Below are 72,089 nucleotides of genomic sequence, written 5' to 3'. Positions count from 1 at the left end.
GATTTTCTTTTTCAATTTGCTTATTATTATTATTATTTATTATTCTTAATTATACTGAATTATCTCACTTTTTTCTTAGTAAATTAGTTCAACTCCCATCTATCTGATCAGCTTTCATTCTTCTCCTTCCCCATTCAGATTCTGGGAAAGAGAGGAGAAGGGGGAGAAGTGGAAGTCCCCTGATGTACAACAGTCATTCTTCAAACTGCAACAGTGATCTTTCACTCCTGGGAAAAACATTGGCTGCCCACTCTTGTACAAATGGAGGAATGGCCTTTAAAGCCTGAACGTTCCCTTCTTCCTTGAAAAGGCAGCTTTCAATAGTAGAGAGAGAGCTATTTTCACACAAATGTATGTTGCTAATGCCAATGTTGTAACCAGTTTTTTTACCATAAATTTTGAATTTGGTCTTACAGAACCATCTAAAAATTGACAAACAACAATTTACTTATGATAGTTACTATTTGGTAACTCAATTTAACTATCAGTCTCTGCAATTACTACTCTTGGTATGACAATGAAATCCCTATTATATTGAAAAATTATAGATAAATGAATGGAAAGGTGGAACCATTCAATTAAAGGTGTTTTATTAGTAATTCACTGAAAATTTAGTCCATCCATTTCTCTTGTGACAAGAATCCTTTTAACTGGAGGTAAGCGTACTTAAATTTCAAGAATTGTATATCTAAGAACCGAAGGAAATACTGGAAGACATAAAGTAGAGACAAACATAAGCAGCAAGACAACAAACCATTTTTGAATTTGTACCAGTACAGAAACTCAAAAACAGAAAGAAAAAATAGCCAATCAGTCAGAAGACACTATCATGTAGTATCTACATTAACACCTGAAATGGGTTACATAGACCCTCCTTATTCCCAGAGAAGAGAACAGAACTCTAAAAGGATGTGAGTCGCTGTACTTATTTCAGATGTTTACATCAGGATGAAGTGAGTTGCTGCTCAGAGAAATCTCCTTCTCCACAGTATAAAAGAATACAAGGGTGACTGTTTCAGCTGTAGACCTCTAAACTTAGCTTTGCATCAGGAATGTAACCAGCTAAAACTAGTATTTAACTAGCAGTCCTGAGTCCACTTTTCATGTCTGTTTTGAAGGAACAACAGAAATGCAAGAAAGTGAACTCCTTAAGAAAGATTGCTACACAGTACACTTCTGCTTATATTATTTAGAATACAAGGGCAATGAATTAGTTTCACCTGGGTGATTAACTCAGTGGATTTTTGAAAGATTAATAAGGGTTAATTAATTTGATTTTTAAAAACGCTACCATAATTTATTCAAAATTTTAATGACCGTTCATAAAGATTAAAGGTACAACAAAGGAAAAAGTAGCATTAAAGCTCATAAGCCACCATTGATTTAACTTGAATTTTAATAGGTATTTTCAGGAAAGAAGGGTATAAAAAAGAAATCAATAAAGCATACATTATAAATGAAACACAGAGGTTTTCAAGAGTGACTGTACTACTACTTTTTTCTTTTCAAATTTGTTAAGTGGCTAATAGCAGGGGATTATGTGTTCCAGTTATAGTCTTATCAATATGCAAGCTAATTGCCTTTGTTAGGAGTTCAAGTCATCCTGAATTTGGAATTTAAACAGGAAGAAAGTCCTGGCTGGCAATGTATTTGTGATAATTCATCGTCATTACATATAAATATATCCAAGTTTAGGACCATTAGTGTTAAAAAAAGATAAGGAAGAACTATGTTTAAAAAAAAAAAAAAAAAAAAAAAGGAGGAAATCAGGAAACCCCTAGTGGAGACTGCTGTGAAAGACAGGGCTTGTGATTCCTTCAACATTTTCTTAAAAACAGAGATTATGTGGAAAAAAAACCTGTTTTTTTTTTTGTTGTTGTTGTTGTTGTTGTTTCTCTGTTTGTTTTTGCTTCGTTTTATTTTTGTTTTTACTTTGTGAGAAGAAATAAAGAAGGCTGGCTGGAGGGAAGGAGACAGCAATTAACAACTCACATTGTCAATATATTGAAGAGAACTGTAGAGAAATTTTTAGAAGTCAAAATAAAAAATTTTCTGGTAAGTCAAGGGAGCTCACTGTTTTGCAATAGCTTGAGGAACCATGTTATTTACAAAACCACTGAAAAACCCTTTATTTTGTTCCCAAGTGGTAAAGAGGAAAACTGTTTTGGAATGATATTTATATATGAATTTTAAGAAATCACAGGTTTAAGGAAGCAGGTAATTGCACTCAGCAAAGAATCATTTTATTTTATTTTCCTTGCAAAAATAGCTGTTTGTCCATCTTTGTTTTCATCTTTTTTAAGGGTAGTTGCTATTCCATCTGGGCTTTTGGGACCTCAGGGATATGGCTATAATTCCAGTACCTTTTATTAACAGATGAGAGAGATCTTTTTCAATGGAAAAAAAATCTACAAAGGACTGTTACAGTAGATAATTTATCATCTTGTTTTTTTTTCCATCTAGTGGCTCGAAGTATTCATTAGTTTTACATCAGAAGGACCGGTAATTTCACGATGAAGGGGCTGGTTGAGTTCATCCAACTTCATCTTTGGAAATATTTCCTTTATGGAATCCAGAAAGTCTTTCATTTTTCAAGATTAGTAAGTACACGCACAGTGCTTTTTCAGTCACTTCTTAAAGAGGCTTTTGAGTAAACAAGAAAACTCAAGGAAGTGGGTTTTCTTATTATCTACCAGGGCTGCTTCAAAAGTAATGTCTCCTACTTTATTACGTTGGCCCACAATATCAGAGGCAGATGGTGGTATGGTAGTAAATGTTGAACCTTCCCACAAATATTCCATTACATTCTGTTGCCATGTGATAGTTGGCAGCAAAGGGGCAATCGAACATGGAAGAGTATATGAAGAAAAGGTGGGTCATTAAACACTACACCCATTTACATTCATCAATGCTTACTGAGCATTTATGGAGACATAGAAAGGATTTGAGTACAGTGAGGAGGTAAGTGGTGCATCTAAGCAGTGGCAAAAGCAATGTGAAAGACAAGCCAGGTTCCATGAACCATGCAGATTTTTACAAGCACAGTATGCTTGTAAAACCTTGCTTGTTCATCACTGCCAAAAATGTGTAGTTAAATGTGGTGACTGTGTTGAAAGACAGAGAAAGTTCTCAGCTACAAAACACTATCAAACTGTGTTATTGTGTTTTTTGTATCTGTTACAATTTCCACGAAAATAAATAGGAGGCATTACTTTTTGAGTGACCTACGTATAAAAGAAATATAGTGTACTTGTCTATCATACTGTTTATTACAATACAATTCCCACTGATGCCCTCTATCTAGACTTCAGTAAGGCCTTTGACACAGTTCCCGGTCTCCCACGATATTCTTCTCTCTAATAGATAGGAAAGATATGGATTGGATGAGTAGAATGTTTGATGGATGGAGGCCTGATTGCAAGATCACACCCAAAGAGGGATGGTCAATAGTGCAGTGTGTGAATAGAGATCAGTGATGAGTAGTACTCCTCAAAGGTCTGTATTGGGACTGACGCTCTTTAATATCTTACTGAATGTCAACAGTGAGATTCACTGCACCCTCAGCAAGTTTGTGGATGACACCAAGTTGTGTGGTGCAGTCAACACAGCCAAAGGACAGGATTTAATTCAGAGAGACCTAGGCAGGTTCAGCCAGTGGGCTTGGGAGAACCTCATGATGTTCAAAAATCCAAACCCAAGGTCTTGCGCTTGGGTATTGGCAGCTTATGCTATTAGCACAAACTGGGGGATGAAAGAATACAGCACAGCCGTACCAAAAAGGACTTGGGGATCTAGTGAATAGTAAGCTGGACTTCAGCCAGCAGCATGCCATCACAGTCCAGAAAGCCAACCATATTCTGGCCTGCATCAAAAGGAGCATGTCCAGCAGGTCAAGGGAGATGATCCTGCCCCTCTACTCTGTGCTGGTGAGACCTCATCTGTAGTTTTGCATCCAGATCTGGAGTTCAATACAAGAAAGACACATAGACCTGTTGGAGCACATCCAAAGGAGGGCCAAAAAAATGATACAGGGGATGGAACACCTCTTCTACATGGACAAGCAGAGAGAGCTGGGATTGTTCAGCCTAGAGGAAAGGAAGCTCCAGGAGATCTGACAGTGGTCTTTCAGTTTAAAGGAGGCTATAAGAAAAATGAGGACAAATTCTTCAGCAGGGTCTATTGTGATAGGACAAAGAGAAAATGGTTTGAAAGTAAAAGAGGAGAGATTTAGATTGGATTCAAGGAAGATTTATTTTTTTAAACAGTAAGTGTTGTGAGCCACTGGAACAGGCTGCCCTGTGAAGTGACGGATGCTCTATCCCTGGAGATGTTTAAGGGAAGACTGGACCTTGACTAGATGATCTTCAAAGATCCCTCCTCAAAGAATTCTCTGATTCTATGAACTTGGAGGTAATTCATTCTGCTGAATTGAAAACATGTTTTTGCGTTAATGCTAAGCCAAAGGTAGGAAATGAAATGTCATTAGACTAATGTTGAATTATGAGATGTGGAAAGCTTTGAAGTAGAACTGCAGAAACATCCTCCTCATATAAATAATACACAAAAATCTAGTATCACTTTAAAATAAATTTATATCCAAGTTACTAATGAATTTAAGAAACTTGTTCTCACTCCATTTGCCAAAAGGATCCAAAGGCAGGTTAGAGACAAAAGGATACAGACTTGTTCTGCTACTGAATTATTGCTTTGAGCCTTTGTGTCTATTTACCAGTCTACATATAGCATGGACTTTCGTGTCCGTTGCTTTGCTCTTAATGTTTTGCCGGTCATTGTTAATTGAGATGTGTAACTCATTGGTCTGGGTCCTGTTCTTCAAATAAGAGACAATGAAAGAAATTAAAACCTTCGAGAGACAGTGGGACAATATCCGTTGGACAGCTTTTTATGTAACCAAGTTTTAAGATTATAGCTACCCTAAAGAGAGATACAAAATATGTTTTGAGTAAGCGCTACAAAAAGGAATACTCCCGACTTCAGGAACCCAATACTTTCAATCTGGAAAAGGTAATATTTCGTGTATGTAGAATCACTCATGAAAATTTCCCAAATGTATATGTCTCATGAAAATATCTCAGTAATCATTACTGACCTGAGATAGTGTTACAGAACAGACTTCTGATATAGGATGTTTTTCTAAAAATCTAGTGATACTCATCTATTGATACTGGTAGATTCTGAATGAATTAAGTACTGCTCACTTAACAGTGATCGAAAAGGAAAACAAAGAGTAGGAAAGAAATACTATGCATATAAAACATGCAGTATAATACCACCTCCATTATTTGCACTCTAATTGGCCTAATGTTTCACAATAGCTGACAATGAGACACAGGAATAGAGGTGATAAAACATTAACAGATATAGTACTGTAAAAAAAAGTCCATAGTTATGATTGACTATTACCATTTTTTTCCCAGATAACAAATTACTAACTTAAGCAAAATACCCTCACAGTTTATAACATCAATAGACTATAGCAAACAAATGTAACACACACTCAGGTGGAAAGAAACCAAAGAAAGGAACTGCAAGATATCAAACCAAACGGTAGCACTTAAAGTTTCCCAGTTCCTAGTATAAGTCTTCTCACTTTTGAGATACATCTATAACTCATTCTGATACAGAAGTCAGATATGTTCAAGAATTGTTCTACATGAGTTATCTAATGGACAAATGAAGCTATAATTTTAATAAACAAGACTTTACTATGTCCATCAAGAACTTTACTATGACAAAATAAATTTACTATAGTAAAGGCAAAAGAAAAGAAAAAAGAAAAAAAAAAAATTTGGTCTAGATATTTATAACAGAGGGGTTGGAACTAGATCTTTAAGGTTACTTCCAACCCAATATATGATTCTATGATCTCATTAGCCGGAAGGAAAGCCTGTTTTTCCTCTATGCGCAAATGTTTGCAAATGTTTCTTACAGATATTCAACCATACATTTCCATCATGTAAAAATCATTCTCTCTGTAAAATTCTCGTCCCAGTTCTCAAGGCTTGCTATATAATGCTTAACCTTCCAATTTTTTTACATTGTGTTATCACTTCGGCAAGCAAGCCCTCAGATCTCAAGAAGGGAATCTTGAGGAACTGTTCTAGTTCCAGGATAACAGTGACAACATGATTAAAACCTAGAGTGATTCTGACTAATTTGTTATGCCTGACAAGGAAAAAGCAAATCTATTGTCTACATGAGAATTTTATCCAACTGCACAGACGTAGGTCATAAATAATGTGAGATCCACTCAAGCCCTTATAAACCATTTAAATTTCTTAATTTTAAATAAACTGTAAATTCATTTTTCTTGTGTATAATTAAAAAATCAGAAAAGACCTTGTCCTACAACATTATAGACAAAAGCCACACAGGTGAGGGAAGCTCTGTTGCCTGAAAAAGCAATTAGGAAAGCAGCAATATCTAGAATTTCTCTAGCAATCTCTGATATCTCCACATTTTTTATACCATTTGGAGAGTTGTCTCAAAACTACAAAATATGTTGTTGATAAATTATCATTAGAACTCTTCCCTCTTTTACAAATAAAGGGGAGCAGATACATACACTTGAAATTATCAGAGAAAATCAGAAGCTGATACCTAAAAAAATCCATAATTCAACATTAAACAAACTTCAATATTGCATTTTGGAAAATTTTCTGCCTAGGATAAAGGTGATATCCACAAAACCTGTTATGCACAAATGAATTAGTCCTACTTTTTTACCCTATGTCTTTGTTATGGGAAAGAATGGGGGTGGAGAACAGTTGGAGCTCACAGAACATATGTTGCTTCTTGCTATGTAGTGCAGAAGGAAACATTCATTAGGAAAACAAAAAATACCAGCAATATCTTCTAAAGTATTGCTGCTCATCTTTTTCACATCCTTTTTCATAGGATGATAAAATCATCCTATATCAGACAAAAAGTTTCAGTATTTTCTGCTCATAACTACCAGAAACTCTCTCTCCTAGCCATAAATATGGTGTTGTGATCATCTTCCCCACCAGGCAGAACCTTCAACAAGGCTCTGCCTTGTCCTGTGAGACACTAGGAACTAAAGTAATGTAACAGATTAAGGCTTTCCTGAAATACTCTGAAAAGCATGTTGACAATAGCTATGAGCTATACCATTGCCTGTGGGACCACCAGGAGTCTATCAGTGAGCAAGCTGTGGAACCGCTGTATTCCAACCTACCACCTCCTTACCTCCCCTTTCACACCAAGCTGTTTTGGTGCCCTAATTGCCACAAAACAATTTTTCTATTATACCTCCCATCTTTTACTGCCACCTTTGTGCTTTCAGCTGAGGGCTGTAGACCAAGGAGAGGGTCTACAAGGACAGGGGAATGACAGCTGATAGTGGGCAGGAGTAAGGATAGCCCTTACTCAGACAGCTCTGATTGCCTCCAGAGCACTCCAGCCCAGCATCAAGTAGCTCATTTTAGCAGGGCTTGAGCATGTATCTTTGCAGTCTTTTTTTTTTTTTTTTTTTTTTTTTTTGCAGTACTTCTTCTTTAGGCACTCTCACCATCCAGGCTTTTTCTTCTTGTTCCCCTTTAAATAATCACACAAGGCGTGCTGGTACAAGCAGTTGATACAGCATTGCACATCAGATCACACTTAAAAGACCAAAAGTCCCAGATTTTTCAATCTAGAGTTACAAGACAAGGAATGTCAGAATTTAACAGCTCTCTCTTTGTCCCAGCCTGCTATTTTTCATTTCCACTAAGTAACTTTGGTCATCTGTTTTAAAATTCAGCTCCACAAAACTGCTGCTCAGCACAGTTCAAGGCAAGCTGTGAGCTTCAGCAGGAAGGAGCAAGGGAGGATTGGACTGACTCAAGCCAGCCTCGTGCCAAAGAGGATTCAAGGTCCAAGACTACTTTCCATGTAGCCTCATTAGTTTAATATAAATAATGAAAAACAAAAGCAGATGAGATGTGGATGCATGTTGTTCTTTACCAGTTTTTGGTTCACTTTTCTTTGGTTGTTTGTTATTACAGAGTAGTCAGTTCTGGCAGGGGATAGGGTGAAGTTCAACACTAAAAATGGACTCCTAAGCATATAAAACAAGATATTCCTGTGCTTACCTCTCAGAACTTTCGGGTCTTAAAACTTCTCATAGCAGTTGAGTAGGGGTTTCAGTGTCTAAATTTCAGGCATAAGTTTCTTGAGGGTTTCTTGAGGATCATTTAAGTAATTCAGTTACTCTGCCTTTGTGTCTCATTTCAGAAGAAATGTGCATTTTCTTAATAACATCTGTGTGTAGGAAGGAGGAAATAAGGCCTGGTTAAACATTTGATGCAAGAATAATTTTCTTTCAAAATACCTTAATTCATAGAATGTCAAATGTTTTGTGAGAGTATTAATTTTAGAGAAAAACTAATAAACTGTAGTGGTCTTTTTTTCTTTAGATATAATTGAACTATTTCAGTCTAGCAAGCTCGAGGTACTTTCCTATGACTTCTTCATTTTCACCTTAAATCTGTTATATATAATTAATATTAAGATACACAAGAGGGTTCAAGTCAGAATAAAATCAAGTAGAGAGAAACACTGTTGATCAAAAGAAAAGAAAAAAAAAAAGCACTTGTATTCCTACTTTTCTTACCACTCAGTTAAAATGAGCTTTCAGAATAGTGCAGTTTCTCCCAGAATGCAAATTCCACTGACATTTTAACATAGCTAGATATGATACATACAGATGGGGGTCCCCACAGGCAAATAATGCAGTGATACAGTAGATGTGGTTTGTGTTGATATACTGTGGATGTCTAAACAAGTTACCACTTCTGGGCCCACACTGCTTTTCTGCCTCTTCAATAGGTGTTTTGGGATTTGAAATATCCTTCATTACAGACTTACGCAATCAGTTCAACAAGGGTATAAAGCTGGGAGGAGGAATATCAAACAGAATGCCTTCTTCAGGAGGAGTGATAAGTACTCATCAACTGAAGTGAGCCAGCATACAGGGAGGATACTGCAGAAGCTTATAAAAATTACTTTTTCTGCACTACCTGTATTAGACAACATTAATCACTGTTCCTCACAATATTAAAAAGAAACGGACAATATATAGAATATTTTTTCCACAAAGCAATGCAGCTTGGGAATTCATTGCCATCTAATATTTTTCATAAGATAAATATGAATGGTTTCATAAAAAATTAGAAAATGTATCTTATAGAAGAAATGTCTGTCAAGAGCTCTTAAGCACATCCAGGCAAATATATCCTCTGGCTCTGATAGATAAGTTGATAAATGGGAGCTGAAATCAAATATTTGGGAAGATGTTCTGGATTTAGCCTGTTATTCACTTTTCAAGACTACCTGCTACTTACTAACCATTGCCTTAAGACAATATAGGCTTTAAATTGCTCTCAGTATGCAACTTCTAATACTCAGTGAGAAAGAAGTTCTTTAAGTCAGCAAATACATTTTCAGTATACTGATGATCCCTGGATCGCCTTATACATTTCAGAACTTCACTGGCAAGAATGAATTGTTGATGTTACTTTGGAAAACCAAACGTTTTCAACTCCTCCATATGTACCAAACACAAAATCAGAGTGCCAAGTTTTTCTGTGAATAAAGGGTTCCCTCTTTCTCACTGGCTTGTTATTAGCTGCAGGACTGCCTTCTCTTACACGTCAAAGCAAAAACATCTGTGTCACAATCACAGCCATGACTTGTGGAAGTATGTCATCAGAAGCGTTAAGTTATTGAAGATGATGATAAAAAATTGTCTTGTGGAAGCTACTTCTGCCTGTGTTCAAGAAAGCAAAAAGTTCAGGAAAGCAAAAGAACAAAATTCTTCAGAGATAATATTAGAGAAATTTGATGTGCTTCTTTCATTGGGTAGTTCATTGATTCTGCAAAAATGTCCCTTCTCCTTAGGGAGATTTTTTTTATAGCTGGTGCAATATGAAGTTAAGAAAAAAACCTCTTGAATCCACCATGCTGTGTCAATTACCATAGTTCTTCAAACACTATCACTAGTGATATAATTAGTAGAGCTAGAAAATGCATCAGACGACAGAATCAATTTAACCATGTTGTGTTTATAATAATTACTGCTGCACTTCTCTGAAAATTGAACTGCTTGTCCTTCTGTCCCCATTACTAAAATGCTCCTTGTGTTCTGTGCACTTATGTAAAAATATATAAAGACCTTCTGCCTAGTTCCCATTCCCTCTCTGTACAGGAGTCTGGAATTTAAAGCATCTATCAGGGCATTGCTCCTCATAGAAACAATAACTATATACAATGAGAAAAATGTTTCTATCATTAAAACTGAAACTTCTTAAACAATGGAATGATCTTGTGTCAAGGAACCGTTACCAATCCTGTTCACAAAAGTGACAAAATCCTTCTGAAAATGAATGAAGCTTTTCACTGGGAGGGCTCATTTACAGTACAGGAAAGCCTTTTAATTTTCAGCCTGCTTTTATTAAGTTCAGTTGCTAACCATTTCTTGTTGAAGAAATTGGATCTCCAAACAACAAAATTACAGTGTTGGTGCTTTCACTAAAAAGTTACACTTAACGGCAAGGACTTTTTATGAAATCTTGTGACCCATCTTTTCTGTTTCTTTGTACTCCAATTTTTTATTTTCCCAAAGTTTTTTGTTTGTTTTGCTTTTACATCTAATTGGAAAGCTAAGAATAAGCTATTATATCATGACCTTTCCATAACATTTTCCACTGGGACATTAACAGTAGGTTATTTATCATTTTGCAGGGAAAGAATAGATTTCCTGTCTCTTCTCTTGGGGAAACCTTGCTCTCACTTGTTTCATTGACTAAATGTGCTCATTATTAGGTCTCAAGTGTATGCCTGGGGTGTAGCTCCTGTAGTGATTAAGTTTTCCGGGCAAATAAACACTACAGCAAATGTTTATGGTACTTAAATTTCTCACAGTTCATTTATTTTTTTTCCTGGCCTCTCTTGATTAACTTCAAGTTTGCTTTTTCCTTTGTTGTTTGCTGCTGTATGCACTTGTGACATCTCAGCTGTAGCTTTCATGATTAATTGTCATTGTTGTGTTTTTGTTATCATAAAAACTTAGGACAGAGAAGCTTTCTAATGAGTAATTTCCCAAGGATAATGTTCACATGTAACTTGTCTTTCTTGAATATGAGTTTTTTGAGTTTGACAATGACCCTATTTAAAACCATGCACAACACAAACAAATCTTTAACAGTCTTCTCATACTTCTGTCACATACACTTTCACACACAGTACAACCAGACTATTATTTTAACATTGAAACCTACTGCTCCCCAGCACAAAGCTAATTCACTCCTGTGAAAATTCCTTTAAAGATACGAGCCTCATTCTTTCCCCTGTTCCAACTTAAAAGTTAGTCATACAAATTGTTTGATTTAAAGATGCAATTGATTTTAATAATTTAACTAAACGTAATTATCCATCACATGGTACAGAAGTGCATCTTCTAACTTTCTAGTTGTACTCCTGAATTGGCTGGTAATTAATCATAGCCAATATTAGATTAGCTGTAAAATCTCTGCTGTAGTTGAATTTATAAGGACAAATCTTGGTTTAACTTCACAGCTCTTTTTTTCTAGCTATTTCCAAATCAAACAGTATTAATCTTTTTAAATTAAAGGCAAGATGACCAGTTTGTCTTGTCTGTCAGTTCAATTCAGCAAAAAATAAAATAAAAAAATAAAAATGAAGGCTTGCAGATATACAATGCTCACTTTCCATGATGTGAGTAAGTGGCAATGACTATTGATCAATAAGAGATCCTGGAAATGAGCTTGCATGTGAAATCCATTATTATAATTTTTTTAGCCTACCCCCATCTGTATTCTTGACCACCCTATCTACTTCATGCCAGGATCTATCTGCTACATAGAGGACAAGTCTGCACGACCCATGGACCACACCTGATGTGTTCAGCCTGGTCTCGAGGTCAGAAATTAGTCCCTGAATCTCTTGTACTCAGCATTATAGATAAAGAACAGATGACCATAGACACACAATATTTTCAAGGATTCTTGAAGAATAATGAACACAGAAACAGTATTAGAAGGCAACAGAGTAAAACAAGCTTTGAGAAAATATTTTTTTTTTTATTGTAGAAGTTGGCTTTGAAACTCAAGCTACAGGTTCTTTACTGTTGCATAAAATGTTAAGAGCTTTTGGAAGACTGAAACTGTAAGAACTGTAATAAGCTACTAAATAACATTACAGAACAAAACAGAGCAGAAATAAATATTCTATTCTCCCTTACAGATTAAAAGAATAAAGAACATGGAATTCATTTCTGCACTCTGTGGAAAAAGTCTCAGAAAGTCTCCCAACATTTTTCACTGGTTAATCCACGACAATTTTAGATTAGGTCCTGTATATTTTTATGTATTTGCACACCAAGATTCTTTAGAAAAGGTGACACTGGGCAAGATGTATTTGAGATTAAAAGTTTTATTGCTGGACTTAGATACTTCCCAGAGTGTATAAAGTATCAAACACTTTCAAGCATAACCTGCCTTTTATCTGCAAAGCCTAGAGCACTTTTTCTTAAATAGAGAACTTAACTGTTCCCCCCATCCCCACTTTTCCCCATATGTTGCAGTTTTCTTCATAAAAAGCAAGAAATCCTAACCAGTATTGGACTCAGATAAAGACATAAACCCAGTCCTGATCTGAAGATAGAATACAGGGAGTGAAAGTGCATTGCCATGATATGATTTTGCATCCCAAAAGAGAGTCAAGGCAGGAGGACCATTTTCACTGAAGATTAGCGTATCTCCAACATTCAGTTCACATGAATGTGAAACAAGATTAAAGAACAAATTAAAAAATCATTGCCTTTGTTTATACACTGTAGGTTTTCTTGGCACCTGGCATGAAAGTAATATTCACAGTAGTTTCTGAGCATAGGATGTGCTATCAGGAAAGCTTATGTAAGTTGATCCAGCTCCACAGATATGAAACCTAATTGATCTAATTGCAGTTACCATAGATAACTTCATTATTCAAGCATGTTTTGTTTTGTTTTTAATGGCCCTAGGATACAAAACTTTTGTCAAATGATTTGCAAATATTATTAGTGAAAGTGTAGCAATAGCACTGTCACTAGCTTAATGCCAGTACTAATTTTCCTGTAGAATTCTGCATTTGATTCAGTATAGATCCAGATATTCACCAAGGAGTTAAACACTGTAATCATTAATAAGATGAAAAGTCCAGCACTTACAAGAAGTAGAATATGCTAATCCATCCTCAACAGTAGCTGAAACGTGATATAAGGTATACCTCATTATTAAATAATTATGTGATATTCTAAAAGAAATATACTTAATAAGCAGTAAGATTTTTGAATATGTTGCCAGTATGTATGATAAAGAAACACCTTAGTGATTTATGAAGAGGGAAATAAATGGATATTCCAGCAATCACATAATTGCAGTAATCAGGAAGAAGGATTGCAATAGAAAGTAATTTCAGCAAAAAAGACCTTTTAGCAGGGTTGGTCAGTCCACTTTAAAATTTTGTTTCACATAAATTTGAATGGTAATGAAAATATTTGAAACTTCTTTTCCCATTGAAGACACTTCTTTCTGAGATGTCTTCACTCTGACAGGTTTTACAATGCAATGTCTTTTCTACATATTGTCCATTCCACCATCGTTAATACTTATCAATATCAAGAAAGAGACCTTGGCACCTTCTACATAAAACACGACATGTATTGACAGTACAATGAAAAGGGCTTACAAATTAAAGCATATGTTTTTCACTTTTTCCCTTTAGGTTGTGAACAAAATACTTCGCAAAATGTCAAGGCCAGTAATGGATTTAAGAGGCTACACAGCAGTATTTGAATCATTTTGCTCTTAATGCAAGACGACGGAATGTAAAAGCTTGACAGGTAGGCTTCCCCTAGAGTATATTTTACATTAAACAATCATTTCTTAAAAAGGCAAAAATAGGCCTGAAGGAAAAACCTCAAATTTGTAGTTTATTCCTTCCCCCTCCCCCCCCCAACAAGAACAACATAGAGTATGTGTCCTACTCCTACAGTAAGTCTTGTATTAGCTTCTGGTGACTACGGAAGGAGTTGAAGGCTGCCTATATATGCTGAATGAAATTTCTCCAGCAGCGCTCAGTCGTCAAACCCCGCTTCTCCTAAACTGAACCCTATCCTATTCAGTATAGTGGATCAGCAGAGCAGTACTGCAAGTGCATTTCTACAGAGCACTCACAGACCCAAGGTATTATCTTGTAAGTGAAGCTTCCTTTATAATCTAATAACAACCACTTGCTTTTTAGGTTAATAACTGTAACAGCCTGAGGGGGGGAAAAAAAAAAATCAGTCCCAATGAGTATAGGTGTAAAGCCTTCAGATTCCAGCAGGAGTTCTGCTTGCTTATGCTACAGTTTAATATGATTACTTTTGTCCTTAACATACAGTTAATGGGATAATGAATGTATATTAGCCCTTTGAATAAATTCTTTTGAAATTAAGCTTTAAAAATATGTAGAGATTGCTCAAACATCATAAACCTTTTTTTTTTTTTAAAAAAAAAAAAAAAAAAAAAAAGAGCCAGGACTGTGGAACAAAGGTCTGAGAAAGACAACAAAGAGCAGAGTTCTCTTTGGTATCTGACTTTAAATCAAGTAAAATCTAATGTTTTCCTTAAGAATTTTTTTAATATGTGAAACTATACACATGGACCATATCTTCACATATGCACAATATACTGTAATTGCCTACTGTTCAGGGAAATAAAAGGTTTTGGTCACACCTGACAAATACATATTTCCTAGTTTATTTAGCAGACCCTGCAGAGTCCAAAAGGGAAGTTAAATTCAGTGCCTTGGGCTGAACAGTAGAGCACCAACGAATGTGAAAAGTAGTCCCTGTTTCCTTCTGCAGAAAATTTTTAAATATCAAGCACAATTCATTCCAAATTAAAGTATTTTAAAGTAAAATGCAAAAGCACGTTGTGAAACACAAGGCAATATTTATAGATTCCCTAATCACAGAGCATTAAGAGAAAAAAATCACATCATTGCATTTCTGTGTACAGATTGAAAATAGGAGCATCTGTTCTGGGGACATGTAGGGGAAAGCATTAAAAACTTCTAAGCCTGACATGAGTGATTCAATACATATTTGACAGTTATTGATGGTATTTTGTAGTACTGCTAACATGGATCATACAAGAAACAGATATGAAAGTAAACTGAAATAAAACTAAAGAATTAACAAACAGCAATTACACAAACAAATCCAAGAAAATAGTTCCAAATGGTTCCTAGCAATGCCCATTAAGTTTGTTTTAGATTTTTTGGTGTTTTGCACCACTTGAAGGCCACAGCATACTGACTTACTTTCACTAAAAATGACTTCTGGTTTATTTGAATATCGATGCATTACACACACACGCACAAAATGTAATTCATAAGAGCAAAAAATGTATAAAAGTAAAAATAAAAAAGAAATAAAAGTATTTTAAAGGTGGGCTATCATTTGTTTCCTTTTCTATGAAATATTATATTTTTGCACTTGGATGAATTACATAGGCACAAGAGCAGAGAAGTCCAGTTGACATTCAAAAAAGAAGCTTTACATTCAAATACAAAGTGAAGTTCACCCTCTCTATACAGTGAGTTGAAAGATATAATGCTGTGTGTGTCTTTTCAATGATGTTTACAGACATCAATATAAAAGACTTGAGCGAAATATTCCTTTAAAATTGGCGACAAATATAAGACAATGACAGCATGCTTTCTGACTAAATATGAACAACGGGGTACACAAAGTAATGTTTAGATGCAGAAATAAAACATAACAAAAAATTATCTGGCTCTGAAAAGGGAAAAATTCTTCTATAAAATTATTTAAGTGCAGTAGTTGGCATCAACAAGTCTAATGAAGGTTTTAGATTCACAGTCATGTTATTAATTCCAGCTGGAATTACCTAGTGTGGTAGGTAAAGAGCCCCCTAGAAACTTGAAACTACTTATTAATAAGATGAACAATTGGTTTTCCAAGTCATCAGTGCATCAAACAGCCTACCAAACATTGCACAAGTCTATCATTGAAGGTCATAATACTTTAAAATTTACTCAGAATTGCCAGATGAAATAAGAGCCTGCCGATTCTGCTGTGTCTAGGATCACTGACCAGTAGCTAGAACTGAAAGCTTATTTTAATTTAGTGCATAGAAGTGAGAAATTCCCTGCTGCAGGAATGCTCTCTTGAATGCATTGATGTGAAACAAGATTTACACACTTGCTCTCACAAACTAGTATTACCTGACACGCAAGATGACAGTAAACGTTAGAGATGAACAAAACTCATCTATCTCAATTGCTAATGGACTACATTTATTTTGTTCAATATGTTTCAAAATATATTTATTCTTGTGTGCCAAGTGGTAGCAAATTTAGAGGTCTTTTTCTCCTAATCTAAAATCAGTTTTTGAATTTTATACTGTTCTGAATGCAAAAAATAGTTACTTGAGGAAAGTAACTTGAGTTAGACTAATTCAGTTAGTCTCCCTTGTCATTTTCCATAAAAAATAAGCGGTCTCTTAAATTCCCAGATGGTGCTTTGTCTTCCACATTTATGAAGAGACTTCTACCTGCACTCCCTTCCTCACAACCTTTTAGACATTTCAGTCTTTCAACAGTGTTGGTGAACTTCTGTAGTTAAGAATAACTTTTACAAGAACTTTATATGAGAGATTAAGAATATCAATTGATATTGACAACGTGTCTTTAGGTTTTCACAGCAATTTCCAGTCTTTGTAAGATTTCAGTAATTCTGCTTAAAATAATTTCCCTATCAGCGTATGCATCTGAACACTTTTAAAACACAGTCAGCCATATGTTAGAAAGAAGATGCTTCTGGAAACTGGTGAACACAGTATTCCCAGATTACAACCTCCAACTTTCTTTTACTGAAGAACTATAGAGTTTCCAAACCCTACAAGGTAATATTAAAATTTTATCATATCAAGTTGATTGTAGAGTTGTAACATGTGCAGTAAATACTCCTAGAAATAATGGATCAATGGATCAGTTGATTATCAGGGATCAGTGACTGCAGATTCATGCTTGGAGTTACTGTTATTTAGGCAGGTGCGTGGAAGAGCCTGCCTGGCCAAGACCAGCAGACCTACAAATTGTGTGTAAACTGCTCTTTCCAGCAGGTTGCTCTTTCTGAACAGGATGATCACTTAACCCGAAGCACTCCTGACAAACGGATGTTGCTCTACTCCTGCTGAGAAGCTGTCCATATACTGCTTGTTTTAGATGTCTCAAGTGAGTTAAAGTTTTGAATAACATAACTAAAACTAGCAAATGTTTAGCGCTAGCCTGGATTTTCAGAAGTGTTTCACCTCAAGACTTTCTTTTGAAATAAAAGGATCTGCTGCTCTGCAATGATTTTGCCTTGAAGCCGTGACCCAATTGTTTCTACCAAAAGCTGTAAAGACCTGCCTGAGCATTTCTGTAGACTCTGCTAGGAGCAACAAGCAGATTATGTGACCAAAACACCAGAAGTCTTGCTTCAACAAAAATTCAACTCTAGAGAAAACCAAGGCCACAGAGGAATATTAACAGAAATGTTAAACTAAGAGCTGCAGCTGTCCTACACTGGAAGAGATGTTTTGCATCCAAGTAAGAAAGATGATTGGTGGAGTCAGGAGTGGTGTAACAGTGTGATTGATACATTTGCATAGCATTTTGTTGCCAACTATGCATAAGCCACTACAGAATTTAATTGTCTTTCCTCTAATGGAGAAGGGAATCTCATGTTTATGAAAACAGCCTTGTAAATCTACCTTTGAGTCCTGTTTCCTCCTCAGTCACACAGTGTTCCAAAGTCACTTTTCTATCAGCTGTTCAAATTTCTTTTCAGTATTAAATAGTTCACTTTCATTTAATCCTTGATATTTGGTGATATGTTACTATTTGGGAGATGTCCTGCACACAAGTATTTCAGAAAAAAGTAAATGCTGAAGACTCATACAAGACATTGCTGCTTTTCTCCCCAGAAACAGAATTTGTTTGTTTTTTGTCTTTACTTTTATAGAACCTATCCTGAGATTACCTTAAAGTAGCTGTTGTACCATGACTGTTACAGTGCTTGTAAGGACAGGCAACAGTACATATAGTTACTTTAAACTCAAGAATGGTAGTAATCACAATCCAGCAGTAAAGAAGGAATCACTCACCCCTCTCCAAGGATCAAGGTTCAGCAAACATTCCAATGGAGGTAGTCTCCAAGTAGAGGTGTTTCCTTTGCAGCTGCCAGCCCTCAAATGAGGTTAGACAGAGCTACCCCTTCCAGTCACTCAGGTGAATTGTTTCCATCTGTGCTTCCAGGGCTGGCTACAACTCTTTACCAGGTGCTCAATCACTGGTTCAGGCCATGACCTAGTAGCTCCCAAGCAGTGTTTTATCACTGCACTCTGGGAGTATCAGTGTAAATGGAAGTATCAGACATTAAGCAGACAGAGGTTCTAGTTATGAGGAAGAATGAGCAAGTATCAGAGGACCAAGTCTCTGGTGTTGCTGAAGAGTGTAGTATTAAATGCTCTGAATCCTGAAAGTTTTTACATAGAACAAGATAGTCTAATCCAAGCAAGAACACTTAAGATTAAAATTAAATGGGTTCATTCAAAATGACAAAAATGTAAGTCCAGTATATGATTACAGTCTACAGGCAGATTGGTAGAGAAATGAAAGAAATTTGTGTTAAAGCATTAGAATTAACTTAAACCTTAAATGAGTAGATGTAAGACACACATTTCCAAAACCAGAATGACAAAGCTCTGTAAGAAGAATCAATTACTTCAAAGCATACTTAAATGTGGTTTTTTGTTTTTTTGTTTTGTTTTGTTTTTTTGTTTGTTTGTTTGTTTGTTTGTAGCAGTAACAGGAGAGAAGAAAATTATGATACTTACCTTTACTTAGAAGGAAAACCCTACTCAAATTATTTTCTGTATTTTAAATAATAGGAAATTGATGGATACCGAATTACAATAAAATACAATGTCTCATTATTTGGGACTGTTCTGCTCACAAAGCAAAAGAACTCCTTCTGACAGGCTCTTAGCAGGCAAGTTTTCACAGGTAGGCCAGTTGTCATACACAAGAGATACCTGCCCTTCAGTGGCTGGCCCTTTTATGAGCCCAGAGTGGGTCTACCCTGGATCCAACCCTGCTGGTCACATAGGTAACGTAGGTACAATTTGCCTGTGCTTTCTGGGCCAGAAACATGCCTTCTTCAGGTGCTCAATCACCAGTTCAAGCTGTGACCTAACAGCTCCCCTACAAGGATCATTATTGCCTTATCTAGCATTTGCTGCTCTCCATATCAGTTTAGTTTTTGTTGAACTCTTTTCCTTATTACAAAAACAGAATTACTATTATTAAAAAGCTCTCATATTTATTTCCTTAGATAAACTATTTCATTAATCATTGAAGGTGGCAGTTAGACATAATCAATTGTGCTGATTAATGAAATGGTTTGTCTAAGGAAATAAACGTGAGGATTTATAAAGGATGTCCTCTGAATCTAGAAAAGAGACAAATCTGAGACAAAGTTAAGCTAAATTGAATGCACTGGTTATTTTTAAACCCTATGTAAGTTGTCTTCCCATGCTTCCCTTTTTGATTGGTTGGGTTTTTTGCTAGCATTCTCCAAGAAAATTGAAGACAAAACTATTTGTGACTGAATTTCTAAACTTCTATTGCCATTTGAATGTTTATTTTCTCCTGAATATACGGGAATTTTGTTTTTAAATATTTCTAATGTTTCAGGTTAGGGAATTTGTCAGGAGAATAGGACACAAAATTCTCCCTTTTGTCTGAGAGATATCCCTCAGAAACAGAACATAGTGAAACAGAAAACTGTAAATACAGACAAGATTTATTACAAGAAAACCATGGAAAGCAAATTATGTTTTTCATTTATAAGAATTACCTATATCGTATCCCAATTGTTTGAGGCCTGATACAAATCTGTTGTCATGAGAGAATGGTTCAGTCTGAATGGGAAATCATTATGAAAATTAAATCCTGGTTGGCACTGTGCTTTTTTATAAATGACTTTGAAGCCAATGGAAGTTAAGGAAAATCATGTATGTAAAAAGAATTACTGAAATTGTTCAGGGGATTAAATAGTTCTTTTTCTTTAATTTGTACATTTTCTTTGTTCTAGATGCGGCTTTGAATATAACAGCTATATGCTGGTCTTATCTAGGATAGCAATTAAAACATCTCTCCTCATCACGTAATTACATCTCAGGAGACAGATATGAATTCCATACTTACGTTTTAACCTTGACTATAATTTCCTGGTTCATGTGTCTAAGTTTTCATAAACCTCTAGCTGAAATGATTTTATCCTTGGAAGTGTGCGGTAGGAATGATATTACCTGAATAAAAAGACCATATCACCTAAGATAAAGTGAGCAAAGGAAAAAGAGTGTTAAGAAATGCAAAACAGCATTTCTATTTCTTGAGGATTTGCAAACTAAACCACTAAAAGACAAGTAATTCTAGAGACATAAGCAGTCATCATATTGTGCTTTTTTTTGGTACAAAGTTGATGCATGTGAGAGAAATCACTAAAGGGATCTAATGTATTAGAGAACTTCTGTCTTATTGATTTCAGTTCACTGTATGTAATCCAGTCCAGTGTGAAATAGCAGCTTGGACTTCTAAAGTGCAGGGGTCAGAGTATTTAAGAACTGTGTCCTAGCTCCAAGCAACTACCACAGCAGACTTCTAACAAACAAAACATTCTGCTGTTGATCAAACTTGCATGCTACAGATGATAGAAAACGTTAGGTGCATGGGTTGAACATATTTTGCCTTTACTTTTTGCAAAATATTGAAACAGGGAAGGTAACCTCGAGAAGAACTGCTGTTGTTTGTTTTGCAAGGTGCAATAATGAAGAAAAAAAAAAAAAAAAAGACATTAGAAGTAAAACTGAACAGGAGAAGTTAGTCAGGACAGTTAAAAGTGATGATGGAATCATGCTTTTGCGTTTTACTTGAGGCCAGACCATGTTCCATGTCTTGCAGCTTCCCTTTCCTTACCAATTCCCTGGCTCGGCAGACTACGTAGCATTTTCTCATTAATTCTGGTTTATCACAAAACATGTCATTAACTAATGATACCCAGGTAAACATTTCTGTACTCTAAGGATCTGGAACAGTGTCTATATGACATATGTATGACAATGGTGTAGATTAGGTCTCTCCAGAAGCAAAGCGAATGTGTCCTGATTTCAACTGGAGCAAAGTTGATTTTTTTCTTCATAGTGTCTAATACAATGTTTGGGCTTAAGGAGAAAAACAATGTTGATGACACACTGATGTTTTAGTTGTTGCTGAGTAGCACTGTACAGTGCCAGGGCTGTTTTGGTTTCCTCAGCTTGTCATAATGTCTTGTGAGTGAGGTATATGTGGGTATTCAAGGAGCTGGGAGGGGGCAGAAACAGGACAGTGAACATAAACTGGCCAAAATGATCTCCCATACCATCTGATATAATGTGGAAAAAAATTGAAAACAGTGAGGAGGTTTTGTGTGAGCAGACACTATTTGAGTATTTGCAGGACACTGTTTGGCAGGTGGTGGGCAATTGCTTGTGCATCACTTGTTTTATATATATAAATTATTGTCATAGCTATTATTCTTTCTTTTTCCTCTTCCTTTTTCTGCCTTAACCCACAAGTTCTACATGTTTTTTTTTAAATCATTATTTTTTTTAAATTCCTGTCCACATCCCAGTGGGAGGAGAGATAGTGAGCAAATGACTCTATGGTACTTAGCTATCTGCTGGGTTAAACAGGAACAACGTGGTGCTCTAATGCTAAGCACTATACAATGACAAGCGAGAGGTATATATAATTTCTTCCAGAAAAACTTCTTTTTTTCAGAAAAACTTCTTGAAATCCCATTTGGAGAAATAAGATTAAAATAAGGAGAAATATCATAGTGAAATATATTTAAAAACATAATACTGTAGCATACATTAAAAAATAGCTCTAGGAGGTAAACCGAAGAGTAGGAATAAATGGCTAATTCTTAGCTTTTTCTTTATTTTTTTAAATCTGAAATACTTTAGGATTAGTACAATACATGTGTTAGGAACAGTGTTAAATTTATATTGAGACACTTGTACAAGGAACACTGACATTTAAAGCCCTAGAGGAATTTGAATTTTGCTTGAGTCCATGTTCTAACTCTATTCATGGAATAAACATTGTTGCTCAAATACTCCTATGCTGCAAATAGATCAGTGAAGGTTTGTATGAATTTCCTTTAAATTCCAACAGACTCTTTCAGAATGTGGCTTCCAATGAATTTCAAGGTCAAATGTGATGTGGCCTATCTTCACCAAACAAGAAGTCATATATCAAATGGCTTACATATGGCTTAGGTCTCCTTAGACTCTTAAGAATTTAAATCACAGTAAAAGTCACTTTATCTTTAAAAATATAGTTTAATTCCAACTGAAGTTTTTTTCTTGTTGGAAATAAGAAATCACAGTGGAGATTTATAATATTTTCCTTTCTATTTTGAGACATGTCTTTAGCAGTGGTCATTTTCATTGTTAGCAAAACCTAGCATTACATCGGGCAGCCCCTAGGAAATAGTTCAGAGGGACACCAACAGACAATACAGAAAAGAAGTACTACCTATCCTCTTTTCTTCACCAGTGAAAATGGCTACTAAGAAATTCTTTATAAGTATCTGTTCCATGCTAGTATCTCTTTGGATCAATCAGTAAAAGACAGACCAGAAATCTGATCATGGACACAAAGATGAATTTGGAGAAGAAGGCTTAGGTTTCAGAAAAAAAGACTGAGGGAAGCTGTCTGAAACATTAAGATTGTGGTGATCCATCTCCCTTGATTTGCTGACCATCCTTCTCTTGATATAACCCAGGATACAATTGGCCTTCCAGTCTGCAAGAGCACACTGACGGCTCATGTTGAGCTTTTCATCCACCAGAACCCTTCAAGTCCTTCTCCACTAGGGTAGTCTCAGTGATTTCTTCTCCCACTCTTACTCCAGCCTAGGATTGCTCTGACCCAATTGCAACACCTTGCACTTGGTCTTGTTAAACATCATTATGTTCACAGAGGTCCACTTTTTGAGCTTGTCTGCGTAACTTTGGATGGCATTCCTTCCTTCTGTCATATCACCACTTAGTATGGTGTTTCCTGCAAACTTGCTGAGAGTGTAATGATAAACGGCAACTATCACTCCAGTTGTGATGGTGGATGAATACTTGTAGATTTTATAAAGATGATTGGCATAATTCAGATTCATCATGGCAGAGGAAATTCTTCCCAGATAAAAGACAATTCATGCCCATTCATTCTTTTGCATACATTTTCTAAAGTAACTGTAATGTCTTGAAAAAAAACCTTAAATAACACTTTAACAGCTACCTGGTTAGACCAATAATAAAATGGAAATATTATAAGGGCATACTAAAGAATATAAGAAGAAAAACTAGAAACATGACAATACAGTTATTTCTAAAGTGCTATTTATATACTTCTCTTTAAGCTTGCCTTTTGTTTTTGTTGAATTCATTCTCAAAATATTATTTCAGACAAGATCATGCACACAGGAGCAGACACTAATGAGATTATTTACTAATGAAAACTGAAATTATAAATAGTTACACTTAAAATCATTTGTACTTCTGAGAATACTTGAAATATCAAAGGGCACTTCAAGGCTACCACAATTCTGACTACTTACAGTGTAAAAGACATTTAACAAAAAAAAACAAGGCATGATAGAGTAAAAGACTTAAATTTATGAAATTTCCATAGTGATACAAGATATATTCATAAAAAGAAGAATAGAATATTTTACTTAAATGTATAGATAAATATAGCTAGTTTTTTTTTCTCCTATATTATACTGTGTGCCTTTATTCCATGTTTTTATTTGTTTAGAAAGGCTATTATACCACCCTTATTTAATGAATAACTCAGAAGAATTTAAACTGTCAATTTCAAAAGATTACTGTTTGAACTGGCTCATTTTGGCATCTGATACCATCTTGCAGGATATTAGCTACTACAGCTAACAGCAATTAACAATCTTCATTTTGCAAATCCATGATAACTTGAGGCTGTCATCATAAAAGTGTCTCTGATGAATGCTTAAATAGGATGGATATGGCAACATATATGCTTCAATGAAATTGTTGATGACCAGTATCAGATTACAGAGGACACTGAATGAATAACTTTGCCAGTCCTCAGGGGAAGAAGTGTGATGTATTGACTATACTCAAAGAGACAAAAGAGTCTCACTAGAGAAAAAAATCTCCTTTTTTTTTTTTTTTTACTCCCAGAAAAGTGCATATCCCAAAGCAATACATTACTTTCCTTTCACTCTCTGGCCTTGATTTAAGCTTCTTATAAAATTACAGAAATTGCAGATCTATTTTAATAAAAACTATACTAAACCTTAAATGAATATTAACAAAAGGATTTTTTTGTGGTGATTCAGATATTTCTAAAGTTAGATACAGATATCCAACTGAGTAGCACACATTATAAGTGAAATATGTCTGTATAATTTATTTCATACCCCATAAGATTTTTTTACTGTAATATTGTAATACCTATCCAAGGTTACATGCAAAGTTTTCAAAAAACTTTTCATGTCCAAATGATGTGATGTACTAATCTGAGAACATTTTCCTCTTTAAATTAACTAAAATATCCAAGATAGATTTGTTGGCTTTTTTTTAACACCATCAATTCTGAGAGTAAAACTCTTCTTTGTTTTTGTTACAGAAAAGAGAGAATGTAATAATAGTGATAGAAGGAACTGTCAGATATTATTTCTTTAACAAATCAAATATAATAGCTTCTAGCTGTCATATTTGTGAAAGGACCAGTTCTGACACTCCATTAAACAAAAGGGGAGCAGAGTTTTATCCAAATGCAGTGTAGACTGTGATGCTGTGATGTGCCCTGCAACTTTAGGGAACTTGTCAGACCACACCAGGCACATTCTCTCCTATTGTCACATTTTCTTCCTGTGGAAGATAAGATGTCCGATTATTTTCATTTTTCACATAGCTGTTTTCTATATTTTCCTCCATTTTATGTAAGAAAGTCTGCAGGTTGAGCTTGAACACAGCATACACTTGTAAACTTACTTAAGGTTTGAGCATTTAGACTATCAGTTAGGTTGTCTGTCAAAGATAAATACAGTTAAGTGCATGTAAATTAATCAATTTAAAAGACTTGATATCGTAGAATTGTATTGAGGTTCTCTAAAGAGCACCAAACCAATGGGAAAAGAGAATCCAGCTGAGATTATGCAGCATCTTATCGACATCTTGAAAACATTCAGTGATGTGAATTCTGTATTTAGATCTCCATACCTAAGACTTATTTAAAAGAAAGTAAAATAATCACAATATTTATTTTAGGTTATATCCTATTGACAACTTTGACTATGTTTATAAAAAACAAACCACCAACATAAATAACCTTTTAGTTAGAAGATTTGGTATCAAAACTTATAGAACAATGCAATGTTTATTTTAAGTTCTATAATCAACTACACTTTTAAGAACAATATGAATTTACATGTCGGTACATTTGTGTGCATAAAAGTACATTTGTTTATGTATGTATGTCTATATATGTACAGCTGCTTACATAAACATTGTTTGAATTACAGTGTTAGCCAACAACTCAAGTCTCTTTCTTTCTTATATTTATACATGTATTTTTCTGAGTATTTTTGATGCTCTTTAAGAATTTTTACGAGTTTACAGAATGGAGGCTGCATATGAGTTTCTGAAAGGACATACTAAATATGAAATGTAGAAAGTAAGAGGTTTTGCTCTGGGATCAATGGAACTGAATAATAAACGTTAAGTAAATATTAAACCACTTTTTGCTGAGCACTTTTTGGTTTTATTAAACTGAAAACAAGTATTTAGTTGGAATTAATAAAAAAAAAATATAAGTTGGGAAATAAAAGAAGGAAAGAAAAGAACAATTTTGCAGCAAGGTTCAAAACACACGGGTGATTGTAGGCTTCTTTGTACAACACCTATTGTTTAAGAAACTCATATAAGACACAATGTCTCTCTGTTCTTCCTTGGGGAGCTGCTATGCCCTGTCCTGCTCTGGAAAGTAACTATCACCATGCTCTGGATTATTCAGATTATATTGACCTCTACTTTTGAGGCTATTCAATTTTCTTTTAAATTGAGTATTCATTTAAGTTAGTTTCCCAGTTTGTTGTCTGAGGGGAGCAGTGAGGCTGCAGAACACTCTTTACTCCTTCTTTCTAGTGAGGAAAAAAGGAATGGGATCACAAAGTGAAGGAAATTATATCCTGCTCACCTGAACACATTTCATTAATGTATTCTTTACATTCACTCTTGAAAAGAATTATAAACTCAACATCATTTTCAACAGCACCATAGGTGGGTGTAAATGTTTAGTAAACAATTTTATTTCACTTGGACATGTTCAGTTAACTGACAGGTACAATCTTCAGTTAATTGGCAGGTACTGTTAAGAATATTAGAATAGGATAAATAACCTGCATCTTCTGAGTCCAAATGGGTAATGTTGCTTCTTTGACAACTGGTTTATTATTTTGGAGGTTTGCCCTTACAAAGAAATTCTTTATTCAACAGTTTCTAATGCTGAATCTAGCATCTAAATTTAACGTGACAGATCCTCATGGATTAATTAAATTTTACAAGCTACTTACTTGGATGAATATTTACTAAATTGGCAGGAGAAACATTTAATATGGATGTTTTTGTCTCAGCTTTTTCTGATTGCTTTACTTAAAGAAATATTAAACTCATGTTTCCTCTCCTTACACTTTTACACAAGCTGATTTGAAATCTGATCAGTGACGATCAAAAACTGCTCAGGGGTTGCACTGATGTGCATCTTAAGGAACGAGGTCTGAAAGTGGGCTAACCTGGCAGACTTGAACAACTTGGAGAAGAACAAAGATACCAAAGTAAAAAGACAGCATGATCTCAAACAGCCAACTCAGCTGGGAGTGGGAATGTGAGCTGTATGCCTCAGCAAGCTTAGTGGCAGATACCAAACTTACCCACTGGGGACAATGTACCACCACTGCTAAGACTCTCCCTTTGATGAAATTTCACCATTTAGGAGTTTCCAAAGTATTAGCAGAGCATGAGGCTTTACCAAGAGGGAAAAAAGCACTGGGTCTCCTCTCTCAGCAAAGTGGAGTGTCCTGTTGCTTTGCCCTGAAATTTAAAATTTTAATCCTACATATTTCAGAAATTAAGACTCACGTTTGATAGCTGAAAGACTTTGGCCTATTTTCTCAGAAGTGTTTCTTAATGACCATCTACTTACTGCTAGAAAAAAACTGAGTATGGCTAGCTTGGTATTTTTGCAGAACCTTTCTGAAAGTGAAAATGGAAAAGATGTGCCTTTGTAGAAAATGAAACAGAAATACTAGGTTTGTTTCAAGTTTCACTTACAGTAAGTCCACTGTCTGAAAACTAATATGATCTTTTTACTATTCCACCAACTCAATGGACAGAAATAAATATTCTTTAACTCTCAAGCTACTAATGTATTCTGATGAAAAGTGCTGACAACTTTAAAGAAATATTCATTATCTAAGTGATGTAATAAGAAATTATGTGATTCTTTGAGTAAGTTAGTATTCATAAGACATGGTGAATTATTCAGTGAACAGCTTTCTACAATTCTGGAGTTGCTTCCAGATCACAGAGAACTGAAATTATTCGGCAAATAGTGGCAATATTAATATTGAAAATGATAAATATTCTAAATGTGACTAGCACAAAAATTATGACAAAATTAATTGAATTAGATATTTAATCATATCTTATTAATTGTTTATATAACTCAATTAATTTTGCCATAATTTTTCTATTGGTTTTAATATAGAAGGATTTATAAATTACTATTATTGTGGATCTATGTCCCATGTTCACGATTCAACAAAAGATGTGAAGTAGAAGTTAATTTAAGCTTTTAATGTGGAAATAAGCAATGATAGCTATGCTCGCTTCTGACACACAGGTGATAGCATTTATATAAACAAAATCTTTCAGGAAAGATTTTTTGAAGCCTTACCATGGAATATATTCAAAGGATAATAAAGACTTCAACATTAAGAAATTGTTTAAGGAATGCAAAACCTTCCCTTTTAGTTTACGCAGGTTCTGATTTTTTTTGCATTTTTTTATAATTTGCCTTTTAATTTTCCATAGTTGCAGATATTAATGTTGTGAGGAACCCCAGCTTTGTTTCCCTGGATAGCTGTCCATGACTTTAAAGCAATACTGAAATAAATAATAATATATAGGTAATATGTAGGTTTGTAGTCAGCTGGGTATGGGCCAGCTCAAACTTTGATAAAGTTAAGGTACATTAAAAAATCTTCTCAGTTTAGAGGATGAGTTTATATACATGTTCAAAAAGTCCACACTTAATTACTTGTCCTGAAATTTTGTGTTTTTGACAGGTCTGCCTGGAAGGTCTCTAGTTCCAAATCTGAGGCCATATAAATAAGGTTTCTCTGAGAAAAGACACCCAGAATAAATGTCTCAAAATGATAGATGCTGCAGCCTTCATAGGAGAATGTGAAAAACTGTGGATCAAACCAATGCCCATACTTCAAAAGTGTTTGTTAGTATCTGAGCCTCACTTTCCATCTTCTGAAAGACATTACCTCCAAAAGGCTTTTCTGGGAGAGTTTACATTTGTGGCACATATTTTCAGTCACTTGGAACACCAACTACAGAAAACACGATGAAAGAAAGCACAACTACTGTTTGAAGGCTGGTGTCTGTGACCTGGGGTAAACAAGCAGAATGAAGGTCAGACTGAAAACTTGTGTGTCTTGGGGGTAAGGTAGTAAGTACAGCGTACCAGGGCTGGGGCTGAGCAGGCAGACACAGAGCTAGAGATTTCTGGCTGACAATAACATCAACAAGTTTTAAAATGCAAATGCCTTACAAGACTTATAACAGGTGACTGAAAGAGTGCAAAGATGCTAGCAAGGAGAAGCATCAAATAATTTTGTGATTCCATCATGAAGAAAGGTGTAATAATACCATACCTCTCACACATTTCCTGTTACTGTGGTCCTTACACAGTAAGTCAAGTTTACTGACACGAGGTTTGTGAATTTGAATTCCTTTGGTGGACTGATTACACAAGAAAGCACCTGTAATTTCACTTGCAACAATACCCTTGATGAAACCTGCATGAAAGATAGACTTTACAAATATCAGTAGCTAATGTGAAAGTAGAATTATGTCTTTATTTCTTCTGCTTCTTTTCCTCTTTGGAAACTAAAAAATAAACAAAACACTGAAACTGGAAATTAAATGGCAATTGTTTACCTGAATGCAGAACTGCAGAGCGCAACAGAGCTCAGACCTCTAAAAGATGTGAGAAGTTTGTCTTTGATCTGTGCTGTAAAACACCAATACTCCTTTTGTCTTTGAACAGCTTTGAACAGTTTTTAACAGGAGCACCTATGTTTTTGTCAGTCAATCCATAAAGAAGCTTGGTCTACAGGATGAATGCTGAATTAGAATAATTTCACAAATCCTTCCCTTGATTTTAAAAACACACAATCACATTAAATATCGCATCTTCAGATTTCGTGACCACCATCATCTCATCCCTAACTTCTGACGCTCTTCCTGGCAGTCCATCTACTAACACCATGTACAGGACACAACACTGAAACATGAAACATCAAAACTCTCAGGTCTTATGTGTGGCTTTTTCCTGTGGTTACCTGTCTGGAGGTCTGATGGAAAGGATCAGCCCCTTGTTAGGCAGGCACAGTCCATCTCTTTGGTTTTAATTTAAAAGTGCAGTTTTGCAAAGTAGCTCTGTGGCATCCTTCAGTTAGCCTTACCAATTAACTCACTGAGTAGAAACTGAGACTTTATTTACAGCTTCACAAAGAAATCTTGAGTTTTAATCTTATTTATAACAGATATTTGTGCTGTTTTTGCTTTGGATTCTTCTGTTTTGAAGAAGTGAATTCCATTGTGAAAAAACTAATACCTGTAGTAGAACAATTCAAGTTCTGCGGAAATGTATAGCAATTATATTTTTTAAAACAAGAACTGTACTTACTTTATCCTTCCATCTTGCTTTGAGTCTCCATGAAGATTCCATTTCATCTGCAGAAAGGTACATGAAAAACAATTTTCAAAGTAGCTCCTATGAGACATCATTGAAAGCCTTGTCTTTGCACTCAGAAATCTCTGTCACATTATGCTTATACAAAAGGAACCACTTTGGCTATTGAATGGGATATGTCTGGAGCTTAAGGTATTAACCACAGCAACCTGTGCTGCAGCCATCTGTCCACATTAAAATACAGCCTTGTTCAATGCATACCAGGCCCAGGAGAGGAAATGCAGTCTTATGGAAAGTGAGCTTGCAGATTAACTAAAGGAATTGGAATAACTTCATGTGGCTACTTCTGGCAAGCACCACTGCTCAAATTTCCAAAGCCATCAATCTATAGAGTATTATGCTTGACATGCTATTTGTTGAATAAATGTGAGGGAAAAGAGAATCTGGCCTATTGACTAGATTATTTGTTGTGATTCATTTATTCATATCTATTACTCAGTGCCTGAAAAGCAGCTGTCTTCAAGATGATGTATGTTCTAAAGGGTATTGGCACAGCTACCCTTAAGGTCTGACCAGATTAGCTCTTTCCAAAATTAAAGTAAAACAGAGTAAAAAACAAGATTAAAGTAAATATCAATAAAAAAACAATTCATAAATAATCTAACATGTCAAATAAAATATGGGAAATAGAGAAGATGACAGAAAATTAATAGATGTGCTAAAAGCAGCCTCATAGCCTATTACCAGTGCTGCAAAATTTACTGTCAAAGAGATGCCATAAATTTGTGACAAAATACTGGAAGGAACACAAATGGGAAGCAAACCTGCAAAGTCAGTACTGAAATGCTTACAGTGTTGGAAAACACTTCTATTAACTAGGCTGCTGAGAAAGGTGGAAAAATTTTGGTCAGTTACATAGAAGTATATGAGCTTGATCTAAAGCCTATCAGAGAAAAAATTTGTTGACGGATATAGATACATAAACCTTAAGAATTTAAGTGCAATTATTAATTTTTATTTGATCAAGATAAAAAAAAATATAATAAACCCCACACAGTAATTTAAATATGTAGTTAGGAATCATGGTCAGAAACTGTCCTTTTGAATACACTTTAAGGCCACTATGAGCCCTAAATCCTGAAGGCGTGTTTAATTCGTATGTGCATTAATATATGGTAAATGAAACTTAATATGCTATTTCTAAGAGTTCTGTTTTGTATAGTAAAGTTAAAAAAAAAAAAAAATCCCTTAAATCTTAGGATGGGCCAGTTTTCTTTTGTGTGAACTCAGGATTTTTCTGATGCCATATAAGACACTTCTGTGAGCTGGCATTTGTGACAATGCAGAGTCATCATCATGCAACAAATTTCATGGATAAAAAGGACAAAGTGGTGTCTCTTGTCATGTGAATATTAAAAGAATAGACTTTCCTAACACTGGATTTTGACCTGTCCATCATGTTCTTCAGTCAGTGCTAAAGTCCGTGTCTGCTGATTTTTCTCTGGGAAAGTATCCATTCTTCTAACAATATAGAAAGTGACAAGTCTGCCCATCTCTGTGGTATTAAATTGGTCAGAAACTGTTTTTGACAACCTCAAAAGAAACTTGGGGTAGGATTATACTAACCTTACTGTAGAGAGCTGAAAACAGGTGACTCATCTTGTACTCCTTTTATAACCAGGACAAAGAGAAATGTAGTGATTCATCTTACATACTTTCGAAACAGAGAAGGATTGGTGAGAGATGATTGGTGAGATTGGTGAAGGTCTAGAGTTTTCTTGGACAGAGTGACCACAAAATGGAGAGTTCTTGATTCTTGGGGAAGTCAGGAGGGGTCAGCAAATCTGGTATCTTGGATTTCCAGAGGTCAGACTTTGAACTTTTCAGGACTACTGGTAGGTAGAGTTCCTTAAGATTTGGTCCTAAGGGGTAAAGTTGTCCAGAAAGGCTGGTTGCTCCTCATGAAGGAAGTCTTAGAGGCTCAGGAGCAAACTATCCCCCTGAGCCACAAGATGAACCAACAGGGAAGAAGATCAGTGTGGATGAATAGAGAGCTTTTCCTGAGGCTCCAGGAGAAAAAAGAATCTACCTTCTGTGGAAGAAGGGATGAGAAGCTCAGGGAGGATACAAAGAAATTGTTAGAATGTGGAGGGAGAAAAATCAGAAAGGCAAAAGCCCACTTGAAGTCAAATAGATTACTGGAGTAAAAGAGAATAAAAGACTTTTTTACAAATATATCAACAGTAAGAGGACTAAAGAGAATCTCCATCCTTTACTGGATGCAGCAGAGAACATGACTACTGAGGATAAAGAAAAAGGCTGAGATTCTCAATGCCTTCTTTATATCCGTTTTTAATAGTCAAACCAGTTATAATGGGTTCATGAAAGGTAGGTTCTGCTTGACTGAACTGATCTCCTTCTATGATCTCGTGACCTCCTGGTGGATGAGGGAAAGGCTGTTGACATAGTCTACCTAGACTTCAGCAAAGCCTTTGATGCTGTATCCCACAGTGTTCTCCTGAAGAAACTGGCAGCCATGGCTTGGACAGGTGTACTTTTTTCTGGGTAAAGAAGTGGCTGGAGGCCCAGAGAGTGGTTGTAAATGGAGTTGAATCCAGTCAGTGGCTGGTCATGACTGGGTACTGGGGCCTGTCTTCTTCAATGTCTATATAGATGACCTGGACAAAGGCACTGAGTGCACCCTCAGTAAGTTTGCAAATGACACCAAGTTGGGAGAAAGTGTTGATCTGCCTGGGGGTAGGAAGGCCCTACAGAGGGATCTAGACAGGCTGGATAGCTGAGCTAAGGTGAACGGGATGAAGTTCAACAAGATCAAGTTTTGGGTTCTGCTCTTTGGCCGCAACCCCAGACAATGCTACAGGCTTGAGGCAGAGTGGATGGAAAACTGTGTAGAGGAAGTGGACCTACGGTTATTGGTCAACACTCAGCTGAACATGAGCCAGCAGTGTGCCCAGGTGGCCAAGAAGACCAATGACATCCTGGCTTGTATCAGAAATAGTGTTGCCTGCCGGAGTACAGAAGTGATCATCTCTCTGTACTCAGCCCTGGTGAAGCTGCACCTTGAGTACTGTGTTCAGTTTTGGGCCCCTCAGTATAGGAAAGTCATCAGGGCACTAGCGTATTTTTAGAGAAGTACAATGAAAGCGGTGAGGAGTTTGGAGCACACACCTTACGAGAAGTGGCTGAGGGAACTCGAATTGTTCAGTCTAGAGAAGAGGAGGGTCAGGGGAGACCTCATCGCCCTCTACAACTACATGAATTGAGGCTGTGGTGAGGTGGGAATCGGCCTCTTCTCCCATGTAGCTAGGAGTAGAGGGAATGGCCTCAAGTTGCACCAGGGGATGTTCAGGTTGCAAATTAGGAAATACCTCTTCTCTGAGTGAGTAGTCAAGTGCTGGAACAGGCTACCTAGGGAGCCTGTTGAAATCACTGACACTGGAGATGTTCAAGAAACTTTTAGATGTTGTACTGAGGGACATGCTTTAGTGGGAAATATTCGTGATGGATGAACAATTGGACTGGATGATCTTGGAATTCTTTTCCAACCTTGGTGGTTCTATGATCCAAAGAAATCAACTTTATGCTGAAACCAGTGGCACAATGGAAATGTCCATGCCTCCTCATTAACTATGAAGGGAGTTTATATGATTACCTCAGACCTGGACATGTACAACGCATCTTTATGTTTCTACTTTGAAAATATTTCCTTGTGGGGTACTCAGCAATGCATGGGAATGCATGGTAAAGTTGAGGAAATATATCAGAACAACAGCAAAGTATTTTTAGGCCAAGATCTCTTCTTCTGCTTAATCACTAAGTACTGCATATGGTCCTTTGGGGTACCATATTGTGGGACTGCGTCCCCATGCATTCATCAGATTTGTAAGTGCTATGTTCTGGTCCAGCAGTCTCTGACACAGATGGTTTAGATGGATTCCTGTTCCAGCTCAGATCATTACTCCAGCCCTAAAATGACTATCGATGAGCTTGAATGTCTGAATAAAAGTCCATGAAAAAATCAGACCAGATGATCATAGTGGCACCTGCTAGCTCAAAATCTGGTTATCTGTGTGGAAAAGAAAGGCACAATCTCATCATATAGTAAAACCAGATCTGTTTTGTGACAGTGACCTTTCTCATGACCTCACCTATGCACCTGTCTATGTGGCTGCTTATGTAGGTTTTGGAGGATGGCTATTGCATTTATAGGTACAAACATATACTTCTACACAATGGTGCTAATGTACCTTCAAATAACAGCTGATGGAGTGAAAAATACAGGCACTCTTGGCATACTCATAGACTTCTCAAGCTTGCTATAGAAGTAAACACTTAACTCAACAGCTTTCATCGAAATATTAACTGCCATGTGTTCTCTTCCCCAAGTAAAAATATAGAGATTCTTTGTGTCTGCATTTCTTGGTCTGTAGTGGCTAAAATCTATTCGCCTCCTAGCAGTTTTTTCAGGATAATTTTATGTTCATAAAATGCCTAAAGATTTTGTGGGGGGGGGGGGGGGGGGAAGAAAGTATAAAAAAGCCAGAAGGTTTGCTGCTATAAAAATATAAATATTTTTTCCTCCTCATTTTTTTCTTCATGCTAAATTATAGGGAACTATACATGGAGATATTACATATATGATTTTATTTTTTTAAAGTGACAATAAATTTGCTTCTCTACACAGAATACTTTGAAATCAAAAAAAGATTTTATAATAACAACAATAAAATGATCTATCTGGTGAAGCAGTTAGGCTATACAGTCCACTTACTCTGAATTCCACATCTATGTGAACATACTTTAACTGTTTTAAAAGCAATAAATTGCTTTTTGAATATACATATGTTCTCATAAACTGTCTTGTCTCCCTCTCACATAAGAAATGTGTGACATGCTTTAATGTACTCCTTGTAAAAGTAGTACAAGAGGGGGATGAAAATAAAAAAACCTTCACTGATTTAAATGTTACAGTTTTGGCACAGGTTAAACACCCGTAAAAAATTTATGTCAAGATTAAGAGAAGAGTCTTCAAATAGTACCCAAGAAAATGACCTGTTGGTGCTTAAGAATGTGAACTAGCTTATAAATGGGATAGCACCAGTCTTCAGAGAACTGGATTTTCTGACCTGATAAATGAGGTTTTTCGTTCTGCATGATTCTTTTATTTTTCTGTCCTTGTCATTTTTATCTCCATTTGACACTGTTTGGCAGACTGAACTAAAAGAAGGAAAAACATTTTTTGAAAAATAGTTTGTTATGTCACTCTGTGGATAAGGAAGGGGAATGAAGATGTATTATATTGTGAGTCGTACCAGTACATTTTAGGTAAGCCCAAGGAATCTTTCTTGGAGACATAGAATCAGCAAATTGCAACCCTTGAACTAGAATTTACTGAGCTTCTCAGTAACACAGCACAGCATGTGCACAAATACAACAGTAGCCAGAGATGAAAGAGATGAGTAAAACTTGTCTGTTTCCCTAAGTCTGTATGCTAATGAAAGAGCATTCTGTACAAAGAAGTGGAAGATGGACTGCCTTGGCTTTTCAGTGACTTGGGAAATAGTTCAGATGGCCAACTGGTACATGCTCTTTTTTGTAAGACTTAAATAGATGGAAATATTATCAAAATTAGAGAACTATTGAGTTTAACATCGAAAGAAAGAAATATGTCCTTTTTCATTACTTTCTGAACTCTGATTTTGTTATCTCTAGAGTTATGTCTAGATCTGAGTCAGGGACAGGGGCACAAGCCCAGAAGGAGACAAAAGAGATAAGGGAAAAAAAACCACTCCACCTTTTGCAGTGTGTCTGGCCACAGCCCATGACTAATGAGGCAGGGCACCTGTGGGTCTTGCACTCCAGGAGAGGGGGAAAGGGGGAAGGGTAGGAAGATAGCAGATGAATCTAAAAAAACCCAACAGCAAAGATCTGAGGAAGAATGATAATTTCCTAAATCAAACAAAATGACAGAGAAAACTGTGTCAAAAACACGAAGTTTTACACTAGTAGACTGCAGGGGAAGCATGCGCTTTTTCTCCGTGGCAAACTGAGAGAGAGTGACTCAGAGGGATGGAGAGCAGCTGCTGCCCTGCCAGGAGCTTCACCTTTCTTCCACTGCAAGCCAAGTCCTCCGGAATGCTGCTCCTCCCCTCTGAGAACCCAAAATGCCCAAAAAAGGCAGTCCACGGAATCAGAACATTAACTCTTGAACTTCCACATGGTATTCTGATGCGGACAACTAAAATCACAAAACCACATCAAGAAGTTACATCTTCACCATGCTGATGGTCAACAGGAGTGCCAATTATCATGTTTACAAAAAACTGTATGTTTAGGAAATCAAGATGATAAGGCATGTTAGATTGGGTTCTGGCTATTTATTTGGCTCATTTGGATTGGCATAATTTTCACAGATATTTGAAATTAGAACAAGAGAAGAAAATTGGAAAAGTGGTGACATTCTTAGGAAAAAGTTCCAGATTTTAAGTAAATATTTTCTTTTTTTTCTTTTTTTTTCTTCATGATTTTCTGGCTTCTCTTTACTAAATTTGTTTGTTGGTTTGCTTTTGTTTGTTTTTTTATATTGTTAGCAACAGACAAAAATCAGACAAAAAATCACTCTACATCCTATTTCTTAACTGTATCTGCTCTTATTTTTAGAATTTCAAGGGGAAAAGGAGATCTAAGGGAAGTTCATAGCTGACTGACAGCAGTTCCCCACCCCTGCAGATAGTATGGATGTGGGCTGAGTGTACAGATGGTTCTAAGGAGACCTGGGAGCCACCAGTGAATTCTGAAGCTATTTTCCTGGCTTGCTTCCTCCAGCCAGAATTGTAGTGTGTGCTGCAGTCTGTGTGCCAGTACAGCATGCTGCAGTCACATGATACAGTTCCAGCATACAAAACGTATTTCATCTGCTTATGTGCCACATGCAAGTTCATAGCCATGAACTGGGTACTCCTGCCTTAGGCACAGAAGTCCATCATAATTAAACAAACATCATTTCCAAAGAAAAAATTTAGCCCAGTCGAAACTATCAAAAAAGTATTTGAATGCTTTTAATCCAAGGCCAGGTGATATTTTGGCACTGTAATGCCATGAAGTACACTTGCAAAGATCTTCATCCACAATATAAAAAAATCAAACTTTAATCCTTTAATCTCTCATCTTGTGATCTTTCACATCAGTGCTGTGCTTGAAAAACCACTCGTATCTGTATGGCTTGGCACTGCGTTCATTAAACTGGATATTCGTAACTGTGGCAAGCCAAACCACTATTTCAGATCATATCTTCTTTTATATGAAATATAAACAATCTGCTTCTCTCTCTGAAGAAACATTATCATGATAGCATTTACTCTGGACAATATGACAAAAATTGTTACTCTTTCAGTAACAGTGTTCTTGCAGCTCAGTCAAGAGTCGAGCAACAAATACAGTGTGCTCTGTATTTTCACCTGTGAAAATACTGACAGTGCTCAGTATTTTAAATCTACTCTTCAATAGCAGTAGTAAGCACAATATGTCAGTATTCCTATGTGAGCTTGTGACTGAGTTACTAGATACTCACTGAATGTCCACTGAAGGCCATAAGAAGTAGAGAAGATGGTAAAAGGAAGTTTTGAGAATATTGGACCCATTCCATCACATTTATCCTGCATTATTATTTTTTTAATATTGACAAATGATTCCAGTGAGTTGGTGACTCAAGTCATCATTTTTATAATATAGTGGCAGAGTAAAGGATATTCAGAGTGTGTGTGAACCCAGAAATCTGTAAAGAACATCAAATACTCAGGCATGATGAGTGTGATTCATCTCACTTTATAGTCAGTAAGGAGATAGAGGGATATTTAAGGAGCAATTCATTTTATCCTAAACTAAACATCTAAAATAGTCTAGATGAATTGTGCCCTAAATGTTCTTACTGTTTCCCATTGCCAGTGGATGAAAATTTGGTGAGTAATTCAGATTTAGTGTTTACTGTGCAGGTGTTTAAAGATAAATTTGACTGGATGTTTTTTAAAGGCATGTTACTAAGTAGAATGAATATATTAGAAACAGCTTTCAGTTAAAAGACACCACTCACACTCACTTCAGAAAGAGCTCTAAATCTGTGGTGGAGGAGGGGTTTCACTAGCCTTTAATACATGTCAAAGTCTAATGGGGTCATGTAACACCATGGCACATTACTAAGATTATGTTATTTAAATTATCTTTTTGTTTTGATAGATAAGATTTCCTCTGTAAAAAAATGTGCTCATCAATCCTAATGTGTAATATTTTAAAGATGTCTTTATTTGCTTAAAACCTTTATGACTTAGCTCTTTCCAGCCTGTTGTACTGCTACCTAAGACAATATAGACAATGGAACAACTGCTAGTACTCATATTCTTGAAGGATAAAGAGCTTACAGATTTAGACCTTTTGTCTTGAGCTCACTATAAAAATGTTCTTCTAACCTATATCACTTATCTTCAAGAAGCAAACTGCTCATTTCTGACACAAGGCTGCACTGAGGTGCTAAATAAAAGTAGTTAATTCTGTTCACAAAAATGAGCTGTACTGACAGGCTGAGTCTCATATTTTTCTAGTAGTATTGATCAGTCAGTTGTACGACGGGGAATATCAGTGCTGTACTATTGTAGCAAGGATGTTTAGGGGCAAAAGGGAAAAACATAAACACTCAGTAGGCCCTACATGCATAATTGAGCCAAGTCTAAAGGAAAGAGGAGAGGTTTGTTGTTTTTTTTTTAAACATATAATCATCAATTTCCCTTTATCTTAATACTAGATATTCAGTACCAGGCTGCAGTCCAATGCAGTGATGCTTCTGTCTCTTCTGCCCAAGAAAACTCGAGTGTAGGTGGGTCTGGAATACTGGAATTCTCTTGGGGATGACTCTCTTTAATGTCAGAAGATAGAAAAATTCCCTTGCATCTAGAAAATTCACTGCTAGTCATGCTTAGTATTTAAATACAGAAATTCTTTCACACCATCTTAGCAAGGTGTCAAGAATGAAAAGAATTTCTATGAGGAAACAATGATGTAATGATATCTCAACATTTTCCTCATTCATAATTCAATTGGTTTCTTTACTAGATGCAGAATAGAATTACTAATTTGCAATCCTCTTCTACTATGTTGAGGTAATTCTTCCCTGACTAGTTCTAATTCCAGTAAAAATAGCTTACTCTGTCAGATGAAAAGCCAGTAAAAATCCCCAAGGATAAAACATTATACTAGAATAGACACTAGGAGGCCATATTTTGCCTATCAAAACTGAGACAACAGTTCTATGAAACATTACAGAAACAGTATCTCAGAGTAGAGTTGGCTCCAGGTGTTTTAAACTTCACGCATACTTCTGTAATGGAAACATGGGAAACACTGGGTCTTAATACACAGAATATTTGATGCATCACTAGTGCTCATGGAAGCTATAAGGCTAAATTCTTCCCTTACCCCCTCATCAGGAACACCCACATGGCATGGTACTGTGAAAGTCAAAAGCTGGCTCAGCAAAAGCAATCCTTTGAAAATTAAATGAGCAATTTCCATTTATTTTGAGATGTATAATGGCACATCTGAATAAAAGAAAAATCCAGGTAAGTCAAACCTGATATCTAGTCAACCTCTGTCTAACAGGAGCTATTTTAACACATATTAGTAGCACTCCAAGTGATCGTTTATACATGAAAAATGCTTGATCTGTCAGCCTTTCACAAAACAACTTATTTTCCTTTGAAAAACGGAGCATTTTCTAGCAGGACACAATATTTGCCACACCCGGAACTCTGTTCCTGTGGTAATACCTAAAATTCTATAAAAGTAATTTGGGGGGCTAACCCTACACTGTATATTTAAGATTTTCAAATTAATATTTTATGCAATAAGAGATTAGAGACAATATTTTCTGTCAGCCTAAGGGGAATATATTAACTACTTCATTTTCCCTTTAATGTTTATATTGAATATGCTGCAATCTGTCAAGCTTCTAAGAAAAGTTCTATCCAGCTATCATGAGAAAACTTTATAAGGTCTTAAATAATTAATTTGTCACCAAAATTAGAGTATCCTCCCAAAATTTACTGATGTTGTAAAGTCAAGAGGCTTCATCAGGACAAAGGAGAACCCAGCTATTATGAAAGAAGGGAGTTGATAAAGAACAGAGTAGATGTGGCTCTGAGGAACATGCTTTAGTGGGCATGGTGATAATGGACTGACAGTTGGACTACATGATCCTAGTATCTTTTCCAAACGTAACGATTCTGTTATTCTGTGATTCTAAGATATGACTGGTCTTAGATATTGCACTATCAGTACTGGCATGAACTTTAGCATTGAAAGGCCCTGCTCTTATGGACCAAAGAAAGGTTCCTGATGAGGATTCAAATTTCTTCAGCTGAAAATTGGCCAAAAAGGCTGGAGACGTGGGGTTCCAAAGGGACACAAGAACATCATGACCTATGTTATAATTCAGATTTTAAAATCTGAAGCAACAGGTTATATATTAGGGAAGCAATGGGAAATACATTAAATATATAAAGGAATGACCAAAGCATTTTAAGTCTAAAAAATGTTAATGACATCACCACATAGTGTTATGAACTTGTTTGCAACACCATATACAATTCCGAAAAGCCATCTTTAACGAAGGACAAGGACAACTGAAAAAAAAGGGGAATTGGGTATGCAGTAGATCCAAAACCTTTTTTTGTTTAGACCATTGAACTAGAAGAGGAACAATAGTTGCTGTTAATGGATAATGCTAACACAAGTTTGAATGTTTCTACAGAAAATACCTAAAATTTTACATAAAAGTGAAACCTGAATGGTTTTAGAGTGGAGTTTTGTCTGGGTTTTAAAAACACATTTGTGGAAGACTGTTGAAGCTAACATATTCTTCTGATCTTATTCCTACTGAGCAGGATACATGTGTACTTAAATAGACAAAGCTGTGATTGCCTACTAGGTTATGCTAAGTTCTTCTTGCAGTTCCTAGAGTGATATTCTTCTTGTTTTTAACTATTTGTAACTCAGTGTTTCTCTTCAGATGTATGTTAGAATGGCATTCTACCCAAAGGATTTAACAGTCTAAAATAAGAACAAATAAGCTCACTTTTATTTCAGTAATAGAGGTGGATAAAAAAAAAATTTACCTTCCTGTCAAAGATATGCTAATGAAATATTGGTAGGTAGCATTTTGGGCAGACAAAGAGATATCTATTATAAGAAAGCTATTTCTTTTAACATTTAGTCAAAATAAATAATATTTTTTATCAACTAAGAGTGTAAAAATGTACTGGAGAGACTGATTTTAGAGAAGTAATAAACAATATAGTATGAAAGATATTGCGTTGTTTTGCCTTAAAAAAAACAGTTCTGGGTCTGTTGTCAGTACATCTATCTTTTATCATCACGATTACAATTTGCAGTTGGACTGCACTGTGACAGTATGATGCAGAGTCTTAGGGTTAAATATGTCTGAGGGCTGTGGGCTGGTAGGTTCAAAAATATAGATCCTGCCTCACAGCTGCATGCTGTTTGTTTGCTTTTTCTCATTACTTCTTAAGCATTTGCTATTGGCCATTCTCAGACAATGGACTTGGTCTGACCTTTGGTCTGACCTCTGAACAGGGAGGCTTTCACACTCCAGGTTCCCCTAAGCCCAGGGGAGAGCTATGTTTTGAACTTTCCTCTTATCTGCTGCATGTCACTGGTGCTAAGTAGCTATAGAGAGAGAAAGAAAGAAAGGAAAAAAAGAAGATATCACTAAGAAGGAGCAGAGTTCAATTTCAGCAGCATTCAGCAGAGTTCCAGGACTAAAATTCTTAGAAACACATAAATATGGATAAATACTCTTTTTAAAATACATTTTATTTTCATTAAGTATATTCACTAACAAATAACAATAAATAAATACTTTTTTCCCCTCAAGCCACTGAATGTATGTATTTACTCATCAAATTACAGTCAATATAATTGGTTTTTTTTATGATATGATCACCAAAATTCATCATATTCGGTAATGTGCAAATAATCAGTCACAGAACATTATCAATTGCATCTGTGTCAATTTAATCTGTGTTGATGTGCAAGCATCCTTGTTACAGAGACATATTTGAGCAAATAGCTCTCAAATATCATTGAGATAGGGAAAGAAAATAGTTCAGAATAGTACTCCTGTGAGTGTTTTTGAGATATAAAGAGAACAATACCATTCATTATGTGCCATTGGCCTTGACTAATAGATTTCTTTCAGCAGATTTCTCTGATAGTTGATGGACTTACAAGATTTCTTTTTATCTTTTTATTTTAATGGGGTTTGTAGTTTACAGCAAAGTTCTATAAACTTGTTTTCTTTTGCTTGTTTTTATGGACTGTGTCAAACAGCATTTGGCTTTGTATATGGCTGGATACATGTGTTGGAATATGCTAGATTATTTTTTCAGAATATTATGTACACAAGTGTAACATTTAACAATTTAGACATGAAATTTACAATGGAGAAAAGAAAAGAAGAAGCAAAAGGTCAAGCGATAAGAGAAAGAGAAAGAGAAAGAGAAAGAGAAAGAGAAAGAGAAAGAGAAAGAGAAAGAGAAAGAGAAAGAGAAAGAGAAAGAGAAAGAGAAAGAGAAAGAGAAAGAGGTAAAATGCCTTTTACTCACTCCTCTGTAAGCATAATTAATAAAGAAAATAACCATAATTACAAAATTTAGCTAGAAATAGTAATTATCCTAGGAGTAACAGATAGTATTGAAGTATTTAAAAAGGAAATGAAAATGAAAAAGGAAATATCATGAAAAAGGGCTATTGGATCAACATACAGCACCAGGAAAAATTAAACTCTATATACAGTGAACACTAGTTATGACATAAATACACTTAAACTACTTTGAACAAATGCATAAATGGAAGACTAAAGCTTGATTGTCAAGAGTTGACGTATTTGTTTTCTTGATTCAAAATTCTTCTTCATTTTCTTATCTAAATACCCCAAAAATTTCTATGCTGCCTTCATTTTTAACATGCAGTGTGGCTTAGCTGCCAAGAACTACATCTCTGTTGTGCCTGTGCAGTTGTACCTCAGTCATGATCAATATGATGAACCCAGTATCTTTCTCAGATCTACATTTAATCCAGAAAGCAAAGGTGCGATTTAGCTGGTTAAATACAAGTGACTAGTTCAATAGGGTCATCTAGATTCAAAAGCTGCTGCTCTTGAAGGGCAAATGTCTCTCAAATGCCTGTGATGTGCCTGTCAGCATCTTGTTGGCTGTATAAAGACATTAAGCAGTTACATTTAGAAAACTGATCTGCAGATATAAACTTAGTTCCCAATGAAGATACACACATCTGCAGAGCAACATGTAAACTACATGTTCCCATTTCTAATTAAACAGAATGAGTAATCATACTGAATTATATTCAAGATCAAAGGTGTACAGTCTCTTAGGAGTCATCTGACTAAAGCCATCTGTTTGAACAAAGATGACATATCCGATGTTATAGAGTAGGCAAAATGCAACATTCTTCTGGTATCAGCAAATAGATTGGTGAATATGCCCTCCAAAACTGCAGTTCTGCAATAGACCTTCAATCAAATCTATTCATTTTCTTTTACCTTTTTAGTGGTCATGACTTTTTTGAAAATTCTTTACAACACCACCACACACCAATACCCTGGACACCCTTACTTGTCAAATGCAAATAGGGAGGTTTAATCTAATGTTAGTCCTTCCTGAAACCTCTCTTCTTTCCGGTTGTACGGTAGAAGTGAGTAAGGCATATTAATTAAGAGTTTGTTTTCCTACCATCATTCTTCTGGAAGCACTGTTTTCTGTCTCCCGTATCATTTTAGATAGTTGCATTGAATTGACTGTATGTAGTTCATTCAGTCTCAGCATGATTTTGCGTTCTGACTGTCTTCAAGATAATTAGGATTAAAAAAAAGAAAAGAAAGAAAAAAGACTAAGAAGTTGCAACACCTCATTTTCACATTAAAAATTGTTATAAGCCTTGAAAGTAGCATAGCATAGTAACAATTACTGGGAAAATGATAAATATAGATTTTAATTGTGAGGCATCCTCTGTTTGCAGAGAAGAAAGGAGACTATGCTTCTACATAATTACTTATTAGCAACTAGTCCAAATTGATTTCACATAATGATACCAGACTAAGTATGAAAATACATACTTTACAGCTTGAAATATGCACACACAATAAATAAATAGCAAATAATAATTAATATTTTGTCTAATTATTAGCATAAGAGTTCAAGTACCCAAATATTTTTCTTGAACTCTGAGCTGACTGTCATTCAATGATACAATACAATGTATTATCATCAAATCATTTTGTATTATGTTAAATCATGACAAAGCACGGAACGTCTTGCAAAAAGACAGAGCCTGTCAGTTCATCAGCTGCTTCTTGACATGATCCAGCTGTGCAATTAAACAAATGCATGCCAGTTATTAGAAAGGATTCCAAATCTAGCAGTAATTGTCAGTTAAAGTAGCAGTTGTTTTGAGCTGGCTTTATCTTCTGAATATCAGACATTAACAGGGAGAGAGGTAAAGAAGACACCTTCGTATACTGTATGGGAATCTATAGCCTTCAGAGTAATTTATTTTTCAATAGTTCCACATTAAACTTGTCCACACGTTCATGAAATATGTATTTCTATACACTGCAGAGTATACACTGCAATATGGCCATTACCTAAATCATTATTGTTCCAGGGAGTAGCACATATTTTCTTTGAGTCACTTCACTTTCTTGCCTTACTTGTTCCTCTTGTGCACTAAAACCATAGAGGCTGTGGTGTGAAAAAAAAAATAAAAATAAAAATATGGAGGAACATAGCTCTTGGCTTCCAGACTCTTTTGGGACAAATAAATATCTTGGTTGTAAGTTTCATCAACCTCACCTATGAATTACCTTGCCCAACAATGTGAGTGGTCAAGGAAGAGAGCCTTTTTTACAGCATGTAACTTCTCAATCTTTGCCTTCCATGTATGTGTCAATGGTAGGGATGTGCAAAATGATTGTCTTTACTCAGCTTCAAGAAACACAAAAGCAACACAGATAGATGAGCTTCTACTCCTCGCACAGAATTCTATGTCCTTAGGTCTCCATGTTGCAGCAATTCAGACACCTAAATTTTCTTCTAAGCTTGGGAAAGTGCCATGGCTCTGTATAGTACTCCTAGGACCTGTCAGAATTTACTTATGCTGCTTGATCTCCTCAGCTGCACAAAAAGGCAGAATAAAAGTGATACTGTTCCAATAATGTTGATTCAGAAGAGCTAGCCTATTTCCAAAATATGTCTTGAATACAGGGAAAGATGGAAATCCTGACAACAATTAAGCATACAAGCAGATGCAAACACAAGTTCCAGTTAATACAATGCACAACAGACACTCTTCACTACAGCTGTATTGGGAAATCAACCAGAATTTCAGGTTCTGAAAAGAGTTCTCTTTTAAACGTAGTTTCTGAGGGACTTTTAACTCAACCCTTAAGAGAAAAAAATCACTGTGGCATGAAAGCTGATATATATAAAGTATGCAATGTGGGAGTAATTTTTTTAAACAAAGCAATACACCTTCATTTAAAAAAATGAAATTGTACAGGCTGTTAACCTATAATCCTGACTATAGTTATGACATTTTCTCTACATGTATCAAAGGAGTGTTTAATTACACAGAAAATGTCGAGCTAGTTAAGATAACACACATTTCTGAATTTTAAAAGACTGAAAAAAAGTACTGTAGCCAGTCACATATTAGAGAAAATTAGATGCTTAACTGATATCCACATAAAACATTATCCTCAGCTCCAAAATGAGAGGTCTACTGTTGTTGTTTTTTCCTGATGGTTCTCTTAAGTTTATAATCTGATAAGCCATGTCTCATTTCTGATACACATCATAATAGAACAGATCAAAAGTACTATAAAAAGTACCGACTGGCTAAAGCCAGATGATGATGAATGAGGTCCACCAAGTTCTTTATAGTAGTCATGGATTCGCATTCCAAAAGGTAATGAATCTGGTGCAATGATCATACATATTAACTTTTAGTCTACAGTACCTCTAGGACTTGGACTACATTGCCTTCTTTTTCCTGTTTAAAGCTCCGAGTCTCTAGATGCACTAACAAGTTTCACTACAAAATTTCAATAGCATTAAAGTATTAATTTTACTAGGAAAAAAGCTAGACTGTCTTTTCCATCCCAATACCACTAATACACAATGTACCTTCAGTCTTTTTTAAAGGATGAAGAGCTTTTAGATGAGATGCTTTTAAGAAAAATAATAATCCAACTTAAAGGTACATGTTTTTGAGAGTCAACTCACATATGTGTCATTTCATGCTATTTAGTGGATATTATCTGGAGTAGTTGGAGAAAGGTAACTCAGAGTACCACAGGCGGAAGGCCAAGCATACATTAAGTAGCAGGAACCATTATTATGCCTCACTTAGAAGACAGACCAAAGAAAATATTAATTTCTAATATTGTGGCCAGGCTGCAGAATGCATTGAACTATTACAATTCACTAGTGATGGACACAGTAGAAAATCCTAAGAGAGACTTAAATACTTTGCAGAATTAGGAAACCATCAGCTTGAAGTTTTTAGAAATATGCAAGCCATTACTGAATGTTTCATTAAATTATAGGAAATAAAAATTAGCAGACTCTTAAACACCCAATGGCAGTAACTATCAGAAAGAAACGAGTACTTTGTTCCTTCCTGATTCCTGACAGACTTTTCATGGGACTTGTCAGAAATAAAGGACATGTAGAAAATCCTTTGCTCTGTTCCTTGCTTATTTGTAGCTAAATAGTCTAGACTTATAACTGTGAGCTGATATGAAAGAGACAATAAAGGAGAAATATCTGCCTCTTGACACTGCCAGTTTGCTGAGAAGACTTTTTAGACTGCCACTCTACATACGGATTCTTGAGGAAAATATTTCATTCCAAGTGCAAGCATTTGGGTCCTTTGAGGTGCCATGAGAGTACAAAAATACAGTAAACATAGCTTCTGCTTCTGAAAAATATGGCTTACTTTTGTCTGCACCATTTCTATTTCATTAAGCCATTCTGTAGGGAGCAAATGCTATGCCAAGTCCCACTCAGATCCACTAGTTACATCCCAAAGGGAACACAGGTTCAGTTTGCTAGAACTCAGAGAGTTCTTCCATCTTCAGCAACATGGGACTGGATAATCTGCTTGTAGACATTAGCTTTCAAGCTTTTACTTACATGACAAAACAGAATATCTAACCTCAGGGCTAAGCTCCATATTTTGAGTTTATTTTTTTTCTGCTTCCACTCAGTGGATCTTTATTTTAAGTTTGGCTTTACTGAAATTCAAACAACTGTTTGCATTAGAAAGACTCAAACTTGCCAAGATGCCAGTATGTACTCAGCTCTGTACTCCGTAAGTAGTCCTATTGAATTCAAAGAAACTACTCACAGTTTGAAGCATGAATATTTATACAACCAGAGAATCAAAGCAGATCTACTTATTCAGTGTATGTTGTATGTAGCAGTGGTAGAGTATTGCAATGGTAAGGAATGTTTAAAGTCAGTTCCTTTTAGCAGACTGAAGTAAACCCTCATTCCTTTTCCTAAGCCTTTGTTAATAGTTCGAGTTGCCATTTGTTCTTCTGTTTTTAATTATCACCTATTTCAAATATCACTTAATTCTGCCTTATTTCAGATGTTATTAAACTTCCTTTCTAGACTGGGTGTCATACTTCGAGGACAGTATTTTTTCTAAAGAATATCCTAAAAACTACTCTAGAGAATTTTTAGTAGTTAGTTATAAAGCAGTTTTGGTATCTCAAACATTTCAACAGTATTTTGGATCCATGCTGCACTGAGAGTTTATCGTCAATGCCAGTTGTCATTGCAATAAATGTAAGAGAAGCAAATTAGAGAAAGGGTCTCTTTCAGATAACCACAGACACTGAGCTCCTGATCATCCTGTTTAAAACTTATTTATCACCCTGTGAGAAAATTTTCAATTATATTTGTTTATTTGTGTTTGCTTGTAAAATGGTTTTAAGGACTAGGATCTTCTATTAGCTAATTTTCTTATAGAATTAGAAAATATCTGAGTTGACTGGTATCACTTTATACTATCACAGTTTTCATATAAGGACATGAAGGAAAATACAAGGGGAAACTCAATTCCTTTTTGTACATGAGAGAGCTTTTTCTAAGTACGTATAATTCTGACCTTTTCATTGCATAAAATTATGAAAACAAAACTATATTTCAGGAAATTTTTATTTAAACTACATCTTTCTAATGAAAAAATCTAAAAAAAATCTTTTTAATCCACAGTCTCTGAACTGTAACAATAACCACATATCTGGTAAAGTCAGTAACAATTAAAAAAAGGGAAGAATTGAAGAAAACTGGTTGACAACAAGGTGATGGTGAACCTATCAAGCGCATGACCTGTTAGTAATTTCAAGGATCTTATGTATGTGGAGATATTCCACAGGCTGAGTCACTCCAAACTTACTAAAATCTCCACATTTTTCCTAATGTTGTGAAAGTGAGGGTTCTGTCCTTGAAAATAATAAGCACATTTTTTATAGTTTGGGATTATGTTAAGACTTCAAGCCTTCCACTCTGCTGGAAGAGATTAGAGTCTTCTGTTTTCCTCTGTATATTCCTACATGTCTACAGTCTCATCAAGTCAAAATTAACAAAAACTGAAGTTTATTTTAGATTCCAATATATCTCCTCAAAGACCCTGTTAACATCATTTGTCAAGTTATTTTCTGGAAAATGCTGTCTGATTAAGCCTGAAATGTTTCAGAAAAACAGATTTAAGGAGGTCTACAACAGACAGTATTGAGTGATGATTTTATGGCAGTGGAGATTGAGCCTTCCCACCAGTATCCCGTTACACGTTGCTGCCTTGTGTCAGATGGCAGCAGAGTGGCAGTCTGATAAAATGGCTTCTCATGTGGAAATGTAGATGAAGCAAAGGTGCGGAATTGAATTCCTCCATGCAGAGGAATTCATCACTGGCATTCATCAGTGCTTGCTGAATGTTTCTGGAGCCGAACAGTGGATGTTAGAACAGTGAGACAGTGGGTGCTGCATTTCAGCAGTGGAGATGGTGACAGTGGATCACCCCCACTGGTGCAGATTTTTACAAGCGCAGAATGCAGGCTCTTGCTCATTGCTGGTGAAAATGCATAGGTCATGGTGGTGAATATGTTGAAAAATAGTGTTTTGTAGCTGAGATTTTGCTCTATCAAACAGCAGGTATTACTTTTGGAATGACCTTTGTGCATGCAGCCCAAGACAATTCCTGTTCACTCAGTGTGGCCCAGGCAAGCCAAAAGGTTGGCCCATGATCCAGAGACTCGGGATTGGGACTCACAGGATTAAAGCCCCAGATCATAGGCCAGGCTAAGCCACAATCCCACAGCTGGAAACCTTCAGTTCCCAGGCAGTTGTTCAGTCAAACAGCTGGAACTGGTGCCAGTAGAGGATCTGTTTCACCAAGCTGCTGAAAATATTAGGGGACTTTTCTCTTTGCAAGACATTTTCAGCAAATCTGGGAACTGAATTTAGAATACATTTTCTTCTGGAAACTCTGGAATTACAGATAGCATGAGCACTGAACAGTTTCCTGAGCCCATGGTATCATTTGGAAAGGAGCCAATGTTTTCTGGACCTGGAGGAGTTGAAGATGAAATCACAATGACTGGCAGCTTTTCTCTTTTGGAGTAATAAGGAATAGTGACATTTGCTCTAATAAAAAAGCAGGAATGTTATCACAGATTTCCTCAGTCAGCTGCTAAAAATCACAGAATTTGTGGCTCAAGATAAGGATGATCATAACTCCTAGAAATTAAAAAGTAAAAAACAATTCCTACAAGTATTAAGCAAAAAATCAACTTCTATTCTTCCTTCATTTCCCTGGCTACCACCTTGTCTCTGATGGATTGTCACTATTAATAGCATACATGGTAACCATGTAATATAAAAGCCAGTTTCGTTTATCTTTTTTTTTTCTGCTTTATTTGGTTCTTAAGCAGGCTTGCCATGATCTTTAAATGCACATTGTTCATGATAGAAAGTGTCCTTTTAATTTTCTTTATGACATATTCCTTCTTTAGGACATGAGAATAATGGGCATGAGAATAATAATGTGACCAATCTTAGATAATGAAAAGCTGCATTCGTTTGTAGTGCTCTCTCTACTAAAATATTTCAGAATTTTTCAAACATTATATGCTGCAGTGATGGCTGATATCATCACTATAAGCATGATGATACAGATTAGCAGTAAAAATACTCTGGAAGAAGGGTAGAGAGAAGAAAAAAAAGCTTGAAAACATGATAGCGGAATGAATGAGCTGCAATTCTTACTTTCTTAAGGAAGAAATTGATAATGAAGCAGAGCTCAACACAGCCTTCAGCTGATCTTTTTGGAACTAAATCAATTAAAAAGATGTGAAAGAAATATTATAACCATTTACAAGAACATTTGAGAAGAGGAAATTAAATTTATTTGGCATGGAGTTCCCTAGTCTGTGTACTTCAAAGAAAACAAAGAATGTCAAGGGAATTGAAAGCCTGCCGAACTGTTCCACCTCTGGCTTTTAAAGATGAGATTTTCAGACAGAAACAGCAACACATTTTAAATAAATGAGCCCTGATTTTGGAGTTACTCATTCATGGTGAAACAAAGAAATTAGTAGTAAGAGGAACATCTCAATTTTCAGAAATAAATAAATAAATATATGTATATATATTTTTTTATATATATATATAAATTATATATATATATTAGATCACAAAATGCTTTAGATTCAATTGAACCAATTTTGGAAAGATTTTAAAAGGAATCAGAAACAAAATTTTATCATAAATCATGAATAGAAACACTAGGGAACAGCTGAATGTGAATAGCGAGAGTCAAACATTGCAATATCTTTTTAGTGGAAGACAGTTTGAAATTACTCTCATACAATGGGAGGAGTACACATACAAGTACGCACCTGTCGTTATGCATCTTTAAGAACAGTTCAGACAACAACATTGTAGTATAGTTGATTCTGTCTTGGATGATTTTTGAAATGTTACGTCATTTGCAGCTGCTGTTCACCCTAGCACATAAGAACAAAATAGAAACATATGTTGCAAGGAAGAATTTATAAAATCAAATTATCATTAGAGTGTGAACATGAGAACTAGAATTGTACTGTAGCTTCAGTAGAAGAACTAATCAAAACAGCACCTTCAGATGATGCACAGGTATCCTTGATATAAAATTTTAAACTGGTAGTCAATTTCAATTCATTTCAAACTATTGATCAATCCAATAATCTGTCTATTTTTATCCACATTAAAGGAACTCTGTGATGCAGATATCTTTTTTCTTGTTTGGAAAGGGTTTTAGAAAACTTCAGAGGGATTAACCTTTTCTCATTGGAATTGTCAGTGAGGAAAACTGCCTTCTATTCAACAAACCAACTAATTTATCATCAAACAAAACAAATAAAAAGCAACCAAGAAAAAATCTGGAGGGAAGCTTACTGTAGACAATAAGTGAGCAGCAATATATGTAAGTATCTGACTCACATGATGTTACAGTATCTGCTATTTAACCTGCTATTCCCTCAATGGACAAAGATGTCTATAACAAGTGCTCCTCTGTCTCTGCCTCCATGTTTTATTTCATTTCTGGTAGTAAGAGCTCAGGAAATAAGCTGACATTTGATAAATTTAAATAAAATAAATTAAATCCAAAAAGTGTACCTCTCTAACCACTAAGTCAGAAGTTCTATGTATAAATTTTTTTATATTTCTATATATTCTATTTATGTATCTATTTATCTTCTCCAAAGTTCTATTTATATATTAACAAAATATTTAAGCCTATGCTTGATTTTTAAAACTAGGGTTTACCATTGCATTGTAATTTTGAGAATATCACCTCTCTGTTAGAAAAAAAGAAAAGTAACTGAAATTTCATATTTTTAGTACTTCTTTTCAGCAACTGTAATTAGAGAAATTCCCTCATGTCTATTGCTCTTTTTTTTTTTTTTTTTTTTTTTTTTTTTTTTTTTTTTTTTTTCCAGTTTGTAATTTATTGATCAAGGGTTTATTGCAAAGTACTGCTTTCATTGGTTGTATTACTTCTTTAGGATTACTTTCAATTTAAACAGATTCAAAAGCACTTCGTATTAAAAGTGCATATCTCCATGTTTATAAGCACTGTGTCGAGTGGCTTTTTATATTATGCATTTCTTTTGCTGTCAGTGCAGTTCTGAGCAACGTCAGCCAGTGAATTCAGGGCACTTGGAAGGATGTCTGAATACTTGTAAGTGCATCTTGAGAACCTTGGGAGTTAGTAGTATTCAGCTTTGACTTTGTAGTACTAATATCCATAGTATCACCTTACAGGAGCAGCAAATGTTCTGAATCAACCTGAATCAGGAAATTACTAAAATTTGACAAGCAAATGCATAATCAAGTTCATCAGGTAGCCAATGTCTATCTCTATGGGTGATTTATGATTCTTCTTTCTCTTCAACAAACAGAGCAAATGGAAACAAAGACACATCAGTATCAATTATCAGGAAGAAAAAAAAAAAAGAGAGAAGAGGAAGTACTGGATACAAATAATGTACCTACTCTAGACTGAAATGTCTGAAGTGGGAAATTCAATATCAGAATTGCAGTCTACTCTTAATTTCCCCCATAGTGTGAATGTTTTGTCTAGGAGACTTGAAAATCATGTGCTAAAAACTATTTCACTACTACAGTGTATAAAATAATGTGCCTAGTGGATAAATAGATGGATAAATACACACAACTATAGAAAGGTAAAATTTTAACTATAATACAGGACCATTTTTAATGAATTTTTGGAGCATGATCATCAAAAAATGTGCATGTATTTCTAAAAAAGTCAACTATAAGGTTTTGATATTTTTCAATGGTAAATGAAATAACTGTGCAGTTAGCACAGTGACCCCAAATGCATATGGCCTCACAAAAACTTATATTTTAATGTGTGGAATAATATGACCATGATATCAAAATCTAATTCAGTGTTGCTAAAAACCTAACTATTGTGTTCTTACAATTTCTGGCATTCTGAGATGTTGCTCCAGTGTTACAGTAGTTTCCTTTATGGAATTCTGCTCTTGCTTTCGTAACTTTTTTAGGCTTTCATTGAGGAAAGAATAAATTTTTTGAGACTTACTTGTTTTAAGAGAAAGTGTACATGAGATTGGTTTGAAATAACCACACTGCCAGGTCACAGTGAGAAATCATGCAAAAAAAAATTTCATTACATCTTGTTTCATACCATTACTCTTACTGAAAGTGAAGATCCTTTAGTACTAGGGCATAAAAATGTTTGTCATTTGACAATCTGTACTCCTGAATTGGAATACCATCTTTAAGATTTCCAGAGTTATCCTTGGCCTGCCATGTTCAGCAAAGATTTTACAGATAAGAATTAATATCTTACCCTAATGTATTATGAGTGAATATGTTTTGCTTTCATTAACTTAACAGCAAAGAGAACATTGTGTAGAAAAGCAAGTAAGCTTAACATCACATTTTTCATCTTATTACATCTTATTATAATTTCATCTTATTACACATAAGCATGGTGTGCTTCATATTGGCACCTTCTAAACCTGGAAATCTCTTTGCCCAAAACAAGGACGACTCTCCTATAACATCTTTGTTGGCTTGATGAAGTATGGACTAGAATATGGACAGGGAGATTGTCAGGAAACCAGCTAAAATGCTAAGGGTTATTTTTTAGTGGTATGATGTTGCAGTGGTGTTCTCTGGTATCAACACAGGGTCAACACTAATTAATATCTTTATTAAGGAGTTAGACAATGCTAACTTGCAAAATATATAAAATTTGGATGAATGGCTGATGCACAAGGTGATTGTGCTGCCATTTATTGAAAGGATGGGAATAATGGGACAACAGGAATTTAATGAAGTTAACCAATGGGAAATGCAAAGTCTTGACTCTAAGGAAGAAATATTGCAGGCATCAGGAATTGCCAGAGGCTGACTAGCTAGAAAGTAAATTTGAAGAAAAGGATCTGAGAGTCCCAGTGGACACAAGGCTGACAGTGAGACAGAAGCATGTCCTTACTGCAAAGGCCTGGAATGTACTAAGGATGAGCATTGCCAGACTGCCAAGTTGCAGGACCCTTCCCCTCTGCTCAGCACTGGTGATAGCCTCCAGTGTAAGAGATGTGGACAAGCTGGAGCGAACCCTACGGAAGGCCACTCTCTCCTGCGTATGTGTGCTGAAGGGCAATAGTCGGCCTCTTGACAAGACCTTCATGCGTGCAAGCAAACCTCAGTGCCAACTACTGGACTGACTGCTGGATGACATCCTCAGGCCAGAATAGTGGACCCTCTCAGCCTGCAGCAACAGCTGCTAGAGAGAGTGAGGTGGTCTTAGTGCAAACCACTAGTGGGACCTGTATGTATGTGTGAGTGAAACTGGTGCCAGCTACTGGAGCAGATGGGATCCTAGGCTCAATAGTTAGAGAGGCCATAGCTTCTTGGGTCTGAAATGAACTGCCCAGAAGTTGCTGAGGAGACTGCCATGAGTGAACTTGGTGCCAAGTACTGGAGTCAGACTAGGGGTGTGGCCACCCCAGCCTGTGGTTCCAGTTGTTGAAGTGGATGTCACTAGTTGGAGGGTCCTCTTCAGGCCTAGGAAGGGCTCCATAGGCTTTAAGTCTGCAGTGCCGTCTCTTGGAGGATGGCATGAGAGCACAGGGTGTCAGATACTGAAGTCAGATCAGGCATGTAAGCCCACATACCACAATGAGAGAGGTCCTAGCATCAGCTTCAGGAGCAAGTGCAGTTTTCTACCTCCAGCCATGGCAGGGGAGTGCTGCGTTCCCACATCAGCTTCTGGTGTGGGGACAGGAAGAGGGAGGTGAGTGCAGGCTCTGCACCATTGGCTGGAGTGGGGTTGTGTGTTGCAGCCCATGTGTGTGATACTGACTGCTGGGAAGGGGTGTATGCCTTTCCCAAAATGCTGTGCATGGCATGTGTGTGTGTATTTGTTAGCACATTTTACCTGGATAATCCAGTGAGTAGCAGAGTCCTTGGCTCAGAGACAGGGTATCAGGTGAGCAGAATAAATCCCAAGGCTGGGCACAGACCCTGCTTCCTCAGGAGCTTTGATGGGCCCCAGAGGCAGAGCAGGAGTGCTCCTAGTTCAGAGCTTGAGGAGGCAGCTGTGCTTTTTATCTCACTTTACAGCTTTAACCAAGGAACTCTGAATATTAAACAAAGATCATAAACACTCCTTCTTACAAAACTGTGCTGATCAAGTTTATACCTGCAGGCCATAACAGCTAGAAGACCTGCCATGAGACTACTGGTGTTTAACAGCTGCTGATAAAGTTTGTAAAAAGCCTTGAAGCCTACATCATGTGATTTCTTGAGAGAGGTCGGAGGATTAATTAGCCAGGACTGATGAGGTAAATCGGAATAGTACCATTGACTTCAACACAACTTTGTCAATTTACAGCATCCAAGGATATAACTCAAGTCCTAATGCTCCTCTTTTAAAGAAAAATGGACTCCATGAAGAGAAAATAAATCTTGGTAAACTAAATTTGTAATTCACTGAATTTTCACATTAGCTAAAGTATATAGCTCCTAAAATGGTACTACCAAAAATTGTGAGGTAATATTCCTGGAACGTCCATGTCTTTTTCTCTTATAGTGTACAAACATATTCAGTTTACAGATCAGACACCTGACTGCAGACATAGCAGGAGTCTACACTTTCTACTCTTTTCTGTGACAAACTGTCAGCAGTAAAACTTGCTCAATAGAAACTCAGAAAGTGCCAATCAGAACAGAAGTGACAGATTCAAAATTACACTGGCACTACCTCCTGCTCAATGCTAAATGAGTGCATTTCACTCCTATTATCCAAATAATGGTTACAAAACCCATTTTCCTTCTATATCAGTTAGCATGAAATGACATCCCTCCACCTTACTTCTTCCTAAGAAACAGGTTCAGCGCTATGTTTGGTTCACCATCCTGATGCAGCTATGACCTACAATGAAATGAATCTGTACCTTTCTTTTCTTTTCCCAGTCTTTGTTATTCTGAAGTCTTGAAACACAACTATTTCCTGTAATCTTTCCCCAGAAACACCTGCCAAGTGTGACAGAAGGCCACTTGGGTAAAGCTCAACTCTGTAGCTGACGAAGATTCAGACAAGGAAAACTTCATGGACTATTTCACTTAGAATGTTTTGTTTAGAACATTTGGGGAAGTGATAATAAATAAAAGCAAGGATTATTTTTTTAATTACCTCTTGATTATTGACATTGAAGGACTGATTTTCCTTTCGTATCATTGTCTTTCCACTTCTCTAATAATATTCAATGTCAAAAAAAATGTGTTTGTTACAGAAAGAACTTGTGTGTATTATAATATGGTTGGCTGGCCGAACTGAGTCTGTACTGTAGCTACATGCACAACTGTCATCAAACCTACTATTGCTCTTTCTCCTCTGCCCTCATGCCCCTTATTGTGATAATGCTGTCTGTATGTATAGAACTTGAATAACCTATCTCAGCCACTCTTATAGGTCATTGTTCCCCTCTTCTCTATTTAAAATTCCTCAGATCTTCCTAGTAATTCACTATAGCAAGTTATCTCAATGAATCAAATCAGTTCCTCTCTTCTTGCCTGATGCTTAGCACATCTGGCTTTTCTTCTAAAAAGCACTTCCATATGCCAAATTATATCTCTTTACCATCATGCTGGAATACAGCATTTCTTAGGCAAAATTAATCTTTTAGGACATGTATCTTCTAATTTTTCACACTCAAAGTAAAGATACAATATAAATTCTGAATATTCAGAGAATAGAAGCCACTATATTTTATTTGTAATGTCTCTTTCTATTTTTACATGAAGAATTCTTGGTCAAATACTGTTTCTTCTCTCAGTGACAATCTTGTGACTTGCAGTGAAAATAAATAACATAGAACATGGCCCTATTTACTCTTTCATCCTACAGTAGGATTTCGTATTTTCACACATTACCACATCTGCACGCAACTGTTCATAGATTATCCTCAGATCAGTTCACTTGAGTATCTACTCTGCAATTCTTGAACATCAGGCCAAAATTCTGCTTTAAAATGCAAACTTTAGAATCCAGTTTAAATGTTCAGAAGCATATTCATCACAAATTCATCAGAACTTCTAAAAAAATAACGCTTAAGAATAAATACCTTATCTTATGTCTACTTGATATTTTACTCGCTATGTATTTTATGTATAAAATAAAGCATATAGTAATCTCTAAGTACATAGCATTCCTATCTGGATAAATGAACAAAATACATTTTCAGCTTGGAATAAATTTTATGTTTGTGGAAAATAAAGACTGTCACAGAAATACTGACACAATATATTACATTTTTCGTAAGGTAAAAGAAATTTTGTCCTCCTCCATGCACAAGAGATAGAGGTGCTGCATAGAAAAATAAGTATATCAAACAAGTTTTGTTGCTTTTTCTGTTTACTTATGTTTTCTTTTAATAATTTTTTGCAGGTTAATGAATTAATGTTTATGAATGACTTAATGATTACATATTGGAAATATTTTTTCATTAAATTCAATTTATTTACTTAGTGGTATTAGGAAAAAAAATAGTAATAAAAATTTAAATGATGAAAAATAAAAATAAACGCTCATTTAGCATTCCTCCAAGAATGTTAATAGGATATTATCTGTACATATTTTAGGATGGCTCTGCATACATCTTAGTTTTCTTATGTCAGAGTAGACTGCTTTATACTCACTTAAAAAAGAGCTCCTGTTACAGCTGCATAAACAAAATTATCCTTAAAAAAATTATCTCTAAGAGCAGAAAAATAATCAAATTTACAAAATCTCTTTCAATGAACAGTTTGAAATATTACATTAGGCTAAGAACTTTTTCCCTTGCTTTTCAACTGGAATTGGATATAACCTGTCCAATGTAACCCTAAGAAATTGTAAGACTACTAGGAAACAGAAATATATTACAGAAGGATTTGGCACCTGTTTTCTGGTGCTGCTCTTGAAATGCACCACAAACAGAGTGGAAAGCATTTATTCTTGCCAAGAGCTTGTGTTGTGGTTTAACCTCAGCAGCAGCTCAGCAATACATAGCCGTTTGCTCATTCCCCTCTGAGTGGAATAAGGGAGAGAATTGGAAACAAAATAGAACTCATGGGTTGAGTTGAAACCAATTTACTAAGGCAGAGAAGGAAAACAGAAAGAAAAATGCAATGAGTTATACATATATGTATATATATATATATATATATATCCACAATGCATTTACGTGCCAAACACCAAACAATACCCAGCCAATGATATAACTGCTCATCAACCAACAGCTCGCCAGCACTACAACATCTCACTACCACTGACAGATGCCCAGCAACCCCCAAGCTGTGGCCAGTCCACAGCCAACTCCCCAGCACTTCATGGCCTTCCACATGGTGTCATGTGATATGGAATAACCCCTGGCCTAATTCAGGCGCCTGTCCTAGTTCTGCCCAGCACCCTGCTGCTGTGCCATCTTCCTTGCCAAATGGCCCTGCCCAGTCTGGCTCTGTACTTATTCCCTCACACAGCAACAGCCAAAAACACTGGTGTATGTCTCATCTGAAACCAGGACAGCTGCACTCTTGGAGGAGAACCCAGGTGAAATGTACATTTTCAGCTGTGCCACATAGTAGCAGAGTGGTTTTGCATTTGTTTCTTCTCTGCCCTCTTTTGTCTATCTGTTGTATTTAGACCACAAATGCCTTTAGGGAAGATAACGGCACTGCTTGCCCATAGAAGAAAAGCAGGAAACCCAGTTATGGTTGACAGAATATTAATAAGATCTTAGTCAAACATGTCTAATGAGCTGGAGCAAAAATTCATGAAGGTGTGATCATTGCTCAGCTATGGCATGTCAAAGCTGATACATGATTGATTGTTATTTTTAGAGCACACGCAGAGCTTGTGAACAGGCTTAACTTTCACGATTTTCTCATTCATTTTGTTTGAATTGAAATGTCAACAAACAAAGTCAATAACAAAAACCAGGAATTCAAAGAGGGACAATGTTCAACACTGGTGTTTCCATGTACAATCGTGCTTTTTACTGGAAAATCAGGTAATTAACAGTTGTAAATCTACACTGTATCAAAAGCAGGTATCTATCTTAAAAGAGTCCATCTCAGGTCAAAAAGAATTTCTTACCATGTCAACTAGAGAGATTATTCAGTTAACAACAAACAGGCCCTTAGTGCTGTGTTTCATAGAACATGCTACCCAGACTCCAACTGCCATTCCAGAAGGACACAGGATTCTTAAGTTTGTACGTTCTCCCTACCAAGCCCCTTGGACATCTCAGATACCTCATATGGTCCCAAGATGCACCACAATGTGATGTCGAGGCAAATGATTCCAGTACCAAGAAACTTAGCTCGTCAGTACTATGGAACTTGTACTCTAAGTGAATATAAAGACAACTAGAATTAGTTCAACTTAAATCTCAATCTGTTTATCATCTCCTGAAATAACTTACCAAAAGAATCCGAACACAGAATTCGGTGCGACTATTGTAGGAAAATCAGGCACATAGCTCATGTAATTGTAAACTGTATCATTTATATTAATCCCTTCAAAACTGTCTGTGTGGACACGTGTGTGGAATCTGATAAAACAATTGTGAGGCCTATTTAGTCAAATGTAGGTCTACATTAATCTTTGCAGAAGACATTTAAAGAGTTTTTTCATTGTATTGACTGCTATTGGATCAACTCAAACTTCCACAAACAGGCTCTGATGCCTCTTGATGTTCTCTAGGCTACTTCACCTGGCCTTCACCTGCAAATCTGCAAGGGCAAGGGTGCACCATGGTTCCTACGTCACAGGTATCAGTCCTGTGAAGACTTCTCCAATATCTCAATGCTTCTCAAATGGCACTAGATGCTTGTCTGTAATCAAATCAAGATCCAAGTCTTCTATGACACTTAGGAAAGCCTAGGCACCTAGTCTGCATCTAAACATCTAAATTTAGATACTTCAATTGGGAATTTCATCCCACTCCTTCCTTGTTGTTCAGAAGACTGTGTCATTTCTGAGCTAAAACTATAGTGTCAAAATGCCATAGGAATACTAAGAATTTAGGTTATGTAAGAAGTCTTTTATTGTGGTTCTCAGAAAGACTGAGACCAAGGAAACAGCTGGATAGGCTGCCTGTATGAACAGAAAATTCTGGGGATATAATTCCTTTCCCAGAGGAAGTGCACACCTCCAGGTTTTTCTGAAATGATTCTACCTATAAGACTGTTGTTGTCAGCAACTGCGAGACCCCCCAAGGGATGTGACGCTATAGGCCCTCTCCCTGCTCTATGATTGATGTGTGGCACGTGCCCTTAGGGGCGTAGACGAAGCACATAGGTTATATAAGCTAGAGTTCACGTGTAATAAACGCCATTTTGCTGTTCATCATATTGGTGTGTGTGTGCAGTCATTTGGTCCTGGCCTGGTTTTAGGTCAGTACCGTAGGAGGCAATGCAACATTGGTGCCCCATGTGAGGAACCAGTGTGGAACCCACTTGTGAGGATCCCCCTTGCATGAGAAGCCAACTTGCGTTAAAGTCTCTTGCGAGCCTGCGGAATTTCCAATGCCGTAATGAGGTAATTACGGGTTGGCCGTGGAAGACCGTGGTGTTACGGTATTCGCCTAAGGGCGTGCCTGCAGCAGCTGGCTGCTGTGGAAGTTCGAGTGTGGGGATAGCCTGTGGTTGGTGGCAGGTCACTCTCAAATCGGGACACCAGTGCCACGCTGGTGATGGATCAAGTTATTAAGTTGGTCCTTCAGTTCTGTAAGGACTATCACAGCAGGAATGCCCCTTCTAAGAAGGACATTTCCGTTGTACTTATTCGCCTGGAAAAGGAGTGGAATCTTCCCTCCTCTCAGGACATTTTAGATCCTGATAAATGGGATCAGTTTACTTCCACGCTTGCGCAGCGTGCGATAGAGGAGCAAAAAGCAGCGGAGCTAAAAATCTGGGGGTTAATTCTTGGGGCTCTTAAAGCCGCTAGAGAAGAAGATAGAATTCCTGAGGCTGCACGCGTTATGATGCGTTTGGAATTTACTAACACCGAGAGAAGTGGCGCGGGAAGCGTACTTTCTTGCAGGTCCCCTGAGGAAGAGAACGCCGCAAATATGCCCTCAGCTATGGCGACTAACATCTCGTCCGCACCTTCGGCACCCCCCTTCGCTCCCCCCTCGGCTTCAGCTTCGCATAAACAAGTAGAAGAAGACTGCGCTAAACTGTCTGCACTTTTATCATGCAACACCGGCCAAGTGCAGGAATCCAAGGTCGTTGAAACTCCCCAGCCGTATCCAAGACAACCGCTGTATCCTTCTCTGTGTAATCCAATACCACCTGCGGGGGCAGGGAAAGAAGTGAGCTGGGATGGGACACTTGCTGTCTCCTCTGAGGAGGTGGAATGCAGTAACACCCAGGGGGGTGTGGACTGCGGGCAAGGCTCGGGTACGGATTGGTCAAAAGTTAGAGAGGCAGTAGAAGAAAAAACAGCAGAGAGAAAGGGAAGCGATGTAACTTACAGGCACTCAGATGATAACGTCCGGCCAGCACTGTCCACCCTGATCGCGCCTGAAGGAGTAGGTAGCATCTGGCCAGCGCTGTCTGCTCAGGTTGCACCCGTAGGAGAAAGACAAAATTACGAGAGTCTCCGGACCCACTCCCTGCCACAGCATTCAGACCCACTGATTCGACCCACACATCCTTTCACAAGATTGAGTGCGTATGCAACCAATCAGAAGCCTCTACAACAGTCAGTGCATGATCAAAGAGAGATGGGTCTGAGGGGAGGGGTGTGGAGCCCGCAGCTTCCAGCTGTGACTGAACAGGGCAGGGAAAGGAGAGAGGTGAATTTGCATTTAGGAGTTAAGAGAGATGCACTAACAGACTGTGGGAAGTTTAAATCTAGACTGATAGAGGAAGGAAGAGCACTAGAGATCTTCCTGGTAGTAGGGAATGGTAACAGAGGCCCAGAAGGAGTACCCCTCGATTCGAAAGACATCACACGCCTGATAGATTGTGCAGAGAAACGGGGATTGAAATCACTCCTCGCTTTAAATGCATTAGAAGTCCTGACAGCATCAGGTCTTCTCTTTCCTCATGATGTAATGAATCTGATGTGCATGGTTTTTAAACCAATCCAGTGTACATTGTGGGCATCAGAATGGGTTCCCTTCATGGACAGGTGGCCAGATTGAGGCCTGGAGAACAAGCAACAAGGATTTGCTTGTGAGAGCAATGCTCTCAAGGCTTGAGACATCTGCCTTGATGTTGAATAAAATGTTTGTCATTTTTGAGGTACATTCCAACAGGTACCTGAGGCAATGTTGGTATATATTGGGAAAGGTTATGTTTGTATAAGGATCCTTTGTAATTTCATACTCATAGATAGTGCCACTGGAGCTATCAGCAATCACTCTAATCAGTTATCTCTAATATCTCTTTGTCTATAACTTTGCCAGTATTGTAGGCTTTAATTATTTAGCGTCAGTAACATCACATCAGTTATTGCAGGCACAGCATGCTTCACTGTGGAACTGCGCATGATCTTCATGCATCTCTTCATATAGGTGCCAAGGCTTTGGCACGGGCCTGTTCTATTCCCTTGCTGACAGTTCGTAACATAGTTCAGGCATGTCCATATTGCAATTCTGCCCCAACTATTGGTGCAGGTGTTAACCCCTGTGGCTTAAAGCCACTACAGATCTGGCAGACAGATTTCACATGGGAACCCCGTATGGCCCCTCGTCCATGGCTCGCCGTTACTGTAGATACAGCTTCTTCTATGGTATCAGTCACTCAACATGCAAAGTGCAATTCGACTGCAGCACAGAGTCATTGGGCCACTGCAATAGCCGCCATTGGGTTTGCCCAGCCAGATAAAAACAGATAATGGGTCTTGCTTCATCTCAAAATCGACCCAGGAATGGCTAACAGCTTGGGGAATATCTCATTCCACAGGAATCCCTGCCAACTCTCAGGGACAAGCAATTGTAGAACGTGCCAATCGCCTCCTCAAGGAAAGGTTACGCGTCCTAGGTGAGGGGGAAGGGTATCAGAGTGTAATTCCTGTTAAAAGACAAGCAGAGATTCTATCTAAAGCCATTTACTCATTGAATCACTTTGAACATGGAGATTGCAGTAGAAGCCCTGTACAGAAACATTGGCAGCCCAAAGTCTTGAGCGAAGGGCCTCCAGTAAAAATAAAAGCAGATAGTGGGGAATGGGAGGCGGGCTGGATGATTCTGGTATGGGGAAGAGGCTATGCAGCAGTAAAACATTGCAAAACGGGAAAAATAGTATGGATACCATCGCGAAAAATGAAGCCAGACATCAGCAAGGAACTAACTGGAACATAAGTCTTCCCTTTACAGCATTGACTCCTGGGAAGGCCCAGACAACAGACAAGATCGGTGAAAGAACAAGAGAAGGAGTTGCTCCTGAGCAGCTTACCCACAAAAGAAAGGTGTTCGTGCTAACGAGGTACCAACTGCTAAAACACATCAGAGGCAGTGGACAGAAAGCCTTCATTGCTGTTCACCACGACACAAGAGAGAGAGGCATCACATCTTAGAGGGAGCAAAGAAGGATGGAGAACACCACTGATGGGAAGTGCTTCTGGGATGGTCCACCAATGCAACGGGAATGTTTAACTCTGTTTAACTCTATTCTATATTCAGTTACAGTTGCATAGGTCTAACATTAATACGCTTAGTGCTTATAGTCATATTATACATATAGGCATATAGGTATATAAGTATATAGTCATATTAGGTATATAGGTATATTACACATACATAGGTATAGTGTATGCTGAGACAAATGACTTGCATGGCAAATGCTAAGACAAACAAATCAGCATCATCTAAGAATGCAATATATAGTTTTATGTAGAACTCACGTTTAAGACATTAGGATTATTAAGTTAATAGGTTGTCATTAGGTTAATAGGTTATAGGGTTATTAGGGTAGGATTATTTTGCGAATCACGATGTAACGGGGCAAGACTTAACCAAGAGGACAATAGCATGTATAGGCACAATGCGGGGATTTCGGGGTGTACGCAGTTAGGGTCCTCTCGAGTTGTAGTAGACTTTCTTGAGCTTGGAGAGGGGGAGAAGTTGTCAGCAACTGCGAGACCCCCCAAGGGATGTGACGCTATAGGCCCTCTCCCTGCTCTATGATTGATGTGTGGCACATGCCCTTAGGGGCATAGACGAAGCACATAGGTTATATAAGCTAGAGTTCACGTGTAATAAACGCCATTTTGCTGTTCATCATATTGGTGTGTGCGTGCAGTCATTTGGTCCTGGCCTGGTTTTAGGTCAGTACCGTAGGAGGCAATGCAACAGACTGTTATTAAAAATCCATCTTCCACAACACTTAGTCCATTCTGAATGAAATGCCCAGCTAAAGTAACCAAAACAAATAGTTGGCCTACAACATCATAACACTTGATATCTGTTTGCCTACAGTGCCAGACTGCATATAATTGTTCTCCTTTGTAGTGGATACAGTTTACTTCACAATTATATGGCAACCCCAGTTGGCTGAAGTATTTTGGCTCTGGGTAGGAATGGCAAAATATCTACTTTCAAGAGATTTTCTTCTATTGCCAGGTAGACTGTAACTTCTTTTCAAGCCAATGTGCTGTTTTTAAAGTTATCTGTACAAAAGCTGATTTAGAAGCTAAGAAGATAAACAAGGGACATAGTGAACTGTCTGTGAGCTTTTCTGGGTTTCATATCAATTGCCTGATTGGCTTTGTCTAGGATGTCCCTTTCAATCTTCTGTATTTAAGAATTTAACTATTATTAGAAGCGCTTTATTACATCTGGGTAAATTTAGCTTCACATATCCAGCATGATTTCTCACAGAGGATTTATAAATATGTTTTTCACACTGGCAATTTCACTTTGCCTGTATTTAGGCCTGTGGCAAAGTTTTGGTAAGAGCGTATTTTAAGGAAGGAAGAACTGCTGCACAACAGCAGCTAAAGAGAGGAGTGAGAAATGTGAGACAGCCCTGAAGGCACCAAAGTCAGTGCAGGAGGAGGGCCAGAAGCCAGAAGTCTTGAGACAGAGAGGAGAAGCTCCCTGCATCTCAGAAGAGGCCCGTGGTGGAGCAGGTTGTCCACTTGCAGCCCATGGGCACCACACCATGCAGCCATGAAGGAGCCCACACGGGGTCCATTTGGAAAGAACGGCATCCTGCAGGAAGGACCTCAGGCAGAGCAGGGTCCATGTAGGAATGGATAAATATTTCTTTACCTCAAGGTAAAGGTGAGGCCTTGAGAACTGACCACAGCCCCCATTCCCCTTTCCTCTGCACTGCTGAGGTCAGGGAAGGTAGAAGAGAGAGGATGGTGGAGGAAAGTTCTTTTAGATTGTTTTTAATTTCTCTCCGCTTTAATCCATTAGTAATAAGCAATAAATTACATTAATTTCTCTATGCTGATTCTGTTTTGCTGGTGACGGGAATTGGTGATTGATCTCCCTGTCCTTATCTCAACCTACTAGCTTATTTTTCATCACATTTTCTCACCTTTTTTTTCTGAGGATAGACAGTAAGAGAACTGCTTGTTGAAACTTAGCTGCCCATCAGATTGAAACCACCACAGAACCACAGAACATAATCTTAACTACAGTTCATAAAATCTCAAGAGGAAAGGGATTCTTTCTTATTCTGCATAATCACCAAACTATCTTTTCTTTTCCTTTGTTAAACTTCAGGCATGGGTGATTTGCAAGGAGGACAGCAAAGGTAACTGACAGATATAATTGAAGTCAAAAAGAAGGAATAGCAAATTTTTTTGCGTAACAACAGTTTCTTTGGACATCCATGCTTTCACATTTCTGAATCCTTCCTATAGGATCATAGAATCATTTGAATTGGAAGGGATTCTTAAAACTCCCCTGCAATGAACAAGGATGCCTACAGCTAGATCAGGTTGCTCAAAGCCCCCACAGCCTGACCTTGAATATGTTCAGAGAGGAAATCCACCACCTGTCTGGGCATCCTGTTCCAGCGTATCATCACCCTTATTCTACAAATCCTCTTCCTATATTCAATCCAAATCTCCTCTCTCTTAGCTTGAAACCATTTTTCCTTGTCCTGCCACAGTAGATTCTGCTAAAGAGTCCATCTACTTATTTCTTATATCCCTCCTTTAGATACTGAAAGGCTGCTACTTCTAGAGAGGTGCACTGTGCTGACTGCCTTAACAGGAATTGTTCTCAAAAGATCCATTCAGTAAACTGTAAGTTCTTTAATAAGTAAATGTAAGTTCTTAAACAGGAGAAATTTCCGTTAAAGATTAAGAGAATTTTGCACCCTGTATTGAGCAAGTTCCTTAAAATGATAATACACATTAAAACAAAACAAACAAACAAAAAAAAGATATTGAGTGGTAGCTACTTCACATGGTATATACATCATTATTCCCTATTGTGTGTTCTTATGACAGTTTTAATGTTGATAGTTTTTGTGCCTTGTTGCAGAATGATATGAAAATATTTGGTTCTGTTCTTTTTAAAAGAATGCCAAGTTTTCTCTAAACTGAAAAAAAGAAATATAAAAACTTAGAGATTAAATAAATAATTTTACACCTCCTTACAGCTTGAAAGGATGAAAGTTTAGTTTCATTGCTGATGTGCTCCTTCCTTAGAGAATTTACTGATTTCTATTAATTGAAGACATCATTTTTTACAATCAGTGATAGGGGTGAATTCTCATATATTCACATAAAGAAATCTGAAGCTGCTTTGTCTCACAGTGAAAAAAATAAATGCAGAATAAAATCTCAATATTTGCAGAGGAATGAGTTTATCTGTATTTTGCTATAGTGAAGGATTTTGCAAAGTGTCTTCACATTAAAATAAGTCTCAAAATGAAAATGCTTGTAAGATGGTATAAGGTATTTTAAGGCATTTAAAATAAGCAGTAAAAGAAATTTCAAAACATCAAAGCAAGGAACTTTTAAAATGTGCTGCCGCATTATTTCCTTTGTTGTCTTTGTGTGAATATTTTAACTTAATACTTATGATACACGATCAAAGTTTCAGATATCCAAAAGGCATCATATATGTTCATTTTATAACTAGATTTTATGAAAAATATTATTACAGCTAGATCTACAATCTGAATTTCTATTTCAGTGTAGCTGCTTCAATGCAAAATATCTGAAGACAGCTCATTCCCTTGCAAATGAGTTTTCAGTGGACCTGCTGGTAGCCAGGCACTTTGCTTGCTTTTTTAAAAACTGTTAGGGTTGGATGATTTGGACTCAATTATAATATAGAAATATAGAACAGGAGACATTTTGTGAGAGAAATAAATCTTTGCTAACATAGAGAGTACTACATGCAAGAACTATGGATAAATAGGCTGAGAAAGTAAAGGTGCATGCTTTCACTGTCTCAAGAATTGTAATATCATCAATAGTTAAAGTATCTGATGGATAACTTTCCTGCTCCAGAACGTGCTGGCATTTTGCTCTGCCGCACACACTTCTGCTCCTCAAGGCAAATATTTTCTCAGTTACTTTCCAACATATTAGACACTTTAAAACAAATCAAGGGTAAGAGAAAAAGGAATTTATATTCAGCTCCCAATAATCCACTTAGTTTCTCAGCCCTAGACTGCTAAGAGAATTACTCTCTATGTCTAGTGTTAGATAATGGTCCTGCATCAACTTTTCTAGCAACAGAGTCTGCTTAACTGTCTCTTGTGAACAGGCAAGGCTTATTGCTCCAAGATTCAACAACCCATACGTCACTCAAAAAAAATTTCTGTGTTTCCCAATATCTCTTCACTGTCAGTGATATCTGTGCTAATGGTTACCTCAAATCTGGAACATAACTATTTATGTACACATATGCAAGCCTACCTGACCTAGTTAAAGCATTATCTAACACAATTATGAAGTACTGTGTTGTTACCTCTTCTGGAGGAAATGTTTCTAGGACATCAGCACTGGCAGATGACAAAATGGGATTAAAAATTAGGCATCTGAATTAGTCAGAACAGTGGACCTCTTGCATAATGCTGACTTTTTTGTGTGTGTTTTTGTTTTTGTTGTTGTTTTGGTTTAGTTTGACTTTTCCTAGTGCACCAGCAGCATCATATTGTCTCTCTTTGTTTTCCAAGCAATATTGGAGGGAATGTAAGAAGACCAATTCATCTGATTTAGCAAATTAAGATTGTTGCCTTAAGTTATGCATAAAACTATTAGAGAGTGTCCAAAGGAGGGCTATGAAGATGGTGAATGATCTAGAGAGGAAAACGCATGAGAAGTGGCTAAAGTCCCTTAGTTTGTTCTACCCAGAGAAGAGGAGGTTGAGGGGATAACTCATTGCAATCTCCCCTCTGCAGGGGGGTGGAGGGATGGGTGCTAGTGACCACCAAGGGAGAATAGCCAGAGAACAGTGTGATGTTCTGAAATTAATTTCTGACTTCTTATTCTTTCAAGATTTAAAAATAATTTATTATCACCCCTTTGTACATATCACAAACAAATTTTGATGCTTTCTGTATTAAGATGAGGTGCACGAGCATTATGGCCCTCACAAAGGGATCTAGGGTACAATTCTGACATGTCTTTGTAATTACTTTGTTATAGTATGAACGCTTTAATCAGAAATACCTCATGACTTCATCAATAAATGATTTGCTGAGATTACATTGTATCTGTGGATGAATCAACTATATAATGCCTTATGAGAAAATGTGACTATGATCACTATGGCAGACATATTCACAGTGAGTAGTTAATAAAAAATCGTTCTATTATCCCTGTAATGCCCATTGACAAGATTACATTTATTTTTTAGAATGGAATATTCCTTCCTTCTCAACCCATGAAAGAGACTAAGTAGAAAGAAACAGGAGTATCAGAATCACCATCTGGATTTCAATCACTCAAGCACCATAGATGCTCTGCAAAAGATGCTGCAAAATAAAGTTGAAAAACCCCTAAGTAGGCAAGTTTAAAGTTAATGTGCTGCCGCACAGCTCTCCTTGTGATCAAAAATAATCAGAGAAGGGCTTCAGGCTTTAAGCCTGAGATCTAATAAAACTTCTGCATAATTCAGCATTGACCGGGATAATGGGATACTCATCATATCAACAAACCTGTCAAATTGTGTTGGAATCCTATTAAATCATGGGATCAATTACTTCCCTTGGTCATAATTTATAATGTATAAATGCATGCTGTATTAAAGATTGATTCATTTTAAATGTATAAAGATTGATTCATTTTAAAAAGATAGACCCTTCCTTGAATCTTCTCATTTCTAAGATGCAGCGTATATTCACATCACCTACAATTTGTATTTTCATTCTTTATTAATCCCACTAACATCTTCCTTCAATTCTCTGCTTATTGGATTTATGATTAATTAATCATCAATATCCTTCATTACTTGCTGGAGTACACTCTTATATTTGGAGACATTTCAATGATATGATAATTCTATGTTATATAGAGATTATTTTTAGCCATCAACAACTTCTTCATAAACTATTTAGAATCTCAGTGACCTATTTTGACAGTGCAGCACTGAAACCTGTTTCCTGTCTCATTTTTTTTCTCTAGGCATAACTGTAACATTCAAAGGAATTAAGATATTGGATGTGGTATTCACTATCACCCGATAATTATGGGATAATTACATTCTTTGAATGATTTGTTTTCTTATAATGACAGATAGGAAAATATTGATTGCAGTTTTCCTCAGTGTACAGGGAGAGCTCTATGAAAATGTTTTGTCTTTCATCACCTAGTCATGGCACATAATAAAAAGAAAAGCTCTATATTGATGCCAGCTCTGTATATATGTTTGACTAATCTTTCATAATCCTTTTTCAGTTTAATTTTCTAGCTAAGTGCTTTTGAGATATTAAGCTGGGACATGAAAATCATGGGAATTTCTCTCAGAAAAAAAAAAAAAAAAAAAAAAAAAAGCACTTTCTGCTGATACTGCTTTTTATGCAATACCACAAAATAACAAAAAAAAAAAAAAAAAAAAAAAAAAAAAAAAAAGTTTTCTGTGAAAAGTAAACATCTGAGAAACATATGAAACATAGAGAGATTTTATTCAAAGCTGCAGACTTCCCAGAGTGGTAGCTCTCATCCACCTCTCAGTGGAGGAAGTTGCAGATCTAGCTCTTACAGCAACCGCTCTTCACACTGACTAAACCTGAAATGCTTGTAACTCTTCCATCTTCAGCATGTTTATGGCATGATGCTTAAGGACCCTACTCCAGGCAGTCTCTGTGGACAGTCTACAATTTTTTTTTGCCTAAAACTCTTTTTCACACAACCCCCGGCAGAACTGGAAACATATTATGAAGTTAAGCTCCTACTTAAGGTATAGATTCCCTTTGTGTAGAGAATGTTGCTGTACTGTAATTCATTGTTCTGCATCAGCCATTTAGTTTGATTCAGGACTGCTCACTGAGGTGGATCAGTCAATGCCAATTCCCACGAATGAATACATGAGCACTGAGCACACAGAATAGGTCTCTTTTGATCAAAACTAAGCCAGAAGATGCTCTTCTGTAGTCTATAGAATATAATCCAGCTTCAAATGGGTGCTCACTCCATGGGGTTGGACTAAACTTAGAATGAACCTAACCTGTGAAATAAATTTAATGCTCAAACACTACCCATTTCACAATATGGATTTTAGAGCATCACTCTGCCCTACTTGCTGATGTTGGACAGCAAGAGTCCATCTGCGTAACTAGTGCATTAGAAGAAAAAAAAAGTACTTTGATAGGGCTTATTAGAATTTTCAGCTTAAATATTTACTTTCAGTTTCTCACAGAATGAGAAGTGACACAAGAAAAGCAAGTTTTGTTTCTTCTGCGTTATTTCAGGTTTAAGGTCTACCCCAAAGTGGTACTTTTGACTCTTTCATTACAGTTTTCCAGTCAGACATATTCATGTAGTATCCACCTGGCAAGACAGACAAATTACAGGCCACCTTCTGAAAAGATTCAAGTGGGAAAGCATACATATGTCTATTATCTTCAACGGTAGAATCTTTAAAAGAATCTGATTGCAAATTTACTTGACAATGAAGGAATATACAGCTCCTTATTAGGGAAAAAGAAAAAGAAAAGACATCAACCACAGTTAATTCTCCATATATTTCTCTTTACAATCCCCCTTTTTTTTTTTTTTCTTCTGAATTTTACTCCCACCAGGTCTATACCACAATCAGATTATTTAAAGAAAGATAATGAGCTCAGGGGGTGGGAAGATAGAGGTTGTACTCTAAAGAGAAGTAATGAACATATGACCTTACATTACGATGTCTTTAAGGTTGATGTAATGCACGCACACATGTAAAACCACATTCATTTATTCATAGGAGCACAGTTGGGCTAATAATAACAGTACACGATTTGAAGCAGATTTACTAAATACATAAATCAATATGCTCTGCTGAATGGGATGCTTTGTTGTTTGGAAGGTTTCATTAACAAGAGACTATTGTAGTCCTGGTGTTACAGTTGTGCTTCACACCACAGTGGACTTGAAAGAGGTTCTAAAAAGAATCTCCAAGGTTCATTGCAGATTGATGTCTGTAACTTTTTTGATTAAAAAATAGACTGGGCATTCTGGCAAACTGAGAGATTTCTAGGCTAAAGACC

The sequence above is a fragment of the Lagopus muta genome, chromosome 1 (genome assembly GCF_023343835.1).
Source record: "Lagopus muta isolate bLagMut1 chromosome 1, bLagMut1 primary, whole genome shotgun sequence".
Taxonomy (NCBI): Eukaryota; Metazoa; Chordata; class Aves; order Galliformes; family Phasianidae; genus Lagopus; species Lagopus muta.
The sequence above is the reverse complement of the archived record's forward strand: the minus strand, read 5'-3'. Positions refer to the sequence as shown.